The sequence below is a fragment of the Saimiri boliviensis genome, chromosome 7 (assembly GCF_048565385.1).
Source record: "Saimiri boliviensis isolate mSaiBol1 chromosome 7, mSaiBol1.pri, whole genome shotgun sequence".
Taxonomy (NCBI): domain Eukaryota; kingdom Metazoa; phylum Chordata; class Mammalia; order Primates; family Cebidae; genus Saimiri; species Saimiri boliviensis.
The window spans coordinates 83,049,292-83,103,943 of NC_133455.1; the positions used below are offsets into that span (position 1 = coordinate 83,049,292).

General features: G+C 47.1%; 1 protein-coding gene across 1 annotated transcript; it reads left to right on the forward strand.

The window, feature by feature from the left end:
• The first annotated feature begins 6,213 nt into the window (after positions 1-6,213).
• RMI2 (RecQ mediated genome instability 2) lies at positions 6,214-13,576 on the forward strand. The gene is made up of 2 exons (XM_010337291.2): positions 6,214-6,861; positions 12,007-13,576. The coding sequence occupies exons 1-2, from the start codon at positions 6,567-6,569 to the stop codon at positions 12,153-12,155; spliced, it is 444 nt and encodes a 147-aa protein (XP_010335593.1). The 5' UTR covers positions 6,214-6,566; the 3' UTR covers positions 12,156-13,576.
• Positions 13,577-54,652: the final 41,076 nt, after the last annotated feature.

Sequence of the window (54,652 nt, forward strand, 5' to 3'; positions counted from 1 at the left end):
GGACCCTCTGTCTTCCGGGTTCAGGCAATATTCCTGCCTCAGCCTCCTGAGTAGCTGGGATTACAGGCACCCACCACCAAGCCCAGCTAATTTTTGTATGTTTAGTATATATAAACACTCACATACAGATACTGTTCTGCTGTAACTCTTAGTTGGACAGATTGAAAAAACCAGTGTTAACTTTTGAAACTAATTTTATTAAAACTAAGTTTCTGTACAAATACATACTCGAAACAGCTCAATTTTCTAAATCACAGCACAGCAATTTACCTTTTTTTTTTGGAGATGGAGTCTCACTTTGTTGCCCAGGCTGAAGTGCAGTGGCACAGTCTCACAGTCTCTGTCTCTCGGGTTCAAGCCATTTTCCTGCCTCAGCCTCTAGAGCAGCTGGGATTACAGGCATGTGCCACTACACCATCTGATTTTTTTGTATTTTTAGTAGAGACAGGGTTTCACCATGTTGGTCAGGCTGATCATGAACTCCTAAACTCAAGCGATCCACCCACCTCAGCCTCCCAAAGTGCTAGGATTACAGGTATGAGGCACTGCACCTGGCCCCAAATTTTAGGTATTCTTAAACCTTCTGATCCTTAGTTTCTCTCTCCAAAATACTCTTTCTAGGTTAAAAAAAAAATGGCTCTTATATTTGGTGCTTGGTAAGTAAAAATATACTACTTTTATGTTTTTTTAAGTTTTCTTGATTTTACTATAGAGACAGGGTCTCCTTATGTTTTCCAGGCTGGTCTTGAACTCCTGGACTCAAGGGATCCTCCCGTCTCGGCTTCCCGAAGTGCTAGGTAGGATTATAGGCATGAGTCACCACACCCAGCTGTAAAAATGTACTTCGTATTCTCCAGCCTCTTTTGTATAAACAACTCAAGTGAGGGATGGGGGTATCATTTACTCATAAGATAAAACTTTTTAAAGCCTCCTGAGTAAAATGTGGAATTGTCTTGGGAGTCTAACCTAGTATATCAAGCCCTTTTTCACACAAAAGAATTCTTTTCAGGATTTAGTGGAACCTGTTGTTTCCCCTAAGTTGAAAAACAACTGTAGGACACTTCAGGTCCCTTCCTGGGATGGGTTACTTGGTGCCCAGCCTAGGTTTCAGACTTTTGCTTACGGCCAGTTTCAGAAACCCATGAATTCAGAAGGGTTAATTCAGAAATTTGACAAACAGAATTGTTCATTTAAAAACTAACTGAGAAGATTGGAATTTTTTTCTGAATTATCCAGAAATGATGCATCCTTTTCCTTCAAGAATGACAAGGTCAGAATGTGGAATTCCAAGATACCTCTAGACTCTAGCTCCATGTTTGGTCAGTGGAGGCCCATGTGAGCTCAGCATGTGTACTGAGAAGTGTTAGTGTCTTTTAGAGCCAATCTACCCTGCTCAAATCACGGCGTTCATCTGCAGCTACTGCACGGTGTTCAGATTGTGTGAATCCAAATGTCATAAAAACTTCAGAAGTGCAATTCTCGAAAGGTTAGGTGGACTAAAGCATTCAGTAGAGCAACTGATAATAATGAGCTTCCAGTGGATAATTCATTTGAATTTGAAAAATGTAGAAATGAACCTGTCAAATACCAGCAAGAACTATGGAATAAAACTACTGATGCAATGAAGACAGTTGAAAAGATCAAACGAATGTCAAACTAAATTTGTAATGAACAAATTGAAGAAAAATAAAGGACTACAGAAAGTTCAGGACATCAAAGAAGTCAGGCAAAACTCGTCTTATCTTGACCCTTCTTGCAGGCAAAGGAAAGCAGCTGGAAGAAAAGATGATACAACCATTACAACAGGATGCAGGCATGGAAGAGGTTTCCTAAAAATCTCGTCTATAGGCTGGGCACGGTGGCTCATGCCTGTAATCCCAGCACTTTGGGAGGCCGAGGTGATCCGCCTGACATGGAGAAACCCCGTCTCTGCTAAAAATATAAAAAATTAGCTGGGCATGGTGGCACATGCCTGTAATTCCAGCTACTTGGGAGGCTGAGGCAGGAGATGGCTTGAAGCTGGGAGGCGGAGGTTGCAGTGAGCTGAGATCATGCCATTGCACTCCAGACTGGGCAACAAGAGCGAAACTCGTCTCAAAAAAAAAAAAAAAAAAATCTCGTCTCTAACCACTAATATATTTACATTTGAAAATCTCTTTTGGAGACTTAAAACCTCTAAATTATTGATTATTATTATTTTTTTTGAGACAAAGTGTTGCTCTGTCGCCAGGTGCCAGGCTGGAGTAAAGTGGCATGATCTCGGCTCACTGCAAACTCCACCTTTTGGGTGCAAGCAATTCTCCTATGTCAGCCTCCTGAGTAGTTGAAATTACAGGCATGTGCCACCATGCCTAGCTAATCTTTGTATTTTTAGTAGAGAAAGGTTTTCTCCATGTTGGCCAGGCTGGTCTTGAACTCCTAACCTCAGATGATCCATCCATTTTGGCCTCCCAAAGTGCTGGGATGTGAGCCACTGCGCCCGGCCTAGAACAACCCATTTTCTTAGGGCAGTAGGGTTCTTTGTTTCTGGAAACCAGAAGCATTTTGGCCTGATTGGCCTGGGAACTGGTGAACGGGCAGGTCGAGAATAATGCCAAGGCCTACAGTTCCTCCCATATTACCTTTGTTCTCACTGGTGCGGATGGCAGGAAACCCCCTTCTAAGATCTTTGATCTCACTGGGAAGCTGGGGCTCGGGGAAGCTGGCACAGGGGGTTGCTTCAGGCCTGAGCATGAGGGTGAAGGATTGTGGTGTGGGGGATGGGGGATAATTGTCCCTGGAAGGGAGACTCACTCAACATGTGTCAACAGACCCCAGTTGTCTGCTCATGACTCTAATTTAAGATGCTGATTTTGCAACTCCTGGAGCTGGTGAAACACTGTAGCCTCTTGGGTATTTTGTAGGAGATTTAAGGAGCTGCAAATTAGTGAACACGCAGGCTGCCTTGGTGCCTGGAGCAGAGCTGACATTCTAGAGAGAATTTGCAGATTGGCAGCCCATGGGTGAGAGTCATTCCACAAATGACTTTCAGGGGCACATGGTTTCTGTTTGTTCCTTTATTTTAGAATTGAATTCATTGCCAGCATTTTTTTTTAAACATGGAGATTATACATGGGAATGTTTTGAGCCAGGCACGGTGGCTCACACCTGTAATCCCAGCACTTTGGGAGGCTGAGGAGGGCAGATCACCTGAAGTCAGGAGTTCGAGACCAGACTGGCCAACATGGTGGAAACCCCAATTCTACTAAAAATATGAAAAGTTCCCCAGACATGGTGGCAGGCGTCTGTTGTCCCAGCTGCTTGGAAGCCTGAGGCAGGAGACTCATTTAAATCTGGGAGGTGGAAGTTGCAGTGAGCTGAGATCGTGCCAGTGCACTCCAGCCTGGGTGACAGAGTGAGACTCCGTTTAAAACAAAAACAAAAAAAAGAAAAATCAGATCTAGCAACAGTGCATGACAGCCATTGGCTGAGTGTGATGGACTCCTTTGCCATGACATCAGAAGGTCAGTTTGTCCCTGCTACACCAGGGTTACCTGTCTGTCGGCTGCTGACAACTTAGTTTGAGACCCCAGGCTTTACTGGTAAGATAGACACAGATTCAACTATTTATCAGTGAGTATTGCAGCTTAGGACAGTGGTTCTCCATAGAGGTGATTTAGCACCCTATGGGACAGTGGCAATGTCTGAAGACATATTTTGGTTGTTGCAACTTGAGAAGAGTGCTACGGTGTCTAGTGGGTGGAGAGCAGAGATACTGCCCAGCGTCCTACAGTGCACAGCACAGCCTCCACAACAAAGATTATCCAGCCCCAAATGTCAGTAGAAATGAGGTTGGGAAACTGAATTGGGGCACCAGCAAACTGGTCTGGAAGGAAGAGGTTAATTCCAATGGTGGGGCTCAAGAAAGGCTCCCTGAATAGACGAGGTCTCGCTGGTGAGCAGCCACTTGGTGATGTTCCTGCTCCCTTCTCAGCCCAGAAGCCAGGTTACTTCATAGGTAGGGTTGAGATGTTGTATTAGTCTGTTCTCACACTGTTATAAAGACCTTCCCAAGACTGGGTAATTTATAAAGGAAAGAGGTTTAATTGACTCACAGTTCTTCAGGGCTGGGGAGGCCTCAGGAAACTTAGAATCATGGCAAAAGGGGAGGCAAACATGTTCTTTACATGGCAGCAGGAAGGAGAAGTGCTGAGCAAAGGGGGAACAGCCCCGTATAAAACCATCAAATCTCGTGAGAACTCACTATCACAGGAACAGCATGGGGGTATGTGACCCCCTGATTCAACTACCTCCCATAGGGTCCTTCCCACGATATGTGGGGATTATGGGAAGTACAATTCAAAATGAGATTTTGGTGGGGACACAGCCAAATCATATTAGGTGTAGAGGCCAAAGCCTCATAGAGGCTGCTGAGAGTTTATGGTCAAGCCGCCTAGCTTCCTTAAGCCTCAGTTTCCTCACTTGTGTAGGACAGAGTTTTTTCAGGGTCTTTGGGGTACATGGGATACTTCCTACAAAGTTCTTACAACAGGGCCTGGCTCAATTTTATAAAAATCAAACTCTTGGTTGGGTGCAGTGGCTCACACCTGTAATCCCAGCACTTTGGGAGGCCAAGGTGGGTGGATCATGAGGTCAGGGTTTTGAGACCAGCCTGGCCAATATGGTGAAACCCCATCTCTACTAAAAAATACAAGAATTAGCTGGGCGTGGTGGTGTGCACCTGTAGTCCCAGCTACTCAAGAGAATCGCTTGAACCCGGGAGGCAGAGGTTGCAGTAAGCTGAGATCGTGCCACTGCACTCCAGCCTGGACAACAGAGTGAGACTCCCTCTCAAAAACAACAACAAAAAATCAAGTTCTTGCTGAACACTCTCTGAATGGCTGGTACTGCAGGAGGCCCTGGGAATTCAAAGTCTCTCTCTCCTTTTTATTTTATTTTTATAGAGAAAACCCGTCTCTACAAAATAAAATAAATAAATAAATAAAACTCCTGACCTCAGGTCATCCACTCACCTCCGCCTCCCAAAGTGGTAGGATTACAGGTGTGAGCCATCGCGCCCTGCCCCCAAAGTCTCTCTTAAGGACTGACGTTGACTTTTTTGAATGCCTGATTTAGGATTTGTGGACTTTGCTGACTGGGGACATGCAATCTTTAGGGAGAAATTTCTGGGAATTTTATTTGAAAGATGTGCACAAAGATTTAGCTTTTAAGTAGGTCCACAGTGGCTGTATTTATAAAGCAAAAAATTGGAAATAGCCTTAATGTCCAACTATGGGATATTGGTTTAATATGTGATGAGACAAATCGAGTATTATGCAGTCATTCAAGAGAAAGCAGACGGATATTTGGTGATATGGAAAGATGCTCATTATTAAGTGAAAACAATACACAAAACAATCTTTGTATGTCAGTAATAGGCCAGGTGTGGTGGCTCACACCTGTAATCCCAGCGCTTTGAGAGGCCAAGGAGAGAGGATTGCTTGATCCCAGGAGTTCAAGATCATCTTGGGCAACACGGCAAAACCTTGCCTCTACAAAAATACAAAAACTAGCTGGGCGTGGTGGTGCACACCTGTAGTCCCGGATACTCAGGAGGCTGAGGTGGCAGAATCACCTAAGCCCGGGAGGTGGATGCTGTAGTGAGCCGTAATTGTGCCACTGCACTCCATCCTGGGCAACAGAATGAGACCCTGTCTCAAAAATACACACACACACACACACACACACACACACACACTCTTACACTTTAAAACCTGGAGGCTAATACACTCCAAAATTAACAGTGGGTATCTATAAGCAGTTTTTACAATTATTTTCTTATTGTACATTTTTTCCTTTTCTAATTTTTTTTACAATAAATGTACATTTCTTTTGTGAAAAATAGCAATATATTTTGTTAACCTTAAAATTATTTGATGCTATTAAAATATAAATGAAAATAATAATAAAAGAAAGGGCAAGTTTTCCAGCTGTTCCCATCTCCCTCCCCAGCCTTATCGCCTGACTGGATTCTTGATCACTCCCAATAAACACGGGCTTTTCATTTGTGTCAGTATTTACTAACCTCAAAACAAGGCAATTTGAAAATGAATAATCACGTTATTATTATTATTATTATTGTTAAAAATGAATAATCACGTTCTTTATTATTTTTTTTTTTAAAAACGGGGTTTCACCATATTGATCAGGCTGGTCTTGAACTCCTGACTTCTGGTGATCCACCCACCTCAGTCTTCCAAAGTGGTGGGATTACAGGTATGAGCCACTGGGCCCGGCCAGAAAGAGGAAGTTCTTTGCCTCTCTGTCTTCCCTTATTTATTCTAATTTAACCCATTTCTTCAATTCATTTGTAACTTGCAGATGTTTCTTTAGTATTATCTATGACTTCCTGCATTTACTTTTTTCTACGCATGCGCACTCCTGGCTGATTGCGGGGGCTGCTCCGCCAGGCGGTCCCGCCTTCTGACGTCGCCCATTGGCCAGCTCTGCTAGCGCGCTCCTGATTGGAGGCTGAGGCCGGGCTCCTCTGCTTCTCAAAGTTGGCGGGAGAGCAGCTGCACGGCTGAATGGCGGCGGCTGCGGACTCGTTCTCAGGCGGCCCCACGGCGGTGCGGCTGCCAAGGTCGCCGCCACTCAAGGTGCTGGCAGAGCAGCTGCGGCGAGATGCGGAGGGCGGCCCGGGCGCGTGGCGCCTGTCTCGGGCGGCGGTGGGCCGCGGGCCGCTGGAGCTGGCGGTCGTGTGGATGCAGGGCACGGTGGTGATGGCGGACCGCGGCGAGGCCAGGCTGCGGGACCCGAGCGGGGCCTTCTCGGTCCGCGGCCTGGAGCGGGTGCCGCGCGGGCGGCCCTGCCTCGTCCCAGGTAATGCCCCGGTCTCACTGGGTGCCCTCTTCCCTGCTGTCGGCCGACAAGTTATCGAGGCCAGATTCTTTACACCCGGTCTTGACACTCGAAAGGGGGCGGGGCGCGGCGTGGGCTGCCCTACCTCCGGGCCTCTGCCCCTGCGGTACCCTTGCTCCGGTCCCTCCTTGGTCAAGTTGATCTGATGCTAAGCATCACCTGCAGTCCCTTTAACAAATACAGATTCCCGGGATTCTTCCACCTCCTAGTGGGAATCTTCTGGGGAGGGACCCCGGCACCTGCATTTGTCACAAGCCCCCTCCCCCAGTTGATTTCCTTGTTTGCCCTCAAATTTTGGGAAATACTGTCCCGGGAACTTCTGCTCATCCTTAACGTCTCAACTCAAATGTTCCTTTCTCAGTCCTCCCTAACCCCTAGGAAAGGGAGACCCTCCTGTACTGCTCCTTCATTGAACTGCCCTGGGCTGGAGCGCGAGCATGTTTGCCTCCCCTCCTTTTTTTTTTTTTTTGAGACGGAGTCTCACTCTGTCACCCAGGCTGGGGTGCAGTGGCACGACCTCGGCTCACTGCAGCCTCTACCTCCCTGATTTAAGTAATTCTCATGCCTCAACCTCCCAAGTAGCTGGGATTACAGCCATATGCCACCACACCTGGCTATTTTTTTTTTCTTTTTTTTTTTTCTTTTTTTTTTTTTTAGCAGAGACTGGGTTTCGATGTTTGCCAGACTAGTCTCGAACTCCTGGCCTCAAGTGATCTGCCCTTCTCGGCCTCCCAAAGTGCTGGGATTATAGGCATGAGCAACCGCGCCCTGCCTGCTTCCTCTCTTAAGCCACCGATGCTCAAACTTGAGCTTGTATCTGTCTCTCCTGGAGGGCTTGCTAAAGCTGGGATGGCTCGGGCTCCATCCTCAGGGTTCCTGAGTCACAAGGTCCAGGTGGGGCTGGAAATTGCATTTCTAACTAGCTCCCATGCTAGGCTGATGCTGCTGGTCTACTTTGGACTTTAAAAAATGTTTTATTTATTTGAGATAGGGGACTCACTGTGTTGCCCAGGCTGGCCTTGAGCTCAAGCAATCCTCCTGCTCAGCCTCCTTGGGTAGCTGGGACTACAGGCCTGCACCACCATGCCTGGTGTTTGGGGGCTATACTTTGAGAACCATTGGGCCAGGCTGAACTTCTGGAAGGCCAGAGCTGTGTGGTCCTGAAAACTGTATCCTCAGCATCTGGCCCCGTGCCTGACACATAAGTGCTCCAAGAACCAATTATCTTGAGTGACAGGCAGTGGACATCCATCTCACTTGTTCACTGAGATGTCAGTGGAGCAGGTGTTATACATCAGCCCCCCCACGTGTAGTGCTGGGCTGCCGCGGAGACCCAGATAAAGCCTGCCGGGAGATAGGCAGTGAGTGTCTGTCCCAGAGGATCGCTGATCCCTGGGGGAGCCATGAGGATGTACAAGGTGCTGAGTGGCCCTCAGAGGCTTCTAGAGGATGTGAGATCTAAGCTGAGGAGGTCTGAGGATACGTGAGCCTTCCCTCCCCTCGGCTCCCTCCCCTGGGAGATCAGGCCAAGATCTCTTCATTCCTAAGGGACCCTCCTGCTCAGTCTTGGAGTCTTAACTAGAGGCAGATAGGTCGGTGGTCTGGCCTGAGCTGCTTTGGACTCAGATAGGCTTAGGTGAATTCCTGGCTCCACCCCTTCCCAGCTGAGCTGCCTGGAGCACTTTTGTTAACTCTTCTGAGTTTGTACTCTTGTAAAAAGGAGCTAATCATCCTTGCCTGTTGTGTACATTCAGTAAGTAAACAATTGCCTTAACACTGCGCCTAGCTCATAGTGAGGGTACAGAACATGCTCCTGTTCCCTCCCCCTACTGCCTTGCCCTTCAGCCTTCCCTCTGTCTGCTCTCAGCCCCAGTGCTGGTTTAGTACAGGGTCAGCAAACGACAGGCCTCCTCTTTTCACATGTCCTCTGAACTAAAAATGCTTTTTAAACTTTTATTTATTCCTATTATTTTTATTTTTGAGAGAGTCTCGCTCTGTGTCTCAGGCTGGAGTGCAGTGGCACAGTCACAGCTCACTGCAACTTCTGCCTTCCAGATTCAAGTGATTCTCGTGCTTCATCCTTCTGAGTAGCTGGAATTACAGGTGTGCACCATCACGCCTGACTAATTTTTGTAGTTCTAGTGGAGACAAGGTTTCATCATTTTGGCCAGACTGGTCTTGAGCTCCTGGCCTCAAGTGATCCACCCACCTTAGCCTCCCAAAGTGCTGGGATTACAGGCATGAGCCACTGTGCCTGGCGGGTTTTTACATTTTTACATGGTTGAAAGTGAAATAATGACATGTGAAAAGTATATGAAATTCAAGCATCAGTATCCATAAGTTTTTTTTTTTTTTTTTGAGATGGAGTTTCACTCATGTTGCCCAAGTTGGAATGCAATGGCACAATCTTGACTTACTGCAACCTCCGCCTCCTGTGTTCAAGCAATTCTGCCTCAGCCTCCCAAGTAGCTGGGATTATAGGCATGCACCACCACACCTGGCTGATTTTTTGTATTTTTAGTAGAGATGGGGTTTCTCCATGTTGATCAGGCTGATCCTGAACTCCCACCTCAGGTGATCCACCTGTCTCGGCCTCCCAAAGTGCTGGGATTACAGGTGTGAGCCACTGCTCCCCACCATAAGTAAAGTTTTATTGGAATACATTGGTAATTTACAGAATGCCTCTGCCAGTGTCCCACTACAGCTAGAGTTGAGCATTTGGGACAAAATGTTTACTGTCTGGCCCTTTACAGAAAATGTTTGCCAACCCTTTCCCTCAGCCTTTGCCCAGCACATAACCCATGCTGCTTGGTGTGTTGGCTTGCAGGCAAAGCCCCTTGTAGGCAGGCTGGGACAGTCTCCTGTCTGGTATCAGCCCTGGCATAAGCCTGGCATCTAGTAAATACTTCATTGTTTGAACCAATGGGCATTGGTGAACTTGTCTGACATACCCACTGGCCTGAATGCCAGCTGGCAGGGGCCATGCCATTTCCTCTGGTTAAGTAATACCAAGTCCAGCTTGACAAAATTGAGTCACTGCCTTCAGGCAGGGAGGCAGGGAGGTAAGCAGGCCACTAAAACACAAAGTAACATTGCAGGCAAGAGCCAGGTGGTGCAGATGAGGGACAGCTGATCCAGGCTTGAGGGCTCAGGGAAGGCTTCCTGGAAGAGGCAGCCCTGAAGGATGCACTGGAGTTACCTGTAAGGACCAACCCTCCTGGGTTGCCTGGGACTGAGAGGGTCCTGGGACATGGGGCTTTCAGTATTAAAATTGGGACAGTGGGGCACTCTCTGTCTGGGTGCAGTGGCAGGAGATTGTGCAGCTCCATGGAACAGCCTTTGCAAAGGCTTGGAGGGGTTAGAGCCCTGTGCATTTGGGGAGCCTGGGGCAGCGGTGGAAGGAAGGAGGGCTCTATCCTGATGAGCCTCAGTGGCTGTCTGGAAGGACCTGCCTGCTTCAAGGTGGCCTTGGACTCTGCTCACTGCAGTGCTACTCTAGTGCTGTTCCTCACTGCCTCTTCCTCTGGAACATCCAGGAGTTTGTTTCCATAAACCTAAGGTGCTAAAGATGCTGAGTTGAATGAGAAGCTCTCCCAGTCCTCAAGCTGCTCTTTGTCTGCAGGGGAAGCAGAGAAACCATGCCTACCTAGATTATGCTGCGGTCAACTGAGTTCTGGAGGCAGGAGGTGGATTCCAGAATGTTGACTGCAGCAGTGGGGTGGGGATTGTTTTGAAGTGGAAGAAGCCGGCAGAACATGGGCTGGGAACCATTGGAGTGGTCATGGCAACTGGGGGGTGGGGGTGCGGGAAGGAAAGGGAGGGACAGAATGGAGAGCTGGGAGAGGGTGTGGGTAGAACCTCTCGGGCCAGTTTGTCTCATGGCATGCCTTTGAGGTCACCCGGCTGGCTGTGTGTGCCTTCCTAGGAGAGCTCCTGTTCCCTCCTGGTCGGAATGTCCTTGGGCATGTTCTTTTCTTCCTGTGTCTTCAGTTCTACTTCTGTGGGTTCGCACTTTAGGCCCACATTCAGAGGGGACAGCAAGTATGTTTTCAGAACTCGCCTCTCACGGAGGGACCCAAGTGGAATGAGGGGAGGAGTTCTGAGAAACCTGAACACATCCTACCTGGAGTTGAACAGCGGGATCAGGGGTCAGCTGGCCTGGCTTTCTTCTGTCAGAGCCGCAGGCCCCATATGCAGTGCAATGAAAGCAGCCTCATAGGGGCAGGCAGCGGGGCTGGCACCAGGCCTGTCCTTCCTGCAGTGTTTGGAGTTTTCTTTTATGCAATTGGGTTTTGTATGGTTGAGACTGGCAATTTTTGCTTTGAAGGAGAGTCACTTTCCGAAGGGAATGGGAAGCAAGTCACAGTCAAATATGTCATTGGATCATCCAGTGGCAGCTTGCCCTTGTGTGGATTTGCTTGTATGTGCTGAGGTGGCAGGTATCGGTCCCAGCAGTTGGAACAGCGGGGCAGGGGCTGCCTGCCCAGCCTTTTTGGCAACGTGGAAGGAAAATTGGATTTGCTTGGTAACTGTCAGAGGGTGTCTGCAGAAAGAGGATGCATCTTGTGCACAGAGACCAGTCACATACTCTGTAGCATTGAGCAAGGAACGGGACTAGAGGAAAGCTGAGGTTTTCTGCCCCTGCCTCAGAGCAGCCTGTCTAATTATAACTTACACTCTGATGGAAGTGTCTCCATTCCTTGGGCATGATTACAGTTTACATGACAGTTTTGTTTTGCCTAGTAAAATCAGAAACCAAAGAAGATGGTTGGGCACAGTGGCTCAGGTCTGTAATCCTAGCACTTTGGGAGACCAAGATGGGTGGATCACCTGAGGACAGGAGTTCCAGACCAGCCTGGCCAACATGGTGAAACCGTGTCTCAACTAAGAATACAAAAATTAGCCAGGTGTGGTGGCGGGCATCTGTAATCCTAGCTATTCAGGAGGCTGAGGCACAACAGTCGCTTAAACCCAGGTGGCGGAGGTTGCAAGGAGCCGAGATCACGCCACTGTACTCCAGCCTGGGCAATAGAGTGAGACTGTCTCAAAAGAAAAAAAAAAAAAAAAAAGAGAGAACATTACTATGGGCTTTTCTTCTTTTTCTAGGGAAGTATGTGATGGTGATGGGAGTGGTGCAGGCCTGCAGCCCCGAACCATGCCTGCAGGCTGTGAAGATGACAGACCTTTCTGATAATCCTATCCATGAAAGTATGTGGGAGCTGGAAGTGGAAGATCTACACCGGAATATTCCTTAGATGATCTTGAAACTGTCATTAAAAACAACCAAAATCCTGGAACGATTTAGAAGCTTATAATGACGTGGATTTCGTAGACATTTTTCAGTGCGTATTTTTCAAAAGTTTCTCAGAGAGCCTTGCTTTGGTTGACCAAGGAGTCTGGATGTAGGAATGTTTAAATCCTGGGATACTTCAGTGTTAGCCTCTGCTGCCCCTTGCTTTGCCTGTGTTTGCTGATGAAAAGCAGATGCTTTTGGCTTCCTGGTGTGTGTGTGTTAATTCTCTCTCTTTTTCTCTTGGACACAGAGGTCTCATGTTGCATTTTCCAAATTTTATGCCTGATGATACTTTTTCCATTACTGCTGCGTCCCTGTTTCACGATGCAAAATTTATCTCAGTCATTGCCCGTGGTGATTGAAGTGTGGTTATGGGCAGGAAGGCAGACTGTGTAAAAAAGGAATGACATGGCTCCTCATCTTCTTCATCAGCAACTACCATAACCAGTTTGCAAGTTCAAATGGCATTTCCTAACAGCAGGCACCGTGGCCCCGGAAAGACAACAGCTCCCTTTCTGCTTTGGACACCACTCAAACATTTAGATACCACTATATCCATTTCCCTTGGCTAGAGAAGATGATACCTACTTCCATCACTCAGAAATGTTGAGATGTTTTCAGAATTTCTTGTTGAAATGAAAAACATCAAGATTAAGGATGCCTTTCAGGCCTTAGCTAAACTTCCACTTCCTAACTTTGGGAGAGACATGGCAAGCCTCCTGGTTTAGAGTTCTTTTGTCTTTTTGTATGGAATGACTTTGCTGTGATTTGAATGTTGGGTTTTTGCTGTCTGCTTAGTACCCATGCCTGATTTTTTGAGATTGTACATATCAAGGGAGTTAGGTTATGTTCTGACATGGTTGTAGACTTTCACCAGGATTATTGATATTCTGCTTCTAATAAATTGTTTAATATGCTGTATGGGTTTTTAAAAATAGACTTTTTTAAAAAAACATCTATTTTTCTCTATTTTTCAGAAAAATGGAGCAGAAACCACAGTGTTCTCATATACTCCACACTCACACCCCACTCACAGTTTTTCCAACTGTGAACAACTTTTATTAGGATGATACATTTAATAAACGAACATTACATTTTTATTAACTAAAGTCTAGTTTACATTAGGCTTCGTTCTTCCTCTTACACATTCTGTGTATTTTGCCAAAATGCATAATATCATGTATCCACATTAAGTGTCATCCAGAATAGTTTCACTGCCCTAAAAATCCTCTGGGTTCCCCTTGTTCACTCCTCCCTCCAACCTGATTATCACTGATCTTTTTTAGTTTTGCCTTTTCCAGAATGTCATATAGTTGGATCATACAGTATGTAATTTTTTTCGGACTGGCTTCTTTCATTTGTTGTGCATATAAGATTCCTCCATGTCTTTTTTTTTTTTTTTTTTTTTTAAGACAGTCTCACTCTTTTTTTTTTTGGAGACAGAGTTTCGCTCTTGTTACCCAGGCTGGAGTGCAATGGCACGATCTCGGCTCACCGCAACCTCCGCCTCCTGGGTTCAGGCAGTTCTCCTGCCTCAGCCTCCTGAGTAGCTGGGATTACAGACACGTGCCACCATGCCCAGCTAATTTTTTGTATTTTTAGTAGAGACGATGTTTCACCATGTTGACCAGGATGGTCTCAATCTCTTGACCTCGTGATCCACCCGCCTTGGCCTCCCAAAGTGCTGGGATTACAGGCTTGAGTCACTGCGCCCAGCCTGACAGTCTCACTCTTAACCACGCTGGAGTGCAAGGGCACAGTCACATCTCACTGCAGCCTCAACCTCTTAGGCTCAGGTGATCCTTCCATCTGCCTCCTGTGTAGCTAAGACAACAGGTGTGCATCACCATGCCTGGTTAATTTTTTGTATTTTTTGTAGAGACAGGGTTTTGCCATGCTGCCCAGGCTGGTCTCAAAGTCCAGGCCTCAAGAAATTCTACCACCTCAGCCTCCCAAAGTGCTGGGATTACAGGTGTGAGTGACTGTGTCTGAACTCCTCCAGGTCTTCTTGCAGCTTATTAGCTCTTTCTTTTCCTTTTTCTCTTTTTAAAAATAAATGCCCATGATTATTATAAGATAGAAACATGGAGAATTCCTTAGGGACTTTTTAAAATTTTTTTGAGATGGAATCTCACCCTGTCACCCAGGCTGGAGTACAATGGTGCAATATCTGCTCACTGCAACCTCCACCTCCTGGGTTAAAGTGAATCTCCTGCCTCACCGTCCTGAGTAGCTGGGATTACAGCTGTGTGCCACCACGCCCAGCTTATTTATTTATTATTTATTTGAGGGTTTTTTTTTTTTTTTTTAAGATGAGGCCTTGCCCGGTCACCCAGTCTGGAGTATAGTGGCATGATCATGGCTCACTGCAGCCGCAACCTCCCAAGCTCAAGCAGTCTTCCCCCCTCAGCCTCCTGAGTAGCTGGGACTACAGGCAGGAACTCCTGAGCTAGAGTTTCTGGGCTCAAGCCATCTTCCCGCCTTGGCTTCCCAAAGTGCTGGGATTACAGGCATGAGCCACCACACCTGGCCAGCTCATTTCTTTTGATCATTGAATAATGTTGCATTGTATGGATGTACCATAGTTTTATCTAATGCACCAATTGAAGGACATTTTACTTGGTTCCAATCTTTGGCAACTGAATAAACCTGCTCTAAACATTCATGCCCAGGTTTTGTGTGGGCATTAAGTTTCCAGCTCATTGGAGTAAATGCCTAGGAGTGCTATTGCTGGCCATATGGTAAACCTATGGTTAGCTCTGTAGAAACTGCCAGACTGCTTTTACATTCTTTTTTTTTTTTTTTTTTTTTTTTTTTTTTGAGACGGAGTTTCACTCTTGTTACCCAGGCTGGAGTGCAATGGCCGCAACCTCCGCCTCCTGGGTTCAGGCAATTCTCCTGCCTCAGCCTCCTGAGTAGCTGGGATTACAGGCACACGCCACCCATGCCCAGCTAATTTTTTTTTTTTTTGGTTTGTATTTTTAGTAGAGATGGGGTTTCACCATGTTGACCAAGGATGGTCTCGATCTCTTGACCTCGTGATCCACCCGCCTCAGCCTCCCAAAGTGCTGGGATTACAGGCTTGAGCCACCGCGCCCAGCTTACATGCTTTTTTTTTTTTTTTTTTTTTTTAAAGACAGAGTCTTGCTCTGTCGCCAGGCGCTAGGCTGGAGTGTAGTGGCCTGATCTCAGCTCACTGCAACCTCCGCCTCCTGGGTTCAAGCAATCCTGCCGCAGACTTCCGAGTAGCTGGGACTACAGGCGCATGCCACCACACCCAGCTAATTTTTGTATTTTTTGTAGAGACAGGGTTTTACCATGTTGGCCCGGATGGTCTCAATCTCTTGACCTCATGATCTGCCCGCCTTGGCCTCCCAAAGTGCTGGGATTACAGGCGTGAGCCACTGCACTTGACCCAGACTGCTTTTACATTCTAACCAGCAATGAAGGGGAGTTCTTGTTCCACATCCTCTCCAACACTGAGTGTTGTCATTGTCTTGGGTGTGCTGTGCTTTTTTTTTTTTTTTTGAGACGGAGTCTCGCTGTGTTGCCAGGCTGGAGTGCAGTGGCGCGATCTTGGCTCACTGCACCCTCCGCCTCCTGGGTTCAAGCAATTCTCCTGCCTCAACCTCCCGAGTAGCTGGGACTACAGGTGCGTGCTACCATGCCCAGCTAATTTTTTAAAAAAATTTTTAGGCTGGGCGCGGTGGCTCAAGCCTGTAATCCCAGCACTTTGGGAGGCCAAGGCGGGTGGATCACAAGGTCGAGAGATCGAGACCAACCTGGTCAACATGGTGAAACCCCGTCTCTACTAAAAATACAAAAAATTAGCTGGGCATGGTGGCGCGTGCCTATAATCCCAGCTACTCAGGAGGCTGAGGCAGGAGAATTGCCTGAACCCAGGAGGCGGAGGTTGCGGTGAGCCGAGATCGCGCCATTGCACTCCAGCCTGGGGAACAAGAGCGAAACTCCATATAAAAAAAAAAAAAAAAAAAAAAAAATTTTTAGTAGAGACACGGTTTCAACATGTTGGCCAGGATGGTCTCAATCTCTTGGCCTCATAATCCGACTGCCTTGGCCTCCCAAAATGTTGGGATTACAGGTATGAGCCACTGTGCCTGGTCTGTGCTGTGCTTTTAAATTTCTTTCTTTTTAAAGCAGGGCAGATTGGAAAGTGTGCCTTGTTTTCGTTGCCCACGTGAAGCTTGTTTTGAACTGTTTTATGTTCACAGTTTGGGATTTTTGAGGCAATATTGCTGAGCTGTCCTGTCAACCTGAATTTGAGCCCTTTATCTGCCACTAACCTTGCCATGTGACTCTGAGCAAGGTACCTAGCCTCTCTGTTCTTCAATTTCTTTATCTGTAAAATGCAGGTTATGCCCAGCTCATAGCACTGGTGTGAGGAATAAATGAAGATACGTGGAGATCACTTTTACATGGTATGTGACACTTGGTAGGCACCAAATCATCATTGATGGGAGGATCAGTCTATTCTTGCATGTCTACACACACACACACACACACACACACACACACGAGAGAGAGAGAGAGAGAGAGAGAGAGAGAGAGAGAGACAGAGTCAGAGTGAAATTGCAGAGATAGCACAAAGAGTTCCCATATACCTGTACCCAGCTTTCCCTATTAACTTCTTACATTAGTATGGTGCATTCATTAAAATTAATGAGCCATTATTTATTTATTTATTTTTTGAGACAGAGTTTCGCTCTTGTTACCCAGGCTGGAGTGCAATGGCGCAATCTCGGCTCACCGCAACCTCCGCCTCCTGGGTTCAGGCAATTCTCCTGCCTCAGGCTCCTGAGTAGCTGGGATTACAGGCACGCACCACCATGCCCAGCTAATTTTTTGTATTTTTAGTAGAGACGGGGTTTCACCATGTTGACCAGGATGGTCTCGATCTCTTGACCTCGTGATCCACCCGCCTTGGCCTCCCAAAGTGCTGGGATTACAGGCTTGAGCCACCGCTCCCGGCATAATGAGCCATTATTGAGATGCTTTTATTAACCCAAGTCTGTACTTCATTCAGATTTCTTTGGGTTATTCCTAATGTCCTTTCCTGTTCCAGGGTCCCATCCGGGACACCACATTCCATTTCGTCATCTTGTCTTCTTAGGCACTCTCCCTGTCTGGGTCACTTGATGAGTTGCTGTTGATTACACTGAAATTTAATTTTGGTGCAGACAGTGAGATCTCTGTTACAGAATTCTTAGGTTAAAACTTTATTCCTGGGTGTAGTGGCTCATGTCTGTAATCCCAACAGTTTGGGAGGTTGAGGCAGGCCGATCACTGGAGACCAGGAGCGATCACTATGTTGAGGTAACATAGTGAGACCCCCGTCTCTACTAAAAAGAGAAAAAAATTTGCCAGCCATGGTGGCACGCACCTGTAATCCCAGCTACTCTGGAGGCTGAGGCATGAGAATTTCTTGAACCCAGGAGGCAGAGGTTTTGGTGAGTTGAGATTTTGCCACTGTACCCCAGGCTGGATGATGAAGCCAGATTCTGTCTCAAAAAAAAGGCAAACCTTATTCTCAAAATTATTTTGGGGCACGTGGTAGTAGCCCCTGAGCTGGATGTGTGGTAGACTTCCGAGATCTTAACCTGAAGTCTGCCCTACTGTGGTGAAACCTGCTTGTATGCCAGAAAGCAGACCCAAGCTGCCAAAATCACCTGGACCATATCCTGCCCCGTTCGTCCTCACCCAGCTTCTGGTAAATAATGTCCATTGAAAAATGCTGGTCGGTCTGACATGGTGGCCTGAGCGATAACACATCTCAGGAATGTGGGAGAGGGGGTGAGGTAGGAAAAGGAAGCCACTGTGTTTTTTTCTGACAGTCCCTTCAACACTGCTGGTGACTTGGTGCTGGAAGGGTGTTGCCCCAGCATGTTAGCTGAGCTGTGTGGTTTTTCTGAGTGTTAGCAACTCATTGTTTCAGCTTGTGTTTCCTGCTTGACATCACCAAATGAAAACATGTCAGAGGTTTTGGGTTTCTGGCACCAAATCCAAGCTGGTTTATCAGCAAACGCTCCCCACGAGACAGTGGAGTCTGTGTGCTGGGGCAGAGCCACTCACCCTTTGACACTGGCTCTTTTCTGAGAACTGAAAATAAGCTGCAGAGGCTGTGACTTTGCTTTTCTTGGAACTGCTTTGTATTACCCCCCAAAAATGCAGAAAACCCTGATTTGGCAGCTTTTGGATTGCTGAGTTCTCTAATTCTTTCTGTTGCATATTCTTGTAATGCTCAAGTTTGACTACAAATTCTTCTGCATCAGGTGAAGCAGGAGGGGGAAGGAATGACCGTATGAAGTAACTGAATGTTTTGTCGCTCGGCCCGTTGCTGTGTGGTTTAATGGTTGACAAGAAAAAGCACCTGGAAGAGACACTGTGTAGAATTCCTTCCAATTCCAAGCGTCACAACCCTGCGATCTGCTGGCCAGCAGTTGGCTAGGGCTGGTGTTTCTGAACATCAGACTATAGCCCAAACTTACAGAGCAGCTGCAAGGATAAGGGGAAAAATGCATTTTCAGCCATAATGACCTACGTTTAGTAGATATTTTGGAGCTCATGCAAAAGGATATCTTCAAGGGGACTCTGCCTCCTTGCGATAGGGAGATAGTGCTGTCAGCCAAACCTGGGGTCCGGTCCTGGTCCTGCCCTTGCTGTCTGACTTTGGCCTTGAAAGTCGGTCTGTGAAGTGGAGACAATTCTTCCTTCAAAAGGTGGTACCTGATAGGTTCTTGGGAACTGAATTAGGTTTCCCCTCCTGAGAGTGGGTCTCTGTAGACAAGCACATACATCATTCTGAAATCATCTGTTGCTATCCCTGTTGAAGGTGCTTCCAGTGATGTGTGATTGTGTCTTACTTATATCAGTATCCCTGCCCAGCATGGGATCTTACATAACATACGTGGGCAGTCAGTCGGTGTTAGGACTGCCTGGGTTTTAGGCTGGAAGGCAGTGGAAATATACAGGCAAAGGCACAGTGTCTTGAACTTACACTTGGCCTGCAGCAGTTTTCAAATGAAAGGAGCCCCCTGCTTAGGAGGGCTTTTTTTTTTTTTTTTTTTTTTTTTTTTTGAGACGGAGTTTCGCTCTTGTCACCCAGGCTGGAGTGCAATGGCGCGATCTTGGCTCACCGCAACCTCTGCCTCCTGGGTTCAGGCAATTCTCCTGCCTCAGCCTCCTCAGTAGCTGGGATTATAGGCACGTGCCACCATGCCCAGCTAATTTTTTTTGTATTTTTAGTAGAGACGGGGTTTCACCATGTTGACCAGGTTGGTCTCGATCTCTCGACCTTGTGATCCACCCACCTCGGCCTCCCAAAGTGCTGGGATTACAGGCTTGAGCCACCGCGCCCGGCCTTGGAGGAGGGCCTTTTGGATTGGGCCCCCTGTATAGTTTATAGTGGACCCGAGGGTGATGGCTAGACTGTTGGGGAGTGCTCTTTAAGTACAGAGGGAAGACTTGGTAAAGACATAAAAGCATCGAGGAAAAGGAGTGAGACAGCCAAGTCCAAAGAACGATTCATGTGGCTTGGGCAGAATCTGAAATGAGAGGTCTTCGAGATTGACTAAATGTCTTTTGGTAAAGAATGCAAGTTCAGCTGGCCTCAGTGGCTCATGCCTGTAATCCCAGCATTTTGGGAGGCCGAGGTGGGCAGATCACCTAGGGTCAGGAGTTCAAGATCAGCCTGGCCAACATGGCGAAACCCCGTCTCTACTAAAAGTGCAAAAATTAGACAGATGTGGGGCGGGGGCACCTGCAATCCCAGCTACTTGGGAGGCTGATGCAGGAGAATCACTTGAACCCGGGAGGCAGAGGTTGCAATGAGCTGAGACTGCACCACTGCACTCCAGCCTGTGCATCAGAGCAAGGCTCTGTCTCAAAAAAATAAAACAAAACAAAAAGCATGGAAGTTCAACTAAGAATTAAGTGCCAGGGACTGTGCTAGAAGCGGTCTCATGAGTTGCTTCATTTTACTGTCCCAGTACCCCTGGGAGGTCCATTTCCCCTGTCCCCTTTGACAGCTGTGAAAACTGCAGCCATGGAAATGAAGTCCTTTGTCCAGGGGCTCTGTCCAGCCGCAGAGCCAGGTTATGAACCAGTAGGTGCCTCTCACCGTTAAGGACACTCTGTTGTTGCGGGTGGCCAGGACCAGCCTCTTTCCTTTGGCAGCTCTTCCCCAGGGCAGCTCTGAGAGCTGATGGTCTCTGCGCAGGCACTGGCACCCCATGTTGGTCTGTGCTCAGGAAATGGATGACAACCAGTTGCCAGAAAACAAAGGCACAAAATGAAGCAAAGGAAGGAAACGTGGCTATGAGAAGCTTCACCCCTGTCTACCCAGGAGTTCTGCCCATTATGGCCAGGCTGAGGTGGGGGTTGGGGGCTGCTGGATTTGGCAACCAGATGGGTTGTGAAGGACTTAGAGTGGGGCAGCCCCACTGTTCATTCGTTGGATGACCTTGAGTGGGTTATTTCACTGTCCTTACTTTTGATATCCATAGAAACAGGATGACATGGGGTCAGAGAGCTTAAATAATTCACCCACATGACTGTTAGCTAGAATCCACTGCTTAGAAGTTTACTTTAGTGGCTCATACCTGTAATCCCAGCACTTTGAGAGGCTGAGGCGGGCAGATCAGCTGAGGTCAGAAGTTTGAGACCAGCTTGGCTAACATGGTAAAACCCCATTTCCACTAAAAATACAAAATCATTACCCAGGCGTGTTGGTGCATGCTACTGGAGAGGCTAAGACAGGAGAATTGCTTGAACCTGGGAGGCAGAGGTTGCAGTGAACCAAGACTGTACCATTGCACTCCAGCTTGGGCAAGAAGAGCAAAACTCTGACTCAAAAAAAGAAAAAGAAACCACAAAAGTTCACCTTATTGGTCTTTCTGTGGCCAAGCACCTGCTGGCTTCCAGGCTCTGGGGATACATGAGGTGAACGAGACACATGATTGCTCCCTGTGCGGCGTGGTGTCTTCTGGGACCTCCCATTCCTCCTTATCATTCCTCCTTATCATTCCTGTTTAAGACTGAAAAAAGTCCTGTGCTTTTAAGAACTTGTGTGGTTAGATTGGGCTCACCTGGGTTTCCAGGCCAATCTCTCTGTCTCAAACCCCTTGCTAATCCCACCTGCAAAGTCCCTTTTGCTGCAGCCAGAGGTTCTCAGGATTAGGGCATGGACATTGTTGTGCGGGGAGGGACAGTCTGCCTACCTAGTCAGCCCTTTAGACCCCGAAGATGTGTGTTCATCCCAAATACAAAATACATTCATCCTGCCCCGAGGCCTCATCTCAGCATTATAACATCAACTCAAGAGTCCAAAATCTGCTCTAAATCTCGTCATTTAAATCGCCCCAATCTGGCTGGGGGAGGCTCTGGGGATGACCCATCCTGAGCAATTCCTATCCCTCTGTGAACCTGGAACTCACTAAACCAGTTACCTGGCCCTAAGGTGTAGTTAGCGGCCACCCAGAGGGGTACAATCTAGTTCTGTCCCTGATCCAAGGGACCTGATATGTGATATGGGCAAGAAAGACAAGGAAGAAACAAAGAGGCTGTATATGCAGAAATACTAGACCACTAAGCCTCCTTTCCTCCTGGTCACACAGGACAGGAAAGGAATTTCTCTAAAGGGTGTGTCGGCACCTAATTCCATGTCCTGTGAGCTTGGAAGAAGACCGAGCTAGACAGTTTCCTTCAGCGGGTACTGCTCATTTTAGAAAGTGAGTCAGGCCGGGTGCAGTGGCTCACACCACCACTTTGGGTGGCCGAGGCGGGCAAACTCCTGAAGCCAGGAGTTTGTCACCAGCCTGCCCAACCTGGTGAAACCCTGTCTCAACTACTAATACAAAAATTAGCCAGGCATGGTGGTACATGCCTGTGGTCCCAGCTACTCAGGAGGCTGAAGCAGGAGAATCGCTTGAACCCAGGAGGTGGAGGTTGCAGAGAGCCTAGATTGTGACCCTGCACTCCAGCTTGGGCCACAGAATGAGACTCTGTCTCAAAAAAGAAAAAGAGAGTTATAGTCAGGGCCTGCCCTGGGGTCTTCTATTGGACAGCTGTGCATTACTTGCAGGTGAAAATTTTCCCAGAGCACAGCTAAGCCTGATTGTCCTGCGTGTAGGAGTCCTGCGTGTAGCTAATTATCAGCTCCACCTGGGCTGTTTTTACCTGGTCCCTTCCCGTAGCTTTAATTAGGAACCAGGTGCTGGGGGCTCAAGAAAGTCTAAGCTTTTAGAAAGCTTTCCGGTGAGTCTCATCATCAACCAGGTTTGGCAGCCACAGATCTACAGCTTTCTGGCCCAGAGACACCTGGGGCACAGGAGGGGTCAGAACTGCGCATGACGCTGGTTGTGAACTGGTGAAGGTTCCCTCGAGTGGGGACCCTGGAGCCCAGAGGACCAGGACCAAGAGGTCCCCACCTACCCCAGGCTTCTGAGGAGAAGAAAGGAAGGCTGGAAAAAACTCATGTGGAAGAATAGAGCTGCTTTACCTCCTGGATGGGCAGGGCTGTCCTTGCTGTTGGGCTGTTGCAAGGTAGTGATATCAAGTTCCCTTCTTAAAAAACACTGTGCTGGAGTGCAGTAGCATGATCCCGGCTCACTGCAACTTTTGCTTCCCAGATTCAAGCAATTCTGCTGCCTTAGCTTCCTGAGTAGCTGGGATTACAGGCACGCGCCACCACGTCCAGCTAATTTTATTTTATTTTATTTTATTTTTGAGACAGAGTCTCGCTCTGTCACCAGGCGCTAGGCTGGAGTGCAGTGGCACAATCTCGGCTCACTGCAACCTCTGCCTCCCGGGTTCAAGCAATTCTGCCTCAGCCTCCCGAGTAGCTGGGACTACAGGCGCACGCCACCACACCCAGCTAATTTTTGTATTTTTAGTAGAGACGGGGTTTCACCATGTTGGCCAGGATGGTCTCGATCTCTTGACCTCATGATCAGCCTGCCTCAGCCTCCCAAAGTGCTGGGATTACAGGCTTGAGCCACCGCGCCTGGCTAATTTTTGTATTTTTTAGTAGAGATGGGGTTTTGCCATGTTGGCCATGTTGGTATTGATCTCTTGACCTCGTGATCTGCTTGCCTCGGCCTCCCAAAGTGCTGGGATTACAGGCATGAGCCACTGCATCGGGTCAGGAAAAATCTTTTTAAAGATGCATGTATATAGTAAAATGCATATCCCAACACAAACCTCGTTGCACCTGTTGATGTGTGTCTTAAGAAGCCTGAGGTAGGGAAGTTTGGTAGGTGGAAGTTACTTTTCATCTCCTTTCTCATAGCATGGTACATGGAAGAGGAGATTTTGGCTTTAGCATTTTGCTGTGAGTGTCCTGTTTATTCCATGGTCATGGGCCTTTTGTACCAAATTGACTTGAAAACCTTGTGAAATTATTTATGTAGAAATAAATAATGAGAAATCTTGGGTAACGGGAAAGCAACCGGCCGGTTTTGCAAAAACTCCAACATGGGTGGTTTATAAGTAATTGGAAAAACATGTCTCGTCTAAGTTGACTTAATCCTTTTTGCAGTGCTGGGGGCCTTAAGAGTTCCCAGAAGGTTTAAGGAGCATAATCAGCTCCCAAGGTGGTCAGCACAGTGACAAAAAAGAACAAAGGGCTCTGCCTGCTTCTGAGGGTCCTTCAGTCATGGCCAGCTCGGTCTAGGGGAGCAAAGACCCTGTCTGTCCTCAGTCTTCCTGGCTATGACAGGGGCATGGAGTTGGGAGAGCAGAGCGTGGGCACTTGTTCCGGCTGGAAACAGTCTTTGAAACGAGGTTCCAGAGGCAGAGTTTGAGACTCAACAGGAAAAGGAGATGGCCCATGTTGATGCTCTCAGAGTGGAGGGTCCTGAACTGTGTGATTATAAGCAGTGTTGGGTCTTTACATAGTTTTACAAAGTTATTTTCAGAGACACGGAAGTCAGTGGACCCACTTTCTCTTCCTCATTGGAGTTCTCTGGAAAAGAGTGTTCCCAGGGACAGATGATCTGACGGGGCCACGGTCCCACCCGTGTCCTTAAGAGGGAAAGCTCTGTCAGCAGAGGGAACCACAGCCCAGGCTGATCACACAGGCTGCACTAGGCCGGGATCTGTGGACATCAACAGCCTGCCCTCAGGCTCCCAAGTCAGAGAGGCCCGGTTGGTCCCAGTTCTCGCTTTGCTAGCCAGTCTCAGTCTCTGGCTTCATCTCTGGGGAAGAGGGGGTGGGGGGCGCTGACGCGATGTTGTTTGTGAGATGGAGCAAATGGCATTGCTCCTACCCCCACCAGAGTGGCTTCAGGATGAAATTCAACACAGGAAGCACCCTCCCCCCACCCCCATGGACCGAGAGGTGATGCTTAGAGTTATATGGGTTTGTGGTTTCCCCTTACTGTTTCCATTTCCTTCCTGAAACCCTGCAAGAGGCTTCTTTGGAATCGAAGGGTCTTTCATATGCCTGAATGTAGCTGAGAACAGCTGTCCCCAGTTAGCCAGGCTAGTTGGAGCCCAGGGCAAGTTGTCTGGGTTGTGGCTTTGAACTGCCAGAGCCACTGAGGCACAGCTGGCCCACTGCCAAGTGCTGCCAGCCATCCTGCAAATGCCACCATTGCTCATGCCTGGGAGACATTCTAGCATTGACCAAAAGGGTTGCCTGGTCTTGTCCTGCTCAGGACAGGCCACTCTAGAGTGATCTATAGTCATACTAAGGACAGATCTGGGTCCTGTGTTTCCCAGGGACTCTGAACACAGAATGCTGACAGGACCCCAGCCCATGGGCACAGCTCCTCTTGTTAGTATTAATTATGCAGTTATGTGAAATACACCCACTCTTGAAGACGGGGACAGCCAGTGATTAAAACAGTTGAGGGCAGGTCACCAGGCTGTTCCAGGCTCCATTAGAAAATGGCTCTGAGAGGGTTACTTTAGAGCATGGAAAAGGTCTCCCTGTTGGAGGGACTCTGTGCCTGGCCAGCCCCTTACTTTAAACCCTGGCCTATTCCAGCCACCCAAGAACCTTCATTAAGTGGCTCTGAAGTAGGAACGGTTACTTAATTTGCAGGGATCAGCATAAAATGAAAATAATTAATTTTCAAAAATTAAGATTTAAGTGGGCCGGGTGCAGTGGCTCACGCCTGTAATCCCAGCACAGGAGGCCAAGGCAGGCAGATCATGAGGTCAGGAGCTTGAGACCAGCCTGGCCAACATGGTGAAATCCCATCTCTACTAAAAACAAAAAAAATTAGCTGGGTGTGGTGGTGGGCACCTGTAATCCCAGCTACTCAGGAGGCTGAGGCAGGAGAATTGCTTGAACCTGGGAAGTGGAGGTTGCGGTGAGCCGAGATCGCGCCATTGCACTTCAGCCTGGGTGACAATGTGAGACTATGTCTCAAAGAGAAAAAAAGATTCAAGCAACAGAGCATTCAAGCAAGCATTAGGGACCCTGCTGAGCATGGGGCCCTAGCTGTGTAGTTTGTACACTGGCCTAGGTCTGGAGAGAGTGCAAGACAGGGAGCTGGCCTGTACCATGTGAGTCAACTGAGTCACCCTGCACTTTGTGGGGGTTGATGGGGATCTTTTCTATGCTGTTGGCATGGCAGGGCTGATGACATGAGCGGGTTGCATATGATACACTGGGATAAGCTGAGGGGACGGGGATTAGAGCAGGGTGCTCCAGGGAGCTTCATCTCTGTACAACAGGAAGTCCCTGAACTTGGACACATGACTTAATCATCTGTCACAAAGTTCAGAGCAAAACCCAGAAGGCCAGGCAATGATGCATTGAAACTGTCACTACACAAGTTAGCATTTTCCAGTATCATTAAAAATGTTTTATAGATACAAGGTCTCACTGTTTTGGTCAGGATGGACTCAAACTCTTGATCTCAAGTGATCCTCCTGCCTCGACCTGCTGAGGTGTGAGATTACACTCATGAGCCACTGCACCTGGCCTCCAACACTGTTAGTTAGTTTGTTTGTTTCTTGAGATGGAGTTTTGCTCTTGTTACCCAGGCTGGAGTGCAATGGCACGGTCTCGACTCACTGCAACCTCCACTTCCCAGGTTGACACGATTCTCCTGTCTCAGCCTCCTGAGTAGCTGGGATTACAGGTGCCCACCACCACACCCAGCAAATTTTTTTTATTTTTAGTAGAGACAGGGTTTCACCATGTTGACCAGGATGGTCTCCATCTCTTGACCTCATGATCCACCCACCTCGGCCTCCCAAAGTGCTGGGATCACAGGCATGAGCCACCACGCCCGGCCCTCCAACACTGTTTTACAATTTTTTATTTATCTGTGATTTTGGATTATACCTGTTTTGTACTTCCATTAGAGAAAATTGACCTGGCCAGGTAAGGTGGCTCACGCCTGTAATCTCAGCATTTTGGGAGGTCGAGGTGGGCAGATCACATAGCGTTTCTCCTGTGAGAGTTTGAGACCAGTTTGGACAACATGGTGAAACCCCACATGTACTAAAAACACAAAAATTAACCAGGCATGGTGATGGGTGCCTGTAATCCCAACTACTCAGGAGGCTGAGGAGGGAGAATCTCTTGAACCCATGAGATGGAGATTGTAGTGAGCTGACATTGTGCCACTGCACTCCTGTCTGGGCCACAGAACAAGACTCTGTCTCAAAAAACAAACAAACAAACAAACATAAACCAACAAAACAAAACAAAACTTTAAAAGCAGATTTTTGTCACTGCCAGGTGACCTTACTAGTCACTGACCATGGGTGTACAAGGACAAACGAAATCAGCATGAAAGAATTTGTGCCTTGTTTTCCTTGCCTTTGACCTTCAGCCCCATGCATTCCTGCAGATGCTTTGCCCACGGCAAACCTTTGAAGACCTTAACTTTTCTGTTTAAAGTGAGGTTTTCCAAGTGAATTTATGTTGTCTGGAAAAGGACTATCCCTTTACCGGAGAGCAGCTGGTATCCGAAGAGAATGAGATTAGATTGCTAAGGACACCCTTGTTTGCATTGTTTGGTTTATATAAATTATTGATGAATAAGAAAAATAAGTTTATTTTTTTAATTGCATTTTAGGTTTTGGGGTACATGTGAAGAACATGCAAGATTGTTGCTCAGGTACACCCATGGCAGTGTGATTTGCTGCCTTTCTCCCCATCACCTACATCTGGCATTTCTCCCCATGTTATCCCTCTCCAACTCCCCACCCCCTGCTGTCCCTCCCCTATTTCCTCCCAACAGACCCCAGTGTGTGCTGCTTCCCTCCCTGTGTCCATGTGTTCTCATTGTTCAATACCCGCCTATGAGTGAGAACATGCGGTGCTTGGTCCTCTGTTCTTGTGTCAGTTTGCTGAGAATGATGGTTTCCAGGTTCATCCATGTCCCTACAAAGAACACTAACTCATCATTTTTTATCGATGCATAATATTCCATGGTGTATATGTGCCACATTTTCCTTGTCCAGTCTATCATCAATGGGCATTTGAGTTGGTTCCAGGTCTTTGCTATTTAAAAAGTGCTGCAATGAACATTCATGCGCATGTGTCCTTATGGTAGAAAAATTTATAATCCTTTGGATACATACCCAGTAATGGAATTGCTGGGTCAAATGGAATTTCTATTTCTAGGTCCTTGAGGAATCGCCACACTGTCTTCCACAATGGTTGAACTAATTTACACTCCCACCAATAGTGTTAAAGTGTTCCTATTTCTCCACATCCTCTCCAGCATCTGTTGTCTCCAGATTTTTTAATGATCGACATTCTAACTGGAGTGAGATGGTATCTCAATGTAGTTTTGATTTGCATTTCTCTAATGACCAGTGATGATGAGCATTTTTTCATGTTTATTGGCCTCATGTATATTTTCTTTTGTAAAGTGGCTGTTCATATCCTTTGCCCATTTTCAAATGGGCTTGTTTTTTTCTTGTAAATCTGTTTTAGTTCTTTGTAGATTCTGGATATTAGTCCTTGTCAAATGGGTAGATTGCAAAAATTTTTTCCCATTCTGTTGGTTGCTGGTTCACTCTATTGACTGTTTCTTTTGCTGTACAGAAGCTGTGGAGTTTGATTAGGTCCCATTTGTCTATTTTGGCTTTTGTTGCCAATGCTTTTGGTGTTTTGGTCATGAAGTCCTTGCCTATGCCTATGTCCTGAATGGTTTTGCCTAGATTTTCTTCTAGGGTTTTTATGGTGTTAGGTCTTATGTTTAAGTCTTTAATCCATCTGGAGTTAATTTTAGTGTAAGATGTCAGGAAGGGGTGCAGTTTCTGCTTTCTGCACATGGCTAGCCAGTTTTTCTAACACCGTTTATTAAACAGGTAGTCCTTTCCCCATTGCTTGTCTTTGTCAGTTTTGTCAAAGATCACATGATTGTAGTGTGAGGTGTTGCCTCCAAGGCCTCTGTTCTGCTCCATTGGTCTATATCTCTGTTTTGGTACCAGTACCATGCTGTTTTGATTACTGTTCTTTTTGCTTAGAATTGACTTGGCTATGTGGGCTTTCTTTTGGTTACATATGAAGTTTAAGGTGATTTTTTCCAGTTTTGTGAAGAAGGTCATTGATAACCTGATGGGGATAGCATTGAGTCTGTAAATTACTTTGGGCAGTATGGCCATTTTCATGATATTGATTCTTCCTAACCATGAACATGGAATGTTTCTCCATCTGTTTGTGTCCTCTCTTATTTTGTTGAGCAGTGGTTTGTAGTTCTCCTTGAAGAGGTCCTTTACATTCCTTGTTAGTTGTATTCCTAGGTATTTTACTCTCTTTGTAGCAATTGTGAATGGCAGTTCTTTCTTGATTTGGCTCTCTTTAACTCTGTTATTGGTGTATAGGAACACTTGTGATTTTTGCACGTTGATTTTGTATCCTAAGACTTTGCTGAAGTTGCTTATCAGTTTCAGGAGATTTTGGGCTGAGACAATGGGATCTTCTAAATATACAATCATGTCATCTGCAAATAGAGACAATTTGACTTTCTCCTTTCCTATTTGAATACCCTGTATTTTGTATTTGGGATGAACACACATCTTCGGGGTCTAAAGGGCTGACTAGGTAGGCAGACTGTCCCTCCCCACACAACAATGTCCATGCCCTAATCCTGAGAACCTCTGGCTGCAGCAAAAGGGACTTTGCAGGTGGGATTAGCAAGGGGTTTGAGACAGAGAGATTGGCCTGGAAACCCAGGTGAGCCCAATCTAACCACACAAGTTCTTAAAAGCACAGGACTTTTTCAGTCTTAAACAGGAATGATAAGGAGGAATGGGAGGTCCCAGCATGGTACTGGTACCAAAACAGAGATATAGACCAATGGAACAGAACAGAGGCCTCAGAGGCAACACAACATATCTACAACCATCCGATTTTTGACAAACCTGTCAAAAACAAGCAATGGGGAAAGGATTCCCTGTTTAATAAATCGTGTTGGGAAAACTGGCTAGCCATGTGCAGAAAGCAGAAACTGCACCCCTTCCTGACACTAAAATTAACTCCAGATGGATTAAAGACTTAAAGATAAGACCTAACACCATAAAAACCCTAGAAGAAAATCTAGGCAAAACCATTCAGGACATAGGCGTAGGCAAGGATTTCATGACCAAAACACCAAAAGCATTGGCAACAAAAGCCAAAACAGACAAATGGGACCTAATCAAACTCCACAGCACAGCTTCTGCACAGTAAAAGAAACAGTCATTAGAGTGAATCGGAAACCAACAGAATGGGAAAAAATTTTTGTTGTCTACCCATCTGACAAAGGGCTGATATCCAGAATTTACAAAGAACTCGAACAGATTTACACGAAAAAAACAAACAAGCCCATTCAAAAGTGGGCAAAGGATATGAACAGACACTTTACAAAAGAAGACATACATGAAGCCAACAAACATATGAAAAAATGCTCATCATCACTGGTCATTAGAGAAATGCATATCAAAACTACATTGAGATACCATCTCATGCCAGTTAGAATGGCGATCATTAAACAATCTGGAGACAACAGATGCTGGGGAGGATGTGGAGAAATAGGAACACTTTAACACTGTTGGTGGGAGTGTAAATTAGTTCAACCATTGTAGAAAACAGTGTGGTGATTCCTCAAGGGCCTAGAAATAGAAATTCCATTTGACCCAGCAATTCCATTACTGGGTATATATCCAAAGGATTATAAATCGTTCTACTATAATGACACATGCGCATGAATGTTCATTGCAGCACTTTTTAAATAGCAAAGGCCTGGAACCAACCCAAATGCCCATCGATGATAGACTGGACAGGAAAAATGTGGCACATATACACCATGGAATATTATGCAGCCATCAAAAACGATGAGTTCGTGTCCTTTGTAGGGACATGGATAAACCTGGAAGCCATAATTCTCAGCGAACTGACAGAGGAGCAGAAAATCAAACACTGTATGTTCTCACTCATAGGCGGGTGTTAAACAATGAGAACACATGGACACAGGGAGGGAAGCACTACACACTGGGGTCTGTTGTGGGGAAATAGGGGAGGGACAGTGGGGGTTGGGGGTTGGGGGGGATGACATGGGGAGAAATGCCAGATATAGGTGAAGGGGAGGAAGGCAGTGAATCACACTGCCACGTGTGTACCTATGCAACAATCTTGCATGTTCTTCACATGTACCCCCAAACCTAAAATGCAATAAAAAAAACACCAAAATATCATTTTTAGTGCCATCCTTCCCGTACCAGTCTTTTAAGAAATTGACATGTAATTCACATACCACAAAATGCAGCAATTTAAAGTGTACCATTCTTTGGCGTTTTTTTGTTTGTTTCTGAGATGGCGTCTTGCTCTGCCACCCAGGCTGGAGTATATGGTGTGATCTTGGCTCACTGCAACCTGCGCTTCCTAGATTTAAGCCATTCTCTCACCTCAGTCTCCCGAGTAGCTGGGGTTAAAGGCACCCACCATTGTGCCTGGCTAGTTTTTGTATTTTTTGTAGAGACAAGGTTTCACCATGTTGGCCAGGGTAGTCTTGAACTCCTGACCTCAGGTGATCTGACTGCCTCAGCCTTTCAAAGTACTGGGATTACAGGTGTGAGCCACTGCACCAACCCCATATTCTGTTTTTAATTGTTCCAACAAAAAAGTAGGAAGTCTACATATTACATATCTATTTATCTGTTAATAGAGCTTTCTTATAATTAATATTTACATAGGTATCTTTTTTCATCCTGTTGTTTTCATCTTATCTGTGTTTTTGTATTTAAAGGGTGCCTCTGCTACACATTATATAGGTGGATCATGTTTTTGTTTGTGTTTCTTAAAATTCAATCTTCACTGTTTCAGTCTCACTAAACACTTGGAGTGTTTATTTCACTTAAGGTTCAATGGAATTTCTAATGTATGCCATTTGTGTTCTGTCACCTAGGCTGGAGCAGTCGTGTGATCTCGGCTCACTGCAACCTCCACCTCCTGGATTCGAGCTATTCTCCTGCCTTGGCCTCCCAAGTAGCTGGGATTACAGGTGTGTGCCACCGTGGCTGGCTAATTTTTTTTGTATCTTTAGTAGTGAGCTAGCTTGCCTGGCCTATTTTTTTTGTTACTCCTTTCCTGCCTTCTTTTGGATAAATGGAATGACTCTTCACGTATCCTTTCATCTCTAATGGCTTTTTGGCTGTATCTCTTTGCTCTATGCTTTTAGCTATATATGCTTTCTTTGGCAATTGTTCTAGGGATTACAACACGCACCCTGACTTTTCACAGTTCACCTGCAGTGCTTATGACACCACTTGGGCATTAAGTCAGTGAAAAGGAATGAAGTACAGACATGAGCCACATGTGGGTGAACCTGACACTTTATGCCAAGTCCAAGCAGCCAGTCACAAAGGGCCACATATTGCATAATCCCATTTTTATGAAATGTCCAAAATGGGAAAATCCAGAGAGAGAGGTGACCGGATTACTGGTCACCTAGTGCTGGGGAGAGGGGAAGGAAGAATTGGGAGGGGTGATGACTAAGGATAACAAGGTTCCTTGTTGGGTAAATGAAAATGTTCTAAAATCAATTGTGGTAATGGATGTACCATTATGTGAGTAAACAAAGAGCCGCTTGATTTTGACACTTTATTTCTTTATTTATTTTGGAGACAGTCTCATTCAGTTGCCTAAGCTGCAGTGCAGTGGCATGATCTTGACTCACTGCAACCTACACCTCCTGGGTTCAAGTGATTCTTCTGCCTCAGCCACTGGAGTAGCTAGGATTATAGGCATGTGCCACCACACCCAACTAATTTTTTTGTTTTTTGAGACAGAGTCTTGCTCTGTCACCTAGGCTGGAGTGGAGTGGCGTGATCTCAGCTCACTGCAGCCTCCACCTTCTAGTTTCAAGTGATTTTTCTGCCTCAGCCTTCCTTGTAGCTGGGATTACAGGTGCCTGCCACAACGTTGGGCTTTTTTTTTTTTTTTTAAGTAGAGATGGGGTTTCACCATGTTCGTCAAGTTTGGTCTCAAACTCCTGACTTCAGGTAACCTACCCACCTTGGCCTCCCAAAATGCTGAGATTACAGGTCTGAGCCACTGCATCTGGCTCCATAAGGTAAACTTATATTTACTTTTTAAGAAACTGCCAAACTGTCTTTTGGAGTGGCCATGCTGTCTTATGTTCCCCCAGCATCTGTGAAGGCTCCACTTCCACACACCCCCACTTGATATTGATTGACATTTTTTTTGTTTGTTTGTTTTTTGAGATGGAGTCTCGCTCTGTCACCCAGGCTGGAGTGCAGTGGTGCAGTCTCGGCTCACTGCAACCTCTGCCTGTGGGTTCAAGCAATACTCCTGCCTCAGCCTCTCGAGTAGCTGGGACTACAGACACAGGCCACCATGCCCGGCTAATTTTTCTTGTATTTTTAGTAGAGACAGGGTTTTGCTATGCTGCTCAGGCTGGTCTTGAACTCCTGACCTCATGATTCACCCACCTCGGCCTTCCAAAGTGCTGGAATTACAGGTGTGAGCCACAACATCTGGCTGTGACATCTTTTTTAATGTTGAACCTTTCTCAATAACATGTGCAGCATGGCTTTCTTTGCATTCAAAGTGTTTTATTGAAAGATTTCTTCATATGGATTGTGTGTGTATATTTTAACACATTTATTGCTGAGAGTTTTGTTTTTTGGGGGTGTGCTGTTGCAAATGGGATGCTTTCTTCTCTTTTCTAACTGCTTGTTTGTACATAAGAAGACTGTCTGAGGCCAGGCTTGGTAGCTCAGGCCTGTAATCCTAACATTTTGGGAGACTGAGACAGAAGGATTGCTTGAGCCCAGGAGCTTGAGACCAGCCTGGGCAGCATAGTAAGACCTCATCTTTATTTTTTTTGAGACAGGGTCTTGCTCTGTCACCCAGGCTGGAGTGCAGTAGTGCAGTTCTGGCTCACTGCAACCTCCGCCTCCCAGATTCAAGCAATTCTGTTGCCTCAGCCTCCCGACTACTTGGTGTGACAGGTATGTGTCACCACACCCAGCTAATTTTTGTATTATTAGTAGAGTCAGGGTTTTGCCATGTCGGCCAGGCTGGTATTGAACTCCTGGCCTCAAGCAATCCACCTGCCTTGGTCTCCCAAAGTGCTGGGATTACAGGCATGAGCTGTGCCTGGCCCCAACTTTATAGTTTAAAAATTAAGAAAAAGAAAGCTGTTTAGTATATTCCTTTGTACCTAACTCCTTAGCAGAATCTGCCTGCCTCATTTTTCAGAGTAAATATAACTATTTTACCTTCTGCTTTTTTTCTTTAATGTCTTACTTTCCTCACCTAGTTGCGTCAGCTAGGGCCTTCAGAATAATAGTGGTAACAGAGGGCATTCTTTTGTTCCAAAGGCTGATGGAGGCTTCTATTGCTTCCATCCCTTACAAATAATGCTGGGCTTTGGCTTGATGGATGTGTATCTGGGTGTAATTTCCTTTATAGTGTGTAATATAAGGAGGTATCCCTCTTTATAATTTGATAAGTTTCTTTTATAAATTTTGTAGTAAATTTTGTCAAATGCCTTTTCAACATCTATGATGATTATGATTTTTAACATATTAATATAAATGAAAAGATGTTCTAATTTTGAGCCATCCTTTTCACACTGTACAAGTCTCACGTGGTTTAGGTAACTTTTTAAAAGTCCCAGTGGGGTTTATCTGCTATTATTTTAATTTGGATTTTCATACATTGATTTTTATGTAAACATCTTGTTTTGTTTTAGAGATAGGGCCTTGCTATGATGCCCAGGCTTGAGTGAAGTGATATGATCACAGTTTATTGTAATTTTAAACTCCTGGGCTCAAGTGATCCTCTTGCCTCAGCCTCCTGGATAGCTGACACTACAGGCACATGCCACCATGCCTGGCTAATTTTTAAATATTTTGTAGAGACAGAGCCTTGCTATGTCGTCTAGGCTGCAGTTCAGTGTACATTGTCGATGTGAAAATTTATTGGTCTTTCTGCTGGAATCATTCCCTCTCGCATCTGTTTGTCTTTAAATTCTGGGCATGCACACACACTCCACCTGCACATCCTAACTGCAAAATATTGATGTTGTCCAACCTGCCTTGAGAAGAGAGAACTGTTTTTCCCTCTTTGTATCTCCGCTGGTGTCCAGTCCACTGCTGTGTTTTTGGTAAATACTTGACCCACAGAGTGTGGGAGGCAGGAAGGGAAGGCTTCTGCATTTCCTTTGTGGACCCGACATCATGGATCCATGAAGCATATTGGGAAACTGGCAGGTCAGGTGGCTGCACACTCTAGTTGCATCTGACTCTGAATTGCTCAGGGCCCCTGCGTGCCAGTGATTTGCTGTTCTTTGTGAGTTGTCTCTTCATTCATATTCCTAGGCTGAGTTCCCCAAAACAGTGGCTAGCACAGCACCTGTAACAGTTATGGGTGCATTTCTGATCTTGCATGACCTGATTTACAGGGTATTTTGAACAGGAGCTACCTATTATGGCTTGGGATATGGCTAAAGTTTACTTGACTTTCTTTCATAAAGTAACTGGTAGAATATGTGGCATAAGGCTATTATTGCAAAGCAGAAGTGGTGGCAGGGGGAGGCGGTGATTGAGCTTGGACAGCCTTGGGAGGCAGACAGGCCCACATCAGCACCGTCCTGGCCATTTGTAGGCTATTTGACCGTGGGGGAATTCCCTCAACTCTCTGAGCTTTTGTTTCTTCTCTCATTAAGGAGATCATCAATTCCTCATTGGACTACTGTAAGGCTTAAGATCAAACATCTTTCAAGGCATTTGGAGCAGTGCCTGGGCTCCAGGGTCTTTAGGCTGTAACCATAGCAAACACTCAAATCCCAGCCACCCTCCCTTCTCTTCCCTCCAGTGTGGAATTGTGGAGGACCAACCTTCTCATTCCCATTTACCCTGGAGTTCGTTCTTCTAAACTTCACCTAGCACCTCCTGTATACCAGGGATTCATGGGTGGAGAGGCCAGGGACAGCTGAGTGTGGCATCTGGCCTTCAGCTTGCCTCAGTCCCCATGGCTGACATCTGGCCCTTTGTTCTGGAATCTGGACCCTACAATCTCCTACCAAAGGCTCAGCCCAAAGAGGGCTTGAGGGCACCCCCTATCTGTGAGAAGATTCTGTAGCTACCCACAAATCCCCATCTCTTGAGTGGATGATCAGCCCCAGCAATCCAGAGACACGTTCTTGGATTCTGGCAGCTTTTTCAGTTGAAAAATCCCTACACCTGCCAGGCCTTTGCAGGCAGTGGTGTTAGGCCCAGCCTGCTGAGTTCCTAGGAAATTGAGCAAGCATCTATAGAGCGCTCACTCCATGTCAGGCTCTGCCACCAGCACCCTGGAGACAGAAGACCAAGACATACTTCCCAGCCCAGGGTGGGGAGGGGGTGGAACCTTAGCACATGATGCATTGAGAGCTCAGGATGCATCCAATCTGAAGTGCAGGCTAAAGGGAACTCTCCCTGTGTGGGTGGGATCTTCAGTGCAGCTTGCATTGGAGGCTGCTCTACTGTTTCCCCACCAAGTGTGGTGGGCATGGGAACAGACTGGACACTCAGAGCTACCAGGGTAAGGAAGCACTCTTGTATCCCTCATCTGCTAGGAGAACTGTTTAAAAGATGGGATTTATTTAATTTTTTTGAGATGGAGTCTCACCCTGTCACCCAGGCTGGAGTGCAGTGGCTCACTGCAACCTCTGCCTTTGGGATCAAGCAATTCTGCCTCAGGCTCCTGAGCAGCTGAGATTAGAGATGCCTGCCACCACATCCAGCTAATTATTGTATTTTTAATGGAGATGGGTATGGCCAGGCTGGTCTCCAACTCTTGACCTCAAGTGATCGGCCTGCCTCGGCCTCCCAAACTGCTGGGATTACAGGCATGAGCTACTGCACCCTGCTGTTTGTATTTTTGAGATGGAGTCTCACTTTGTTGTCCAGGCAGGAGTGCAGTGGTGCAATATTGGCTCACTGCAACCTCTGCCTGTTGGGTTCAAGTGATTCCCCTGCCTCAGCTTCCTGAGTAGCTGGGACTACAGGCATGAGCCACCATGCCTGGACAGGAAGTGCCCTTCTATCCCTCATCTTCTAAGAGCACTGTCTAAAAGATGGGCTTCAGGTAGCCTTTTCTGCCATCTCTTTCTACTACATTCTGGTTCTTTTTCAGTATGTAATTTTCAGTAATTAGTAAATTAGCTAAATGACTAAATTAATTACTGAACTACAAATTTAGTGATTAGTAATTTTAATAATTTCTAGTTCCCTTCTGAAATCTATGATCTCTAATAAGCCTACTATCTGAGTCCTGCAGGTCTGTGTCTATTATTGTCTGTCTGTGCTAGTTTTTACACTTAGAATTGTACCTCCCTAAGAGTGCTTTTTTATAACTATGGTGTTCATAATCATATCATCATGCCCAGCATGGAGGTGCTCAATAAATATACATTTCCAATGTCAAAAATTTTCAATGTGGTAAAACACAAAAAATTTACCAGAACCATTTTAAAGTACATACTTCAGTGTAAGTACATTCATATTTTTGTGCAGCCAAACTCTGGAACTCACTAAATCCTGCCAAACTGAAACTCTATCCGCATTCAATAAGCCATTACTGGCTCTCCCAGCTCCTGGCCACCACCATTCTACTTTCTGTCTCTGTGAATCTGATTACTCTAGGTCCTTCACATAAGTGGAATCATACAGTATTTCTCTTTTTGTGACTGGCTTATTTTACTTTGCATAACATCCTCAAGGTTCATCCATGTGCTAGCATGTGTCAGAATTTTCTTCCTTTTTAAGGCTGAATAATGTTTGACTGTATGGAGAGACCACATTTATCTTTCAGTAGACACTCGGGTTGCTGCTATCTTTTGGTTGCTGTGAATAATGCTGTGCCAAGACCAGCTCAGCCATGGAGCAGCCCAGGTAGCATTGAAGGAATTAAGAAACAGACACACAGGCCAGGTGCGGTGGCTCACGCCAGTAATCGCAGCACTTTGGGAGGCCGAGGCGGGAGGATCATGAAGTCAGGAGATCAAGACCATCCTGGCCAACATGGTGAAACCCCATCTCTACTTAATGTATAAAAATTAGCTGGGCTTGGTGGTGCATGCCTGTAATCCCAGCTACTTGGGAGGCTAAGGCAGAAGAATCGCTTGAACCAGGGAGTCGGAGGTTGCAGTGAGCTGAGATTGCGCCACTGCACTCCCGCCTGGCAACAGACCAAGACTCTCTCTCTCTAACAAAAAGAAATAGACACAGAAATAGATGGCAAAAGGTGGGTTCAGAGTGGAGCACCAGGGGTCTCATAGCATTTCCAGATGAGAGTCCAGAGCAAACTCTGACCTACGTATTTATTCTTGACTTTCCAGTGACAAGTTTGACAGGTGGATGCTGTGTTCTTTCACTGGTTAAAGGTAAACTAACCAGGCAGCTAGTGTATGTTTACCATAGGTTACAGGCAAATTAGAAAGCGCGCATTATGAGGGAACAAAGGAAAGGGTCACATATCCTGTGTTCAAAGAACTAATTCATCTGGTGTGAGACATATTTATATTAATTACTGTTTTATAGTGCTTTGAGCAGTTTTCTGCTGTGGGGGCCTGACTAGGTTTTCCTTGCTGCTGCTCTCAGTAGGATTTCTCAGCAAACAATCTGATTTCTCACACATGTCAGTTTGCTCTCAACAACACTGCTATGAACATCAGTGTATAAATGTGTGAGGCCCTTTCAATTGTAGGGGGTACATACCCAGAAGTGGAAATGCTGGATTATATGGTAATTCTTTGTTTTGAGACAGAGTCTTGCTCTGTCACCCAGGCTGGAGTGCAGTGGTTCAATCTTGGCTCACTGCAACCTCTGCCTCCTGGGTTTAAGTGATTCTTATCCCTCAGCCTCCTGAGTAGCTGGGATTACAGGCCTGTACCACCACACCTGGCTAATTTTTATATTTTTAGTAGAGATGGGGTTTCACCATGTTGGCCAGGCTGGTCTCGAACTCCTGGCCTCAAGTGATTTGCCCACACTGGCCTCACAAAGTACTGGGATTACAAGTGTGAGCCGCTGCGCCTGGCCTATTTTTAACTTTTTGATGAATTACCATACTGTTTTCCATAGCTGCACCTCCATTTTAAACTCCCAGTAAGAGCACACAAGGGTTCCAACTGCTTAGCATCCTTGCTAACACTTGCTATTTTCTGTATTGATTATAGCCATCCTAATGAGTCTGAGATGGCCTCTCCATGTAGGTTTTCTTCTTTTTCTTTTTTTGAGATGGAGCTCCCTCTGTCACCCAGGCTAGAGTGCAGTGGTAGGATCTTGGCTCACTGAAACCTCTGCCTCCTGGGTTCAAGCAATTCTCCTGCCTCAGCCTCTTGAGCATCTGGGACTACAGGCATGTGCCACCACACCTGGCTTTTTTTTTTCTATTTTTAGTAGAGCTGTGTCACCATGTTGGCAAGGTTGTTCTCGAACTCCTGACCTCAAGTGATACGCCCACCTTGGCCTTACAGAGTGCTGGGATTACAGGCATGAGCCACCATGCCCAGCCTCTCCACATGGTTTTGGTTTGAGCTTCCCTAATAATCAGTGGTGGTGAGCATCTTTTTATGTGCTTATTGGCCATTTGTATCTTTTATTTGAAGGACTGTCTATTCAAGTCCTGTGCACATTTTTGAACTGTGTTAGTTGAGTTTTTGTTGTTGCATTGTGAGGGTGCTTTATATATTCTAGATGGGAACTCTTTAACATAGAATTTGCACATCTGTACTGTCATTCTATTGGTTGCCCTTTCACTCTGCTAATATTATCCTTCTATGCAATCCAATTTGTCTATTTTTCCTTTTGTTTTTTGTGCCTTTGGCATCATGTCCAAGAAATCATTGCCAAAGGAAGCTCTCCTATGTTTTAAGAGTTGTCGGTTGGGCATGGTGGCTCATGCCTGTAATCCCAGCACTTTGGGAGGCTGAAGCAGGTGAATCACAAGGTCAGGAGTTCAAGACCAGCCTGACCAAGATGGTAAAATCCCATCTCTATGAAAAATACAAAAATTAGCTGGGTGTGGTGGTGGGCACCTGTAATCCCAGCTACTTGGTAGGCTGAGGCAGAGAATTGCTTGAACCCGGGAGCTGGAGGTTGCAGTGAGCCAAGATCATGTCACTGCACTCCAGTCTGGGTGACAGAGCAAGACTCCGTCTCAAAAAAATAAGAGTTGTATAGTTTTAGATCTTGCGCTTAGGTCTTTGATTCATGATTGAGGTTTTCTTTTTAAAATATGGTATAAGGTAATGGTTTAACTTCATTCTTTTGCCTGTGGGTAGCTAGTTTTCCCACACCAATTGTTGAAAGACTGTCCCTTCCCTGAATTAATAGCCTTGGCATCCTTATTGAACTTATTTGACCCATATGTGTAAGGGTTTCCTTCTGCACTCTGTATTCCATTCCACTGGTCTCTCTGTATGTCTTTACTGCCGTACCACACTTTTGACCACTGTAACTTTTAGTAATACATTTTGAAATTGGGAAGTAAAAGACTTCCTACTTTTTTATTCTTTTTCAAGATTGCTTTGGCCATTTGGGATCTTGAAATTGCAATATAAACTTTACACAATTTATAAGGATGGATTTTTTCTATAATTGAAGAAAAAAATGTCACTGAGATTTTGAGATCAATTACACTAAACCTGTAGATCACTGAGTCGTATTGACATCTTAACAAAACTAAGCCTCATAATCTATAAATATGAGATGCCTTTACATTTGTTACACAACTGGTCTCTGCAACTCTAAATCCTGCCCAAGTCTTTGCCTCCTGGTCGAGTTTATTCTTACTATATTTTTTTGATGCTATTGTAAACTGACTTTTTTTCTTCAGGATAGTGTCTCACTATGTTGCCCAGGCTGGAGTACAGTGGCTATTCACAGATAATCATTATAAAAATGGAGAGCATTAACCTCTCAGGCTCAAGCTATCCTCCTGCCTCAGCCTCCCAAGTAGCTGAGACTATAGGCTTCCACAACCAAGCCCAGCAGGAACTGTTTGATTAATTTCCTTCTAGGATTGTTGACTGTTAGTGTGTAGAAATGCAACTGACTTTTGTATGTTGATTTCACAATCCTGAAACTTGGACAAATTATTAGTTCTAACAGTTTTTTCCATGCTGTCTTCAGGATTTTCTACAAAGATGATCATGTTATTTGTTAACAGAGAAAATTTTACTTCTTCCCTTCCAATTTGGATGCCTATTCTTTTTCCTTTCTTCCTTAATAGCTCTGGCTAGGATTTGCAGTATTATGAAAGCAGACATCACTGTTTTATTCCTCATCTTGGAAAATTTTGTCTTTCATCATTGAGAATGATGTTAGCTGGAGGTTGTTTATATGACCTTTATTACATTGAGGTTGTTTCTATTTCTAGTCAGTATGTTTGTAATCATGAAAGGATATTAAACTTTGTGAAATGCTTTTTTGTACTAATTGAAACAAATAGTCATGCGTGTTTTTTCTTTCATTCTGTTTTTTTTTTTTTTTTTCCTGAGACGGAGTTTCGTTCTTGTTACCCAGGCTGGAGTGCAATGGCGCGATCTTGGCTCATCACAACCTCCGCCTCCTGGGTTCAGGCAATTCTCCTGCCTCAGCCTCCTGAGTAGCTGGGATTACAGGCACACGCCACCATGCCCAGCTAATTTTTTGTATTTTTTAGTAGAGACGGGGTTTCACCATGTTGACCAGGATGGTCTCGATCTCTTGACCTCGTGATCCGCCTGCCTCGGCCTCCCAAAGTGCTGGGATTACAGGCTTGAGCCACCGCGCCCGGCTCTTTCATTCTGTTAATGTGATATCTTACATTGATGTTTATATGGTAACCATTTTTGGATTCCAGGAATAAATCTCACTTGGTCATGTGGTATAATCTTTCTATGATGCTGTTGAATTCTCCTTATTAGTATTTTCTTGAGAACTTTTGCATGTGTATTGATCAGGGACAGTGGTCTGTTCTGCTGCCTTTTCTGCCTTTGGTATCAGTAACATTGGTCTCACAGAATGAGTTTGGAGGTATTCTTACCTCAGTATTTTGGAAGAAGATGAGCAGGATTGGTATTAATTCTTTAAATGTTTGGTACAAGTCACTCACGAAGCCATTTGTTCTTGTACTTTTCTTTCTTGTCAAGCTTTTGGTCACTGATTCAATCTCCTTGGTAGTTAACAGGTCTGCTTTTCCATCTTCTATTTCATTTATTTCTGTTCTAACCTTCATTATTTCCTTCCTTCTCCTAGCTTTGGGTTTAGGCTGTTCTTTTTCTAATAATTTAAGGTACAAAGTTAGGCTTTTGGTTTGAGAGCTTTTCCTTTTCCTTTTGACAGAGGGTCTTGCCACGTTGCTTTAGCTTAGGCATCCCCAAACTTTTTACACAGGGGGCCAGTTCACTGTCCCTCAGACCGTTGGAGGGCCGCCACATACTGTGCTCCTCTCACTGACCACCAATGAAAGAGGTGCCCCTTCCTGAAGTGCAGCGGGGGGGCAGATAAATGGCCTCAGGGGGCCACATGTGGCCCATGGGCCATAGTTTGGGGATACCTGCTTTAGCTAGTCTCAAACTCCTGGGCTCAAGCAATCTCCTGGCCTCAGCCTTCCAAGCAGCTAGGATTATAGAACAGTGTCACTATGCCTGGCTGCTGCTTTTATTTATTTATTTATTTATTTTGTGGTGGTTGAGAAAAATGGAGTCTAGCTGTGTTGCCCAGGCTGGAGTGCAGTGGTACCATCTCAGCCCACTGCAACTTCCTCCTCATGGGTTCAAGTGATTCTCCTGCCTTAGCCTCCCAAGAAGCTGCAATTATAGGCACTTGCCACCATGCCTGGCTAATTTTTATGTTTTTAGTAGACACAGGGTTTTGCCATGTTAGCCAGGCTGGTCTTGAACTCCTGACATCAAGTGCTGGGATTACCAGGTGTGAGCCACCGCCCCTGGCCAGCCTTTTTTTTTTTCTTTTTTTTTTTTTTTGTTTGAGACGGAGTTTCGCTCTTGTTACCCAGGCTGGAGTGCAATGGCGTGATCTTGGCTCACCGCAACCTCCGCCTCCTGGGTTCAGACAATTCTCCTGCCTCAGCCTCCTGAGTAGCTGGGATTACAGGCACGTGCCACCATGCCCAGCTAATTTTTTGTATTTTTGGTAGAGACAGGGTTTCATCATGTTGACCAGGAAGGTCTCGAGGTCTTGACCTCGTGATCCACCCGCCTTGGCCTCCCAAAGTGCTGGGATTACAGGCTTGAGCCACTGCGCCCCGCCAGCTTTTTTTAATGTAAGCATGTACAGCTGTAAATTTCCCTCCTAGCACTGCTTTTCCTTCTGCTATTATGATTTCAGTCATTTAAAATGTATTAAATCTTGCTTTGAGGCCTAATATATGGTCTTTCCCAGAGAACATTCCACATGTACTTTGAAGAATGTGTATTCTGCTGTTGGGTGAAGTCATCTGTGTAGGTCTGGTAGGTCCAATTCATCTACAGTATTGTTCAAGCCCTGTTTCCTCCTTGATCTTCTGTCTGGGTGTTGTATCCATTATTGAAAGTGAGTTATTGGGCCAGGCACAGCGGCTCATGCCTGTAATCCCAGCACTTTGGGAGGCTGAGGGGGTCAATCACTTGAGGTCAGGAGTTCCTGACCAGCCTGGCCAACATGGTGAACCCCTGTCTCTACTAAAAATAGCTGAGCTTGGTGGCGTACACTGTAATCCCAGCTGCTCTGAGGCAGAGGCAAGGGAATCACTTGAATCCAGGAGGTTGCAGTGACCTGTATCATGCCACCGCACTCCAGCCTGGGCAACAGAGAGACAGAGTCTGTCTCAAAAAAAAACCCAAAAAAACAAAGTGAGGTGTTGAAATCTCCTAAAATTATCGTAGAACTGTGTTTCTCCTTTCATTCTGTCAGTGTTTGCTTCATATATTTAGGAGCTCTGAGGTGTGTTGCATGCACATTTATAACTGTTATATCTTTTTGGGGAATTGACTGTTATTATCTCTTATAAAAGCTTTTGACCTTCAGTCTATTTAGTCTGATATTAGTCTAGCTGCTCCTTTTTTTTTGGTTACCATTTGCATGGAGTATCTTTTTTCATCCCTTTACTTTCAACTTATGTGTAAGTCTCTTATAGTCTTTCGAATGTGGAATTCATTTGCATTTTTAAAGATTATCATCTGACCTAACTCACTAGCCTGGTGGGTGATTGTGCCATAAGGCCCACACCAAAGGACAAAGTGAGCAGTTGCTTTGGGAGGACTCCAGCACACCATTTTTGGGGCTTCCTGGTGCACTCTGGATTGTTTTCTGCATGGCTTATGGTTTGTTTTCTCTCATTTTCTTCCTTCTGCCTTCCTTTGTGTTTAATTGATTTTTGTGTGTAACACATTTAGAATCCCTTCTCATTTCCTTTTGTGTACATTCTATAGATATTTTCTTTGTAATTACAAATGAGGATTACACAAAACATCCTGAAGTTGTAGCAATCGATTTTAAACTAAGTTCAATCACATACAAATACTCTACTCCTTGACAGCTCTGCCCCCTCCTATGTTGTTGATGTCACAAAGTATATTTTAGAGAGGGTCTCACTCTGTCACCCAGGCTGGAGTGCAGTGACACTGTCATAGCTCATTGTAACCTCAAGCCCCTGGACTCAAGTGATCCTCCATAGCTGAGACTACAGGTACACACCACCATGCCTAATTTTTTAAAATAAATTATATATTTAACATAGACTTATGGTTACTTATCTCTGAAATCCAATAAAATAATTAAAATCAGACATGAATCAAAATTACAATAATACAGGTCTTTATATGTGGCTTCAAATTTCCACATAGCATACCTTTGTTTTGACTTGAAGGACTCTCTTTAGCATTTCTTGCAGGGCAGGTCCAAATGTAATGAACTCTCTCAGCTTTTGTTTATCTGAGAATGTCTTAATTTCTCTGGTCAGGTGCAAGATGGGAGGATCACATGAGGTCAGGAGTTTCAGATCAGCCTGGCCAACATGGTGAAACCCTGTCTCTTCTAAAAATACAAAAACATGGTGGCGGATGACTCTAATCCCAGCTACTTGGGAGGCTGCAACACTGTACTCCAGCCTGGAGGATAGAGCAAGACCCTATCTCAAAAAGATAGTAAAAAGTATGTTAATTTCTTCCTCTTTTTCTTATGAGAGTTCATAAGATACCTTTATTTTATAACGTATAACCACCTTTTAATTTGTCCTTCAAAAGTTAACTGTAATTGGTGACTGCTTTTCTTAAATACTTCACTGGTGTTGAAGAGAGGGGAAGAATTTAGCCCTTGATTTAAAAAATAAAAATAAACCTAGCCAGACACTGTGGCTCACACCTGTACTCCCAGCACTTTGGGAGGCCAAGGCAGGCAGATCACAAGGTCCGATGTTTGAGACCATCCTGGCCAACATGGTGAAACCCCGTCCCCATTAAAAACATATAAAATTAGCTGGGCATGGTGGCACATGCCTGTAATCCCAGCTCCTCGGGAGGCTGAGGCAAGAGAATTGCTGGGAGGCGAAGGTTGCAGTGAGCTGAGATTGCACCACTGCACTCCAGCCTGGGCAACAGAGCAAGACTCTGTCTCAAAAAACAAACAAACAAACAAACAAACAAAAAACCCTAAGAGGAAGGGAGAGGACCTTAACTGCAGATAATAGTCCATTGTTACCCTGTGGCTATAAATCTTCTGAATTGCTTATCCTCCCAGATGTTCTGTTGATGGCTGTAGTAGCTAACAGTTTTGTATTTACATGGTCAAAACAATGAATGCTTCTGTTTGATTCACAGATTCTCCAAGCTTTCCGTGGAGCCGCACCACCTCCTGTCTTGGCACTTCGTGAGTCCAACGCTGCTTCCTGATAACATCTGATTGGTAGACAGTGACAGTCATTCCTGCCTCTAAGCCTAGCTTTGCCAGCACTTGCCTCCCAGAAGCCACCACCTTTTTGGTACTAGAATGGTACTTTTTATAGTACACTCATAAGTGGATGCTGAAATCACAACCTGGCCATTTGGATGTTCAACTAATGCTTTATGCCGCAGAGTCCTTGGAACTCACCAACCTGTGCCAGAACTCACTGGAGCTCAGGTGTGTAGTGCTTCCTTGTTTCTCTATGGCTGGGATTGTAAACATTATTCATGTGTTTATTTCTCAGTTTTTACTTTGGAGGTTTTGTTTTGTGAGACAAGGTCTCACTCTGTCACACAGCCAGGAGTGTGAACATGGCTCACTGCAGCCTTGACCTCCTGGATTCAAGCCAGCTCACCTCAGCCTCCCGAAGTGCTAGGAGTACAAGTGTGAGCCACTGCACCTGGCCTACTTCTGAGCTTTGAGTTCTCTGTACATTCTGTAGATGAGTCCTTGGTCTGATAAGTGGTTTGTAAACATTTTTCCCAATCTGTAGCTTATCTTTCCATTTTCCAAACAGAGTCTTTCAGAGAGCAAAAATATGGTCTCTCTTGCAAATACTCTGCTGCTGTAGCAGGAAAGCAGACACAGTCAGTTACTCAAGTGGATGTATCCCTTGACTAAGTGTCCATTTGTGGTAAAGATATCTCTAGGCAGATCAGTGCTGAGAGGTTATTTCATTAAGTAATAGTTGAGCTGGGTATAAATTCTAACCTCATGCTTATTTTTCTCTTATTCCACTGTCTTCTGTTGCTGCTGGTGGGACAGCAATTGTGAACATGTTTGCTCTTCCTTCTTTCCACCCTCCTCAGTTGCTTTTAGGACCTTTTGTCTTTTCTGCAATTTGGTTTTGCTGGGTCTAGGTATGGATGGATTTATTTTATTGGGGATTATGCATCCTGGGTTCTGTTTCTGTTTTCATTCTGGAATTTTTTTTGAGACAGACTCTCTGTCACCAGGCTGGAGTGCAGTGGTGAGATCTCAGCTCACTGCAACCTGAACCTCCTAGGTTCAAGCATTTCTCCTGCCTCAGCCTCCCGCGTAGCTGGGATTACAGGTGTACATCACCATGCCTGGCTAATCTCCGTATTTTTAGTAGAGATGGAGTTTCACTATGTTGGCCAGGCTGGTCTTGAACTCCTGACCTTAGGTGATCTACTCATCTTGGCCTCCCAAAGTGCTGGGATTACAGGGATGGGCCACCACACCTGGCCTGGAATTTCTTGGAGACATGTTGGATCCTCTCATTTCATCCTCCATTTGTCATATTTTCCAATTGATTGTCCCTTCTGCTGTTGAATTCATTAAGTTTTAAATGTCTGTGAATGGCAGCCATTAATGCTGGCATCTGAAGCTCTTGGAAGTCCACTCCTCTTATTGCCACCGACTTATATGCCCTTTGAGTGGGGTTTTGGCTGTGGCAATCATATGCAGCATTGGCTGAAGAATCTCTCACCATGTGGGCTCTGATGTTATCTCAAGGTAGCTAGTGTTAGAACTGAAGTAGAGGGACACTCTGGTAGTGAGGAGGAACCCCACACATTTGCTCACAGAAGTCATCTTCTGTGTTGAGGATGGTTGTGGTATAAGAGCAGAGGGAAAACAGGGGCTGAGCATTTTCCCTAAACAGTGGTATACATTCAAATCCCTGGTGAGGCTGGGCACAGTGGCTCATGCCTGTCATCCCAGCACAGTGGAGGCCAATGCAGGCAGATCACCCAAGGTCAGGAGTTCATGACCAGCCTGGCCAACATGGCCAAACTCCATCTCTACAAAAATACATGCCTGTATTTTTGGGAGGCTGAGGCAGGAGTATTGCTGGAACCTTGGAGGGTGGAAGTTGCAGTGAGGTGAGATTGCACCACTACACTCCAGCCTGAGCAGCTCATAAATAAGAGAGATAATTAACTCAGTTCTATAGGCTGTACAAGCACAGCTCCAGCATCTGCTTGCCTTTTGGTTAGGCCTCAGGAAGCTTACAATCATGGCAGAAACAAGGGTGCAAAGAGAGAGAGGAGGTGCCAGGTTCTTTAGAAACAAACTGTTCTCATGTGAACTAGTAGAGCAAGAACTCACACTTCACCAAATGGAGGGTGCTAAGCCATCCATGAGGGATGCACCCTCTCTAACAAACATGAGATTTGGAGGGGACACACATCCAAGCTATGTCAGGCCGTAAATGTTTTGTTTTGACTCTTAGCTCCTTGAATGACAATTGAGTATTTGTCCTCCCTGGCAAGAGAGAGAGACATGGCTTTTCCCTCTGGGCTGGAAGGCAGATGCCAGGCAGGGATCAGAATGCCAGATGGCTGGGGCAGCTTACCGAACTGCAGAGGAGGGGCCAGGGGCACAAAGCTACGGGCACACAGGTGGATGTAGGCAGCAGTCAGGGTGCAGGCAGGTTGGAGCTCCTGGGTGCCACAGGGGTCCCGCACACACAGGCTGAGAAAAGGTGCAGGGTTCACCTGAAATCAGGGCCACCCAGTCACTGTCCTTACCCTGGGGAGTGGCATGGAGGAGGGGCCTAGGTAGATCAGAGAAAGGGCTCTCTGTGCCCTATGGGTCAGGCTCACACTCACCACCCAGAAGCAAACTGGAGTGGGGGTCCTGGAAAAAGGCCCGGCAGGAGGGGCTCTGTCCTGGGCAGGCCTGCTGAGTCTTCTCGGTGGCCCTGCAGTCACCATCCACCTCATGGGACAGACACAAGACTCAGGACTCCTGCTGGATCATGTGGCTCCCCCACATATGTCAGCCTCAGCAGAAGACTCCCCCAAACCCTGGGCCTGCAAAGTCCTCTGCAGAGCCAGCAGGCTACCTGCCTCTCATGGGACTCTGCAGCAAGCAGCCCTGAAGAGCTTCAGCTGGAGGGTGGGCAGGAACACCTGCTCACCTGCCAGGCCAGGCTGAGCTCCTCCAGGCTACAGGCCATGGAGCCACCCAGCAACATCAGCTCATTGCCTGCTTCATGATCATTGGTGCCCAGAAGGCCAGCAGATACGCCTGTGGCGAGGAGAGAAGCTGAGGAGGTCCTGAGAGCTCGTGATCCTCCCCCAGGGGACCTGTGCGTGACATGAGCCTGAGGCACACCGAGGAGTGGTAGAATCCTGCCACCTCCACCCCGGACTGCCAGAGCCCAGGACCCTGGCTCCAAACCCTCATGGGAGGAGGGAGAGGAAGCACAGGGACAGAGGACAGCATGTGTCCCCCAGTTGCCTCCCCACATCCTCAGCTTGAGTGGCTGAAATCCAGGCCCTTCCTTTGTGTTCCTTGGCAGAGGGACCACAGAAGGCCCAACTCCACCCTGGAGCCGTGTATCCCAGGAACGGGGGCAGAAAGCCCTGAGCCTCAGCGATCGTCTGGACGCAAGGTCAGTAACATGCTGCAATGCTAGAGACAAGGCCAGCAGAGGCTCTACAGCCACAGTTGCCGCCTACAGCCCGGGGACCTGTCGCACTGGAAGCTGAGAATGGTGCATCCCAAACAGGTTCTTGGTGGTAGGGCCAACCCCACCGGGGCCCAGACTTACTATGGTGCCAGAGGTCCACAGTCAGGCTGCAGAGGCTGGGGGGCACATCACAGGAGACGGAGACCCTGTCCTCACTGGCCAGCTCAATCCTGGGACATCCTCCTTGTCACGGCAGGATGCAGCTGGAGGTCTGGACAGCTCTCCCCTGGCAGGGAGGAGTTGTACAGCCTATAGGCCTGTGGGCCACAGGGGATGGGTAGGAGGGCTGACCCACAGCCAGGGGACAAGCTTGAAAGTGCCATTCCCTCAGGTGACCTGCCACAGGCACAGGTCTCGGGGGAAGCTCGGGCCTCTCCTCCTCACCTGCAGGCTGGGGTAGAAGATGAGGGTCATGCAGTTCAGCTCCACGGTCAGGGCCATGAGCCCCGAGTCTGTCCAACTCAGCATCAGGGAGAATGTGTTGTGAACAAAGTCTTGGGCCAGCAGGATGCTGCCGCACTGGGTGCTGAGGTCCCATATCTGGCTGTCGAAGGTCATCATGTGCTGGGTCCCGGCCACCAGGGCATGGTCTGGGGAGAAGCAGCCCCAAAGGCAGGGTGAGTGGGGCCAGCTCCACCCGCCTCAGTGGGAGCCCAATGCCTGCTGGGCACCAGATGCCTAGAGCCCCAGCTTAGCCTGCCCTGAGGCCAGGAGTTCCCCTCCCCTGGTGCAGCACCCAGAGGCCCAGCGATCCCCCACCAGCTTCAAGATGACATGAACTGAAGGTCTATGGCCAATTCAGCCTTAACAAGGAATGGAGTCCTGAGACCCGCTACAAAAATGCTGTGCTAAGTAACAAAGCCTGGCTCAGAGGCCACATATTCTATGCTTCTGTTTACATTAGATGTCCAGTGCAGGCACAGCCATGGACACAGCAGGCAGATGGGCAGCTGCAGGGTTTCATTCTAGGATGATAAAAACATTTTAAAATTGATTGTGGTGAGGCATGCACAACTCTGTGAATAAACTAGAAGCCACTGAATCATGCACTTAAAATTCACAGATCAGCCAGGCACGGTGGCACTAAGCCATCCCAGCGCTTTGTCGGGCTGAGAGGCAGGAGGATCACTTGAACCCAAGAGGTCAATGTTGCAGTGAGCCGAGATCACACCACTGCACTCCAACCATGACAACAGAGTGAGACCTAGTCTCCAAAAAAAAAAAAAAAAAAAAAAAAATCACAGATCATACAAGTCATCCATTTAAATCTCAAGGAAGCTACTGGGGGGAGAAAAAGACATTCAGTGGATGGCCAAGAGCTCCCTCAAACATGACAGTGGTGTCCTGCAGACCTGCCTTCTTCAGGGTAGGGAAGAGATGGCCCATGAAGGAGCAGGTCTGACCTGTCCAGCCAGCGCGGCCCCTGAGCGGTGCCAAGGGGGTGCTCGTGCCCATGGCGGGAAAGCATCATCCACCGTGCACAGCCAGACACCTGTTGGCCAGGGCTGGCATGCCGAGGGAGGCACTACCAGTCCCGTGGTCAGCTGTCAGACCTGAGGGGCACAGAGAAGCCCACGGTCACACACACAGAACTTGAAGACCAGGCTGTTTTCTCCAACATCAGCGTGCTGCTTAGCCATGACTGCACCCACGCTTCTAGGGAGCCTTAGGCCTCCGTGTGAGTCCCACACAGATAAACCGCTCCTTGCCAAGCCTGGGTACCATGGCTCCCCCACCGACATGAGGGGCTCCCTTGTGCATTAAGAACCATACATGCCCCTTACCCATATGAGTGAGCCACGTTGTTACCTGCATTTCACAGGAAGCAGAGTCCACAGAGGTTAGCAGATTCACCTGAGCCACACGCAAGCTCCCCAGGAGCCCAGAGCCGGTCATCCAAGCACCTGCAGTCGCCCCTGACTGGCAAGTCTAAACTCAATTAGTGCCCTTCTAGCTGTAACAGGAGGTCTGCCTTCTGCTCCAGCAGAGCCCACAGGGAGGGAGCTGGCCTAAATCCCTAAACTGCCCACTATACTCTGCTGGGCCAGGCCTTATATCTTGGACAAAAGCAGGATGTGCAGCCTCAGCCCTAGTCCCATAGGACCCTGGGAAGTCCAGTAAACTCTGGACCAGGCACTGTGATGCCACGAGCCTCTGCAGGCTTCCCTGTGCCCCCACAGTACCTGGCCCTGCTGCTGTGCCCAGGGGACCCGGGGAAGGACTCACACTCCCAAGGACCCTGCAGCAGGTGGTGTCTGAGCTAGTAGAACTCGGCTGGCATGTTGGCCTCAGACAGCTCTTGGAGTGGCAGCAGCAGCAGCTTCTCCATCAGGCAGCTGGTCACCCGGGCCACATCCAGGGGCTCATCCACCCCAGGCAGCAGTGGCAGCTTCACCACCGAGTAGTTCCTAGAGGGAACACAGGGGACAAGTCACTGTGCCTGGCCGAGCTGTGCTTCCTTTGGCTGCAGAGGGGGAGCTCCCAGGTCCACGGGAAGAGCTCTGCTATGGAGAGCATGGGTGTGCCTCTCGAGGAGGGGCTGTCCTTGTTTTAGGAAATCCCATAATGAGTTGGAGGAGGACAGAGGCCGGCATGACAGCGGAGGTGGGGGGCGAGGCTGAGACAGAAACAAGCTGCCCCATTTTGAGGACACAGATGTCTGAGGTCATGCCTGTTCTGCCCCCTGGGTCTTGGGCAGCATGGGGCTTGTGTGTGGGGATGCTGAGCACAGGAGCTGGAAGGGCTAGGAAATGGTTTGGTTTGTTTTTTTCAGACAATCTCATTCTGTTGCCCAGGCTGGAGTATAGTGGTATGATCTTGACTCACTGCGACCTCTGCCTCCTGGGTTTAAGTGATTCTCCTGTCTCAGCCTCCGGAGTAGCTGGAACTACAGGCACTCACTGCCATGCCTGGCTAATTTTTGTATTTGTAGTAGAGTCAGGGTTTCACCATGTTGGTCAGGCTGGTCTCGAACTCCCGACCTCAAGTGATTTGCCCACCTCGGCCTCCCAAAGTGCTGGGATTACAGGCATGAGCCACTATGCCTGACCAACAGGTCTAGGAAATTTCTACAGTTGAGGGGAGGACTGGAACTTTCTCAATATGTAGAGCAGGGGTCAAACCTGTGAGATGTGAATGATCAGGGAGATCTCAGCCCACATGGGGGTGTAGTGGGAAGAGGAACATTGCACACTGTTGTTGATGGGCTGGTGGAGGGGGTACAGGGGCAAGTGGCCTCACTTACCTTCTGGGGAGCCCAGATGCCCTGCAGCTGAAGGCAGGAAGCAGCCTCAATGCCCTCCCTGCCAGTTGAATCTATTTTTTGGCACCCCCACCAGACCCCACTCACCAGGTAGGTGAATAACCAGGCAGGTGATTCTTCAAGCAAGCCAAAGCCCCACCCTGGGAGCTCTTCCCTTCCTCAGCCTACATTCTGACCGCAAGGCAGCAGGAGCAGGAACTTGTATTACGTGGAGGTTTTTCCCCATGATGTGGGTTTAATCCCTATTCTACAGCTAGGGAAACTGAGGCACACAGCCAATACAGAGGAATCCTAGTTAGAGGCAGAGCCAGAGTCCAGATGCTCTGCGAGGCCAGCAGCGTGGAAGAAGGGGGCTGCCTCCCTGCCTGGAGCCCAGTTCCTGGTGGGCCTTGTGCCTGTGAGGGAAAAGGATACAGAGTCCCCAGGCCCCTGCTGTAGACCGGGGAATAAGTCAGAGCAGAAACCAGAGCCCTCAGCCCACCCCCCAGCCTTAGGGCCCCCAGTCCCTCCCAGTTGCATCCACTCACCATTGCTCACATTCTGCTTCGGCCCTGCCAGCTTGATATTCAAACAGGCCAGGCATGGTGGCTCACGCCTGTCATCCCAGCACTTTGGAAGGCTGAGTCTCTGGAGCCCAGGAGTCTGAAACCAGCCTGGCTAATACGGTGAAACCCTGTCTTGACTCAAGATACAAAAATTAGCCGGGTATGGTGGCCCGTGCCTGTACAGCTACTTGGGAGGCTGAGGCAGGAGAATCACTTGAATTTGAGAGGCAGAGGTTGCAGTGAGCTGAGATCACACCACAGCACTCCAGCCTGGGTGACAGAGAACGAGTCACCATCTCAGAAACAGGCCAGGCACATCCCTCTCCCAGGCCTCTGTGCAGTGGTGCCCCCACCTGGAGCTCTCTTCCCATGATGGCCCATGGCTCTTGCTCAAACTGTACTTTCTTCCCAAGCCGGCCATGGCCACACCATAGATCCCCCTGTCCAGCATCTCACCAGTGTTCCTTCTCTAGCATTTGCTACCTAATGTATGGCTCAGTGGTGGTAAATGCCAGCAGTGGGCCACACCCAGCCTGCAGCCGGCTTCTGCACAGCCTGTAAGAAAGAAGGGATTCGTGTGTTTAAAAGATTACAAAACAGGCCTGGTGTGGCAGCTCATGCCTGTAATCCCAACACTTTGGAAGGCCAAGGGGGGTGCATCACCTAAGGTCAGGAGTTTGAGACCAGCCTGGAGTGGCAAAAACTGTCTCTACTAAAAACGCAAAAAATTAGCCAGGTGCAGTAGTACATGCGCCTGTAGTCCCAGCTACTTAGAAAACTGAGGCAGGAGAATGGCTTGAAATCAGGAGGCGGAGGTTGCAATGAGCGGAGACCACACCACTGCACTCCAGCCTGGGTGACGGAGTGAGACTCCGTCTCAGAAAAAAAAATAAAAGATTACAAAACAAAAGCAAGGAAATGTGACAGAACAGAATGGCCTGCTACAGAGGTGACTCAGGCTCTCTGCAGGGAGCTGTGCGCACCCTGCTGTAGATGATTTCTTGGGCTTCGTGTGTGTCTCTGAGTCAAAGTGAGCTTCCTGAAGGCAGGGGTCGGCCTCGCCCACTGGGCTCTGCAGCAGCTCCTAAAGCCCTGCCTGCACTGGAACCATGCTCACGAGATCTCTAAGGAGTGAGGAGGAAACCCCAGCTTCCTTACCTGTGAAATGTGGAGTGAAGAAGCCTCTGTGCAGGGCAGTCAGAGGAGTAGTGAGTCAGAGCATGTCGAAGCGTTCAGCATTGCACCTGATATGTGGCAGGAACGCTGGATGCGCCACTCCCAACCCTGCGTTACCTGGCTGTGAGGCTGTACAGGTCCAGCAGGGGTTTGCAGAGCCTCTTCAGTGCCCATGAGAACATGGCTTCAGCCCAGGACAGCATCGGGTGGGCCACCTGGAGAGGGAGGGGACAGCGAGAGCGGTCTCGGTCGTCCTCAACTGCCAGCCACGCCCCATCCTTGCTCTCACTCACCAGCTCCAGGGCACCTTTCACAGCCACCAGGGCCGTCCTGATGGGCCTGAGACCCCTGTTGCCTGGCATCTCAGGCACCCAGGACTGCAGCCACCACATGGCTTCTCTGTCCACTCCTGCCATACCTCCTCCAGGGCCCACAGTGTCACCTCCAGGTAGGCATCCTTCAGTGTGGCCAGGAGCCCTGCAACGGGCAGCCACCACCCACCATAAGGCTTCTGGGCAGCTCAGAGACCCAGCCCAGGCCTCGAGGAGACAGGGCCTGTTCCTGGGATTAAGATGGTGGGGGGAACAAGCCCATTGAAAAATGGGCAAAGGATATGAACAGATACT

What these genes read in the sequence shown, in the direction of transcription:
- RMI2 (XM_010337291.2), top strand. Translation starts at nt 6,567, where the DNA reads ATGGCGGCGGCTGCGGACTCGTTCTCAGGCGGCCCCACGGCGGTGCGG. An exon ending in GCGGCCCTGCCTCGTCCCAG is followed by an intron (nt 6,862 to 12,006) that starts GTAATGCCCCGG and finishes TTCTTTTTCTAG; the next exon opens with GGAAGTATGTGATGGTGATG.